General features: G+C 41.3%; 5 protein-coding genes and 1 long non-coding RNA gene across 12 annotated transcripts in view; 1 reads left to right on the top strand and 5 right to left on the bottom strand.

Moving 5' to 3' along the window:
* Positions 1-1,805: 1,805 nt before the first annotated feature.
* GABARAPL1 (GABA type A receptor associated protein like 1) lies at positions 1,806-10,811 on the bottom strand. 4 transcript variants are annotated; one of them, XM_040575205.1, is made up of 5 exons: positions 10,565-10,811; positions 6,787-6,865; positions 5,663-5,781; positions 4,455-4,535; positions 1,806-4,197 (listed from the first exon to the last, which is right to left on the bottom strand). In XM_040575205.1, exons 1-4 carry the CDS (start codon positions 10,652-10,654, stop codon positions 4,470-4,472), a joined length of 354 nt encoding a protein of 117 aa, XP_040431139.1. In that variant the 5' UTR covers positions 10,655-10,811; the 3' UTR covers positions 1,806-4,197; positions 4,455-4,469. The 4 variants fall into 4 exon arrangements, with proteins under 4 accessions (XP_040431139.1, XP_040431129.1, XP_040431120.1 ...); XM_040575195.1 differs by having other exon boundaries at positions 1,806-4,180; XM_040575186.1 differs by having other exon boundaries at positions 4,474-4,535.
* Positions 10,812-18,230: 7,419 nt separating this feature from the next.
* TMEM52B (transmembrane protein 52B) lies at positions 18,231-22,926 on the bottom strand. The gene is made up of 5 exons (XM_040575168.1): positions 22,456-22,926; positions 21,808-21,851; positions 20,467-20,505; positions 19,314-19,480; positions 18,231-18,892 (listed from the first exon to the last, which is right to left on the bottom strand). The coding sequence occupies exons 1-5, from the start codon at positions 22,501-22,503 to the stop codon at positions 18,642-18,644; spliced, it is 549 nt and encodes a 182-aa protein (XP_040431102.1). The 5' UTR covers positions 22,504-22,926; the 3' UTR covers positions 18,231-18,641.
* Positions 22,927-28,741: 5,815 nt separating this feature from the next.
* Positions 28,742-32,121, top strand: LOC121073615 (C-type lectin domain family 12 member A-like). Its single transcript, XM_040564716.1, has 4 exons — positions 28,742-29,165; positions 30,514-30,595; positions 30,814-31,075; positions 32,084-32,121. The coding sequence occupies exons 1-4, from the start codon at positions 28,942-28,944 to the stop codon at positions 32,119-32,121; spliced, it is 606 nt and encodes a 201-aa protein (XP_040420650.1). The 5' UTR covers positions 28,742-28,941.
* A 4,000-nt stretch (positions 32,122-36,121) lies between these two features.
* Positions 36,122-47,531, bottom strand: LOC121078699. Of its 3 annotated transcripts, none has more exons than XR_005824699.1 (6): positions 47,315-47,527; positions 46,083-46,172; positions 44,809-44,906; positions 44,395-44,549; positions 43,729-43,841; positions 36,122-36,521 (listed from the first exon to the last, which is right to left on the bottom strand). It is a non-coding gene; the product is annotated as an uncharacterized LOC121078699 (long non-coding RNA). The 3 variants fall into 3 exon arrangements; XR_005824695.1 differs by having other exon boundaries at positions 36,122-36,524; positions 47,315-47,525; XR_005824696.1 differs by lacking the exon at positions 36,122-36,521 and adding an exon at positions 39,010-42,657 and having other exon boundaries at positions 47,315-47,531.
* A 7,166-nt stretch (positions 47,532-54,697) lies between these two features.
* Positions 54,698-62,373, bottom strand: part of LOC121078671 (natural killer cells antigen CD94-like) — an 11,632-nt gene continuing 3,956 nt past the window's right edge. Inside the window, exons 2-6 of one of the 2 annotated variants that reach the window (XM_040575092.1) lie at positions 60,601-60,699; positions 59,343-59,429; positions 58,893-59,047; positions 56,345-56,457; positions 54,698-55,982 (exon numbers count right to left, since the gene is read on the bottom strand). In XM_040575092.1, the coding sequence (XP_040431026.1) occupies positions 55,862-55,982; positions 56,345-56,457; positions 58,893-59,047; positions 59,343-59,429; positions 60,601-60,699 (575 nt within the window). In that variant the 3' untranslated portion in view covers positions 54,698-55,861. The remainder of the gene's footprint in view (positions 55,983-56,344; positions 56,458-58,892; positions 59,048-59,342; positions 59,430-60,600; positions 60,700-62,373) is intronic. The other variant, XM_040575102.1, reaches the window with a different exon arrangement.
* LOC121078682 (C-type lectin domain family 12 member A-like) overlaps positions 55,542-62,373 on the bottom strand; it is a 20,645-nt gene continuing 13,813 nt past the window's right edge. The window contains exon 7 of the mRNA XM_040575121.1: positions 55,542-55,553. The gene's annotated coding sequence lies outside the window, so the exon portion shown is untranslated. The remainder of the gene's footprint in view (positions 55,554-62,373) is intronic.

Below are 62,373 nucleotides of genomic sequence, written 5' to 3'. Positions count from 1 at the left end.
GGCTCTGTGTTTACATAGTGCAGGATGAATTACTGTCTGATAGACCTCAGTACAAACAGCAAAACCTCAGACAGTGGCTTTACCTTTTACGCAGTGGGGAAGAAAATATCCTCTTGGGCCTAATAAATTTTGTTCCTGTGAGTTTCAGTGTTACAGTTCTTGACTTTGGTGCTTAAAGCAACTTTCTCGCCCACTCCATGTGCAGCCTGCAGAAGCCATGGACTGCAAGGCAAAAGCTGAAGGTTGCTCCTTGTCAGCATTGGCACAGCTCTGGGTCTGGTTGGGATGGAATTAATTTTCTTCATAGTAGCTTGTATGGTGCTGTATTTTAGATTCATGACCAAAACAGTGCTGATAACACATCCATGTTTTAGCTATTGCTGAACAGTATTTGTACAGTGTCAAGGATTTCTGTTTCTCACTCTGTCCCCACATTGAACAGATTGGAGGTGTGCAAGAGTTTGGGAGGGGACACAATCAGGCAGGTGACCTGAACTAACCACAGAGATATTCCATAATATGTAACATCATGCTCAGCAATAAGCAGGGAGATTAGGGGTTTTAGGTCAGTTAGACATCTTCTGCTTGGGAACTGTCTGGGTATCCATCTGCCCATGGGAAGTGGTGAGTGATTAACTTTGCATCTCTTGTTTTATTTTGCTTTCTCTTTCTTCTTCCACTTCTTCACTTATTAAATATTTTTTATCTCAACCCACAAGTTTTTCATGCTTTTTGTCTTCCCCCATCCCACTGGAGGTGGCGATGGAAAAGTGAGGGACCAACTGTGTGGTGCTTAGCTGCCTACCATGGTTAACCTATAACAAGTACTTCGGCTCCATCCTGGCTAGCAGTACCTGCACAAACCCACATTTGTGATGCCACAGTGGGACAGGCATGCTCCAGAGCCCAGCTTGGCCCGGCCCCACAGCCTGGAAGGATGGGTGAGGTGGGGGAAACTGTGATTCTCACCATTGCCTTGTGTTCTGCATGTGCCCAACCTGGAGCAGCTGTGCTAAGAGCAGACAGCACCTGCTAGGCTTGTCCGCTCCCATCAGGGCTCTTTTCCTCTCAGCATACAATTATCCATAAGGGTATGCCCAGAGAGGTTGTGTAGTCTGCCTCCCTGGAGATATTAAAAAACTCTGTCTGTCTGTCCTGGGCAGACAGCTTTAGGTGGCCCTAGGGTTGGACCAGATGACCCCCCGAGTTCTCTTCTAACCTCAGGTATTCTGTGATACCATGATTCTGTGAAGCCCAGATCTACTGCCATTGCAGGCCTACCTCTCAGTGAATTCTACATTTCTTTGTCCCTTCTTTTCCCGAGAGATGGGGAGCATACTCTTTATAGGGGACTGGGCTCACGCTGCCAGGTGCTGAGCTGCCTGCCTGGCCCTCCCTCGTGCCCTCTGCCTTTGCCCAGGAGCCCCACCTCAGCCCAAGATGTCATGGGGCAGCGAGGAATGGTGGTGCCCCAAAGGACCAGGAGCCAGAGGGAGAGCACAGCCAGCTCAGGGCAGGGCCTGTCCTACAGCTCCCTGTGGGGGGCACAGGGCAGGCCCGGGAATGGTGGCCAGGCCCAGTCAGCAGCCTAGACCACAAGGCTCATCACAGTAGTGAGGTGGGCCCAGAGTCCAGATGGAAAGCCCATCCACAGGTCAGGGTCAGGACCAAGTCCAGTGATGGCTGGGCAGGGAAAAAATAGCAGTGAGAAGTTCTGACAAAGCTGCCCTAGTTGGACAGGCCCTTTATTTACAAGCATACATGTGGGGAGGAATACTACAGTCACCTGTTTTGGACCAAATCTGTGGTTTTCAAATGCATCTTTATTGATTGGCTGATTTAGCTCAAGTAATATGAACTTTATTTTACAAGAATCTGCAGCTAACCAACTCAAAAGGAAATTACCATAATTACCTTGTACAATATTGGACTAGCACGCAAAAACAGAAGTAAATGCCACAATCCAGTTAAAAGAAACTTAAAATAACTAAATTAATGTGTAAACTCTAAATGCAGCAAACAGCTGAGATTAGTGCCATACTTAACACTTATAAACCCATCAGTGAGAGGGTAGAGGTCTGAACAATTTAAAAAAAACACCTCAGATTCCAATTGATTTCTCCCGAGTGTGCCTAAGCATGGGTTAGTTTGAGACAATACACAACCATGTGCTTAGCAGTACATGTGAGTGAGTGGGACAGTGGCAGAGAGATGTACACCATCTGCCCCCATCTTGTCTCTCACCCTAAAAAGCCTTCTGGGTTTGTTCTCTGATTTAGAACATTCAGAACTTCCTAAAACAAGAGACCGATGTGGATTTGCACTCAAAGGATGTGAAAAGAGTCTGACCATTGGAAGAAAGCGGGCCAGTAAGAGAGGACTGAACACTGCAGGCAGAAACTGGTTATCTGAGCTGGCAGTAGGTACAACTCATCCAGACACATTTATTCCAGACGAACTCATGATGGAACAGCAAACCTGAACTTCTGGATGAAAAAACGGGTAGAAACCCACCTACTTCATCTTTTGTCCCCCCATTCTCTGTCTGTCCATTCTGACCACCCTGCCTAGATCCTTTGCACTTCCTCCCTTCTCTCCCATTCATCTGCTACTTTCCATAACACACAGTCAGTGACTCTCCTGCCCTACCATACTGCCTCCTTGACCTTCACACAGTTCTGTCAGTGACTCCCACTTCACACTCCCAGCCCGCTTTTCTGCCATGTACAACTCAGTGGAACAAGTCAAAAAAGCCTGAAATCTGATTTCCTGTTTCCCATAATCCGAGAAGCGCTCATCTTGACCTCTCATTTCTGAGGAACAGAGACCTGGGATTTAACTTCTTCATGTATATACAGTAAACACTCTCGATTTATTTTGGACTCCATCTCTCTTCTCCATCTATCTTGTCTTTTCGTCCATCCTGGTCCCTCCCCTAAATCTAGGAATGTTTACAGTAATTCAGGGCCAGTTCTCTGACTTTAGATAAAACCCCAGAACCTTCCTGAAAGTCAGCTCACTCTGCAAACCCCAGCCCCTCATCAGAGTTATGGCAGTTATGGGAAAATCTGCTGTTTGTGCCACCAGGAAGAAACTGCTTTGGCATGACAGCATAAGGCTTACACAGGACAGAATCTATCTGGTACCTTTCTAAGAACAACACTGGCTTAAAGTAATTAAATAAAAAATCTACAGAGAGTCTTTTCCCCTTCATGTCTAAAAGCACCTCTCTTGTGTCAGAGTGGCACTGCTGTCCAATCACAAAAAGCCAGCAAAAGACACACGGGAGGGACTGATTTCTTCTGCTTGTGCAACTGGTGCAAGATTTGTACAGGGATGAGACATGGAAGGGAAGGCTAAGCCCAAAGGACTTCTGCTATCTTCAAATCTGCAGCAGACTGGTACAAGAACAACACTGATGGCTAATTTTCTGTGTTCACCAATAACAAGACCATTAGTAATTAATCACCTTAATGCATTGCAAGGGAGAATAGTTAGATAGCAAGAAAAGCTCTCTCACTTGTAGGTTAGCTGGGAACTGGTACAAGCTATCTAAGCAGCCTCCAGGATCCACCTACATGAATTTCACTAAGAACAAGTTGGAAGAACAGTCATGTTTGGTATACTCAGCCCTGTCTCAGAGCTGGAGTGGGCTAGTTGTTCTCATGAGGTCCTTTGTAGCCCTATGCTTGTAAGTTTAACAGTTGGCTTCCCTGAAAAGAACAAAAGGGTTTCATTTTTTTTTTTGTCCAGCACTTGCAATTAAAGCAATAAAGGAAAAAAAATCCTTCCTTTTTTCCCCCATCCCCTCAATCTTTATGTCTCACAGCTGAGGAGTTCCCAACCCTCAAGAATTATCCTTTCTAAAACTGCTGAAGTGACAGAAAATGCAGTAGTCTTGTAATGCTTCACAGGTAGCATCTGGAGTGAGGACTGTCAGCAGAAGACAGCCTTGTATGGGCAGGATGAAATATTTCACAGCTTGCTGAATGCTCATAGGAGTGTGGTCTGTGCCATGGGTAAGGTGTGAGACGGTCAGTGTACGATACATGTTCCAGGCATGCCTTCCTCATCCAATGAAAGGGTTACACATGAATGGCCATTTCCGTCCTGTGCAGTCACTCTCCAGGAGCTCCACTGGCTCGTCTAGCAGCCTCCAGTTCTGGCTAACAGCTTCCAGCTGTGGCAACAGAAGAACTACAAACAGTGGAGTCTCCCCACTCCTCAACCCAGAACTCCTTGCTAGACTATCAGTTCACCCTTTCATTCACTGTACCCTTAACCTCCCTCCCCTCAATTAAAAAAATGATGGTTATAATTAATGCATGGAAGGTGATAGCATTTGTGCATGTATTACACTTCCAGTTCTCTTCCCCTCTTCTCAAGCATTGTTCTTCCTCCTCTCCAACCCCCACCCCCCCAATCAGTTCCATCAGTCCATCTCGCCTGCATGCCTGGGGGGCTGACGCTCACTTGCCATAGACGCTCTCATCACTGTAGGCCACATAGAGAAAATAGTCCTCCTCGTGGTTATCCTGCAAGGGAAGAAAGGGAGAAAGTAACAAACCATAGCCCTGTAACTCACTACATGTGAAAAAGCCCACCAGAAGACCACTGTAACAAGAAGAAAGGTTAATCCACTACATCAGAATGTGTGGAACAAAGCTCCCTGGCCACAGCTCTACCTCTAAATGCAGACATGTCACATTTCTGGACACACCGGATTTACTAGAAAAGCCACAGCCAGAGCATCCTGAAAACACGCAACAGGAACAGCCCTGACTGTTGCAGACTGTGCAGAAGAATGTCAGCACCTGTATGGCCTTAAGGTCAGGGGGAGTGACTTGGAGGGCTTTAACTTGTCAAAAATAATCTCTGCATACTTTGGTATTTGATAAATGTGGTTACATTCGTCATTTTTCAGAACACCTTGACAAGTCGCTGTCCTGTTTTATATATGGACAGTAAAACAGATGTTAAGTGATTCCATGGACACAAAAAGTCTGCAGGATGCCAGAAACAGAGTCCAGATCTCAGCTCTGGACAGTTAGACATACTTTCATCCTACATGTCCAGATCTGTGTGTGCTAATCTTATATTATCTTCATTAGTTTATATACACATTGTCCAGTCATTGTTAAAAAGCGTCTGGTCAAATAAGGCTTGCAGCAACAAATTGGAGCTCTCATATTAAAACACACCAGCACAGTCAATGGAGAAATCAAGGAGAAATCAGCTAAGATTGGCTAAGAGGAAATTTCTTTTGTATAAACAGGAAAGATAGTGCTTATGTTCTGTTTCCTGTTCCCGACACTCGTGCATCTGAAATACAGGTAAATGGTTTGTTTCAATAGCTTGTTAAAGTAGTAAGACCAAACATATAACTGCTGGGGAAACTATTCACCACCTGATATAACAACACTTTCAACTAGCAAACAATTAATTACAATTACTAGGCTCCCTGGACTCCTCCGTATAACCGCAGAACATAATTTTCCTGAAGAGATGAAGGAATATAGCCCAGGCCAAGGGCTTCCATGTTCAGGGATCTGTGGCCAAGCTGCACCTACTGTCAGCTGAGTGGTGCACAGTTGAACTTCAGTGAGGATATGCGTTCTTCTGGACACTCCAACAAAAGGAGAAAGAGATGGGCCAGGCTTACCTCATACAGCTGGCCCATGGTAGCACTGGTTGGGGGTATGGTATTATTGACAAAGAAGAACAGCGCATCCTCTGGCCTCAGGTGGATTCGCTTTCGGATTAAGAAGTAGAACTGCCCAACTGAAGAGGAACAGAGGAGAACATCTTAGATGCACAAAGACTTTCATTTTTTTATTTTTTTAATTTATTTTTTTATTTGTTTTTGCTTTATTTTATCCTAAACATGGTTGTTTTCTTTTGGGAAAGAAGAAATCACATACTATATGTAAAAAATAAGGAAAAACGGACAATGGGGAAAAGCAAGTAGGAACTTCATGACTGTAACCACATTAGCAGCCATCCTACTCAGTGCTGGCAAATTCTCTATGTCATCTTAGGCCATTACATCCTCTATATCCACACCTCACCTATTATGGTAGGAAATGCTCTACTGCATGGGATTGGTGAAAAGACATTTAACTTGCTTAACCTTTGAATCCTATACATCAATAACACCTTGGAGAATTTTGCCAGAGTGTAAATATATTTATATTTCCTGAAAATAAATTCCTTATTTGCTTTAGCTATTTTCCACAAGAAAGTATTCTGCAATCAATTTTATACTCTAAGGGAAAAAAAAAAAGCTGTTTCTTTAACTCATTCATGTTCTCAAATGAAAACAAAAACATACTAAATGGCCATGACCACTCAGAAAAGGAACTTTGTGGCCATGACTCCAACCATGGTGGTGGAAAACTATGACACTCTTTCAATAACTTGTCTCTTCCTGCAACAAGGATACAGCCTCTGGCAACCTGAGCTGCAGCTAAGTCATCATTGATTGATACTTAGGCTACTGCCTATGACACACAATTCAGTCATTTTCATCATAGCTAGAAGTCAGCAGTGACATGTGTGTATTAGTTAAGTTAATGGTATACCTCAGACATCTCAGACAATTCTGCATGCTGGTAATCCAGACTGTAAAACACGTAAATATAATGAATATAGCTAAGTAAACTGGGGTGATGATAAGATGCTTAGCTCAGCCTGCCTGGATATTTTTAGGTGATGGTCGTATGAATAAAAAGCACTTCTAAAACCTTCTCACTGAAAATCAGGAAGAAAGGAGGTAGACTTTATTACCTGTGAGGTCAGAAGGTACAAGATACTTCCTTTTGTCTAGGTCAGGTACTCTGGCTTTTGGTGCTTTTTCTACAATTACCTGGAGAGACAGAAAGCAAGAGACAAGCCATGGCTATCATAAAAGGAAACAGACGAAAAAAGCATCAGTGTGAAGAGATATTACCCTTTTAGAGAGCTGGTGCTAGCAGACCTTTAAAAATTTCTTTAATCTATAACAAATAGACAACATTAAACAATAGACAGCTGAGAAGAAGACTGCAAATCACTGACAATGGCTGTGCTGGGAGCCTGGGATGTAGCAGTAAGCACAATGAGTGTGCTTACAAAAAAAAAAAAAAGAGAGAGACTGGAATAGGCATAAAAATAAACTACAATAACCAAAAAAAAAATAAAAATCAGGTCACCTTGAAGGTCCCAATGCAGGTTAATTTTGTATGAAGGAACTACCAGGAGGCCAATACATGAACACAAGTAAATTGAACTGTTTCCAGGTTACATTTCTAAACTGCCTGGCACAAAATCAGCCCTAGTCCCAGTAGTCCCATATCCTACTTTCCAAGTTCACCCATACTGAATGCTCTAGAATGAAGTACAGAATTAAAGAGAAACTGCAGCTTACTGTGGAAGGTTGTGGGGTTTTTTTTGGGGGGGAGAGGGGAAGGAGCTGTTAATCCCCAATTCTTCATTTAGTTAACTTCTATCCTGAAATTCATCTCTCTTATTAAGATAATTATTTTCCCTACTTGATATAGTTATGTACATTTCCTTATTCATATAAATAAATAATAAATACAAAACCGGGTACCATCTGGATCTACTGAGACCTTTGACACAAAATACTAATCCTTATTATATGACATAGAAAAGCGTAAGTTCAGCAGCTTTAAGGTCAAAGAGGCAAAGAGATCTTCTGCTACATAAAAATATTTGTTATGAGAGCTAGCCAAAATGTTTACCTCTGAAGTGGGAAGAATTCCAAAGTGACTTGACCTTCTTCCATGAAAAGGCTCGGAAATCTTTCCAGAGCTTGGAGGTATGTTTGCATGGAAATATCGTGCATGTGTGGAAAAGAAGTGCAGACACTGATAGTTTTTTTTTGTACATATTTCTAAACAAGTAGAGATATATTACATGATTCAATCTATACGGTTTGCTGTTCTGCAGAAGCCATTTTGACCATCTAAACAAGAAGCTGAATTTCCTAAACTTTCTAAACTTTTTCATTCCACTATACCCCATGATTGAACATAATCCATATGAGACACTGTGGGACTAATTTCTAACGCATCCTGCTCCCATAGCCCTTTGGCAACCATAATCAGCAGGTATGTCTGCTGTACAACAGCTGAACTGCTGTGGACTAAGACTTCTTTAGAAGCAAAATGGTGTCACATCAGCGAGACACTATGTCAGAGAAAAAAACATAGTGATCAGCTTGGTGTATTAGCCTGGAAAAAGTGCCATGCCAGCCAAATTCTCCTCCAGAGACGCAAGTGAATATCTGCAAAGCCTGTCACACAGAAGGGATGCTGGCTTGGACTTCCCTTCACTGTGCTCCATTTGGATGCTGCCAACACAGCCAAAAAACCCTGAAAGTTCTAGGTTTATTTCTGAAATAGAAGTGCAGTAATCTCTGCTAGTTCAGGAACTTCATGCACCTCAGTACAAGGCAATTGAGCTCTTTTAAGTTTGTGGTAAGAGATGCATTTCCATACAAGATGCAACTGATAAGTATTGTGAAGGGTAGCCAGTTCCACAGCCTTGCTGCACAGGTGCAGGCTGAGCAGCAACAGCACTTTGCCGATTTTCTTACCCTCAAATCCTACAAGGCAATATCTAATAGAATAAATTGCAGTGGAGAAAAACTTTGAGTTCTTGCCTCTGATTTCAAAAAGAGACAAGCAGAACTTCTAGGCAGTAGCAGTGATATGACCACACTGACTCAAAAGGATGGCATGTAGCTTGGTCGCTAGATAATAAGGAAAAGAAGATGGGGGTACCTCAAGTTATGCCATGCTTGAGGATGAGGTGAAAGTGTTGGGGCTTCTAAACCACTAAGAAGGATTCAAATCAAATCACCGCTGAGCTTGACAGAGATCTCCCTCTTGTGAAGAGCAGGAAAAGAATGGATGTGTTTTGATAGACTATCAACTGTAGTCAATGTGCCTAATAACCCAAATATCTCTTCTGAAGGTTTCTTCACACACACTGACAAACCTACAAAGAAAATCCAAATGGCAGATACAGATTATCTCCTTATCTGTTATTGCTGGGTGGTGACTGTGGAAATGTGGGACTGTGCCAACATTATAATCTCAGCAAAATGCTGAGATGTATCAGGGCACTGCAGTGTAAGCAGCCAAAGGGACATCATCTTCAAGGATCGTGCTGTTGGGAAGGGCAGAGGTGGAAGTGATGCAAAGAATGTTGTCTGCTGCATTCATTTGTTCCATGGGCAGCTCTGACAACAAGCTTCCCCTAGCAATCCACATCTGGGCCTCTCCATGAGGTGTCTGCACTCCTCCTCAGTTCCTTAACTTAGCTCACCTTAACTATTTTGGTCCTGACTTTCTCCATAAAGCTCTGCGGATGGCCCTCTAAATTGATCTTACCTCTTGCCAGACAGGGTCTGGTCCTAGGCTCCCCACACAGCTCTTCCAGACACATCTATCATGATCTGCATTACCTGCCGTGCTGATCCTCAGTTTACAGTTTGTCTTACTCCTGACCTGCAGAGCCCTCTGTGGTCCTTGTCTCAAAAAACAGAACAGCATATACTTAATCACTGACTTGATGCATGATTAACCTGTCATGCTATGCCAGGGGTCCCCAAAACAGATGGGCAAAATGCACCCAAATTCCGACTTTCAAAAACTTCTGAAAAAATAGTTGTGGGCTACTCCCAAGATTAAAAATGGTCTTGACCTCTGGTATAACTGCTCCCCCTTGCCCTTAGACTTACAGAGAAGTCTCACTTCGCTTGCACACTGTACCCCTGAGCAGTAAATCTAGGACAGACCTCTCCAGTGGGGATGGAGAGAAAGAACATTTGCAAAATGTTTATTAAAAGAGGACCAAAAAAAAAAATAATCACAACTAATCTTGCTATTTTTGCTTTGCAATTATTAGTAGTAATTATAAAGCCAGGAGTTTTCCACCAGCATTCCAAAGAGACCTATGGACCAGTTTAGCTAGAAGATGACCTTGTTTTCCAAGTGACCTTTTTTCCACAGTTTATTAAAGAGGAGGGCAGAAAGACTAAGAAGGACCATTTACTACCATTTTTTTCTCACCTGGAAAGGAAAAGGACAGAGCAAAACCACACTGAAGTGCCAAGCCAAACGCCAGAAAATAAAAATAAAAGCAAAGCACCTGCTGACACGGGTGTACATCTTGTTTTCTGCATCTCGCTCATTGTTCTCCTCCATTTTCAGAGCGAGTGGTAAGCTCCTTCCCCACCCCCAGCCCCACGCACACAGCCTGCCATAAAAAGATGAAGGGCGATCTCGCTGCCCAGCCACTGCGGATGCCTGAAAAAAGGCGGTACGGCACCCCAGCACCCCCACCCACCATCACGGCCCCCGACATACGATAACCTAACAGCTATCGGTCCGCGATAAAGAGAAACGCGGTCTGGAATTAATATCGGAACATCGCGGTAGCCATCATCTTTACTAATCCCGTTTTTTTTTTTTTTCCATTTTTTTCCCCTTAAAAAGAAGCACAGCGGCGGGCGGGGGGTATGGCGAGGGCTGCAGGGCGAGCCCGGCACACTCACGGGGACTCTGTCGGGGTATTTCTTCCGGATTTTCTCCCCTTCTTTTTTCCTGTACTCGAACGGGTGATCCTCCTTGTACTGGAACTTCATGCTGCGGCGCTGCCGGGCTCCGCGGTGCGCTCCCGACGGCTGCTGCTCGCTCCGCGAACCCCCAAAAACGCCCCCAGCGCCGCAGCCCCGAGCCGAGCCGAGCCGAGCCGAGCTGCGGGAGGAGCCGCGGCCGGCAAATGGGGCGCTGTGACGCTACTGGGAGGCACCCCCCCCGTCCCCGCCCCCTCCCGCTCGTGTTACCCCCGCCTTGACCCACGCGTGTCCCCCGCTCCCGACGTGCGGGGTGGTGGCTTGCTGCCGGTACGTTCGTTTATCGCGGGTTTTGTCTTCAGAATGAAATGAAATGAAATGAAATGAAATGAAATGAAATGAAATGAAATGAAATAAAACAGAATAATACAATAAAATGCAATAAAATAAAATAAAATAAAAAATAGAATACAAAGTAAAGTAAATAAAAAATAAAATAAAATATGGTTGAACAAACTCTGGCATGTCTCAGGGGCTGTACGGGTACGCACTGCACCGTGGCCGAGGCCCAGTGTCCCCGCATCATGCTGGGGTCCCTCTGCTGGCCTAAACCTGGGGGATCGAGCCCCCCTACGCTCCCCCCCCCCCCTCCTCCCAGCCTGTTCTTCACTTCTTTAGGTTCTTTAGGCTGTGGGATGTAAAACGAAGAAAAAAGGGGCGGTGATTTTTCATGACTGTCCGTGTCGTTGTTGGATCTGGATTCTTCTGTTTATTTTTTGTTCTCTCTCTCAGTTAAAAAACAGGGAGCAGAAAGTGTGTCACGTAATGCACCAGACCAGATGCGCATTACAGACAGCAGATAGTAAAGGGAACTGGCTGCAAACAAGCCCGAACAGCCATCCAATTTTAGCCCAGTTACTCAGCTGATGCATTCTTGGAATATCTAAATATCTAATTTTTTTTTTTTTTCTAGCAGTGGCTAGGCTCACAATTACTTACTGACCAGCAAAAGACACAGTATTAATGAATGGATCAGCATGGTCAAATCAGCACAAAAAATTAAATGCTACTGCCTTGGGCACAATGGATGGGAATGCATCAAATAATTATTTCATTGCATGCCTCATCCAGAGAAGCAGAACTTTTCCAAGGATGATCTTTTATTTGTGCAGCGGTTTTGGTTGCAGCAATAGGTGCTGAGTGAGGCAACAGGCTGCCTTGGATGCCATAGGGCAACTCTCCGAGGCCACGCCAGTGGCAGAGGTGAGAGAACCCAGGCTTCCCATATCTGATTCAACCCTGTGCCAATGTGTTGACACGGAACGAGTAAGAGTAGGAAAAGACACGCTTGCCATTTTGCAGGATTCTGCTTGTACAGTGTGGTTAGAATGGAAAAAGTCCAGAATGGAGTGAAGAGGCAGCTTGAAATCTGAAGAAATTGAAGAGCAAGCTGGATGTCCCTTAATGATGTCCTGTAAGGGTGCTCCTTCGTGGTAAAATCAGAATCAGAGGAACATAAAGCCCTGGTCTTTCTCTAAAAGTACTCATACAAATCCTTTAGGCTGCTTCAAGAAACTCATAATTCAGGCATTACTGGTGGTTTTATCCCTGTACACTGATATGCACACCTGATTTGCCTGCAGGGTGGGACTCAGGCTGACAACAGAGTTTAGGACACGCCTATTACAAATCCCCACAGCAGACTCACAGTGTGAACTTGTGCCCTCTGCCTTGTAAAGAGTTGTTTCTCGTACTGCCTGTCACCCACTTTTGCACTCTATAGCCCATTGCTTCTTGAACTTGGAGGTCTTTTGGTGGTGCTCTCTCTCCAAGCCCTGGCACACTGTTATCTCTCACATTGTGTGAAGGAGACATACAGATGAAACTCATTTACTTAGATGCAGATATGCTGATGGTGGCAGTTCCCAGAAAATCTGGTCTGGCATGGGAATACAAATGGGTGTGAGATAGAAATCTCACCTACACTTACAAATTAAGCAAGTACAATGGGGCCTGTCACTTTAAAATGCCTTTACAGTGAGAGATGATGAATAGGCAAGTTAGGGGTGTGTTTTTTCTCACCTGAATCATGACATCTACTCTTGGAGGGCTGAAGTGGGCTCCTTGAGAACTCTGGCGGATGTTTCAGTGCCTATAGGGTTACTATTCAACACAGTGCTGTGTGACCTCCTGCACAGTGCAAGGGCCAACTCCAACAGGCATGTGCCAGGCTCTGTTAAGGGCAGAGCAACCAACAGTGGGAATGGCATAGATGAGTGTGCTTCAGTCTTTAGTAGTTCACATGCGTGAGGTTAGCACAGGAAGCATCATCATCTTGTTTCTGTCTGTGCTTAGACACGTGGACATTTCCCCATGGTTGCAGGTAGTGTCAGAGGATCTCAGAAGGGTGAATCAGAAGCAAGGCATCATTTTTGTTTAGACCTGGAGAAAATGCTGGTTTTGTGGCATAGTTCTTTTCACCCATGTTTGGTCTCCTTTTTGCTTCCTAATTGCCTGCATCATAGCAGTTGCTAAGTTTACAGGTCTGTAGAGATGTAGCTGCCTTTTCCTCTAGAGAAGACTTTTTCTTGTCTGTTTCACCCAGGCCACCAGCCCATTGTAGCTATTTTACAGACTGATCTCAAACTCCTGTTAATCACTGTTTCCAACTCCAGGATTTCATATATATATATATATATATATGTATATATATACATGTATATATATGTATATATAGGATACTGAGCTAGCATCTAGGTTGAAATTCTGTTACAAATAGGTGAAAAGTTTCGGGGTTCTTCCCTGGTCTGATGCAAAGACATGGCCCATGAGAGCATTGCTAGGTGTCCTCTCCTCCCCCAACAAATCCCATGTGAGGATTACAAATCCCCTTACTGAACTTTTTCTGTCCTGATGATGCAGCCCTGGATATGCAACCACAAGGCTCCTCCCACTTTCTGCTTCCTCCCCATCAGGCACTGAATTCCCAGCCCTCTCCTCCGGCTCAGTAAAAACAATAACGTCACTGGCACAACGGCAGGCAGGAAGATGATACATGCAGAAGCAGTAACAAACAGCTAGGCATCTGACTTAGAGTTCTTATTAAAATGTCAGCCCATGGGCATGTGACAAACCCCACATTCTGGGTCCATGTGCTAGAGGGAGGAACTGGAAATGAGGTTGGTTGTTTTTCCTACACTGAACTCCAAGCACAAAGTGGTTCCCAGAGTGGCCAAACAATGAGTGCTTTCTTAACTTTGAGTGTCGGAAGAACTCTGAGCATGTAGTGTATTGCTGTGTCTGCAGATCATGCAGGCAGAGCTTCACTTTAAAAGAGATTCCCTAAGTACTGCCAGTGCTGTAGCCATAGAAACAGGAGATAAAAATATTTACTCAGAATCCAGGGGCAGGGGGCTGCAGCCTCTGCTGTGCTACGCAGTGCTCCAGGGGCAATGCTAGGAGCTCTGCAGTATTCGACTGTGAAGTTTATCTACATAACTGGCCAAAATTCCATGACTTAAATATAAAATTATCCCTGTTATTTGCCTTATGTTTTTTGAAGATGTCATCATAGGTGGATATCGCTTGGGCGACCTCTGGAGCTGCTCTTTACTTATATCAGCCACCTGTAACTCAGGATTCCCATGGATATCTCTTTCATTAGTACCTCCACTTGGGTCCTTATTCCATTTGCACCTCCACAGGCTGATATATATTTAAAAAATATTTAATTTAATTTAATTTAATTTTATTTTATTATTTTATTTTACTATTTTATTATATTATTATTTTATTTATTTATTTATTTATTATTTATTATTTATTTTATTTTATTTTATTTTATTTTATTCTTTAGTGTGCTTCAGGCATATCAAAGCCTGTCATGTCAGAAAACTTCTACTTTGTAGGCTAAATCTCAACCAGAGAAGGCATACCTGAAGTCACTTGCAATTCTGCTCTGCTGTCCCCCGTCAATCCTGTAGTTCGCCAATCCTTACCTGACATGTCTCCTGTATCTGCTGTGACCAGTCACCAGTTTCTCTTCATGCTCAATCTAATAGCAGCCACAAAAACAGTATGGGCATGTTGGTTCTGTGTAAGGGCACACGGCTAGTCGCTCCCAGCAAACCATGACTAACTGTGTGGATCTTTTCCTTTCTTCTAGGAAATGTCTCATTATTTTCTATGCTGAAGTCTCACCTCTCTTCTCAATTTTCTCGATTTTCTATGGTTTCTTATTTCTGCTAAAAAGCTGCTCATTCCTCTCAAACTGATCGCATGGACCTCAGCTCAAGTTGCTTAATACAAATAATATTATAAATACAAATAATGTTATAAGGTGATAAACGGAATAACTTGTACCATGGTGAAAAACAGCAGGAAAGGACAGCAAACAGATCTTACTAACACAAGTTTGGGATCCTTTAATGAATGATCCTTTAACGATCCTTTAATTTGGGAATCCTTTGGGACCCTTTGTTCCAGTCAGGTAATTAGAGTGGCCTGTTGGTGAAGGGTATTATTACCACTTATAGTACTGTGAACACAAAGAGGAAATGAAACATTGGGGCTAGTGTTTCTGAATGCCAGCCTTTCTCAAGTACCACACGTTTTAAGGGTGGAGAACCTAAGGGAAGTAAGTAGACACCTCTGTCACAGAACCTGGTATAGGTGTACTCTTGGTTCCCTCATGTGTTTCCAGCACAAATTACTAAGGCTTGTCTGACACTAGCAGTTAGACAAGGTTTAAGTCAGCAAAGTGCGTGGGAATATTTACATGCAGATCCTTAGTTACTTATTCATTGCTAAAGAGAATTGCTTTTGCTATCATCTTTCTCTTGTTGTGCAGGATATTGGAGTGCTCTGTAGAAAATGTGTGCGCCCGTCCATCCAAGTTGACGCTAGTCCCTGTACACAGCAGCTAAACAAAGCCTCAAATTATGTTATGAAAACCAGAACCCTTTCATTTATTTTCCAGATATGTCATTCTTTATTTGGGGGCAGTTCATGTCCTTATTAATTTTAAATGAGGGGAAAACTGTTGCTACTTGAGTATTTGTTTAAATATTGCATAAAAGTAGTAGTTTTTAATGTTCAATAGTATTTAATGTTTATATTTTATTTTCATTCTGAAAACATAAAAGATCCCAGAAAGCTTATTGGCCATTATAAAATGACACAGAAGATGATATATTCAACATCTGTGCTCTACAGTGAGATGTAACCACCTCCAATGGAGAACAAAACCCAGCCAAATAACTGCAAATAGCAGAACAAAGTAGTAGCTTAGCTCTATAAATAAGCATAATATACTTTTAAGGGGTGTAGTTCTGCTTTACTTATTTATTTATTTTTTCTCCCCACAAAGTACATGTGATCTTTATTGATTAAGTCCTCATTTTTAGATTGTTTCTGGAAGAGAGAACTTTGTCAATTCATAACAGACCTAAGAACAAGAGTAAATTGTCTCCAGTCAATGACACCTAATTGTTGCTTTTAGATACCATCTCATATCATTATGTAGAGTGTCTGTAGATGTTACTATTTTATTTATCTATTTATTTATTTATTAATCTGGTTGTTTCATGTCCTGTAGGCTCTGAGTGTCTGATTCATTGCTAGAGTTATAAATATTTTTTCTGAAATTACTCATCTGAAATCACTTTAGTAGGAAACTATCCCTTAACAAGTGAAGTTATGTCTATCATTATTGTCACATTATTTGATCTCTTGCCAGCAAAAAAGCCTTGAGGTGTCTGCTCCACTATGTTACAATTAAGTGTGAGACATGCGAAGAAGGATGTGAGCAGATGGAAAAGTGCAGGAGAGTTAGACTATACTGGTTCTGGTCAGGGGAAATAAATCAGCAGGTATTACCCAGCTCTGGGTACAAGTGACATGTAACTTTTTCCTTGAAATGGAGAAAGGAGATAGTAAAGGTAATGTGTTGTGGAGGAAGGGGAAATCAAGAATTTTAAATCTTCCCTTTTTATTGCACATCTTATCAAAATTACAGTGTAATTATTATTTAAAATTCTTAAAAACTATTAATTCCTGTTCTACTAGTCATGGGAGGAATTCCAGCAGCAGGATTGCTGCCCTGTGGAGCACGTCTGCCATCTCATGTTAAATGCACGCACAAGTCAGTTCTCGGCCGCCTGTGTTCACAGGCAGGAAGAAAGGGGTGGAGGCAGTGGAGGAATGGTATGTTCCCAGTGGAAATGATTGTGAAGACTTCCAGGATGTTTCTGGTCTTGATAGTGCTCGACACATGTTCAGCAGATCCAAACGTCTGTGCTTGCTTCAGGCTCTGACTGTAAAGTAAACAAGAGCCTTCCAGGAAATGTTCTGCAGCTTGCTGGAGAAGTCAGTCTTGAACTGGACTTCAGAGACCAGTTGATGAAATAAGTCACACTATTAGATGTTTCACAAACAGTTACTATTATTTCAAATGTGTTGTGGAGCAGAAAAGGCATAACCTTATATGTCACTTATTTATTTTATTCTAGATTATCATTCATTAATGGTACAATTAGCTAACAAGTATGTAATTCAGGAAAAAGTTTGCGATCTAGGAAATCGAGACCCTCTTTCAATTCTCTGCTTGGATATAAAATTTCTGTGACTGGGCAAGGTCTGGGACATCATCAAAGATGTTTTGGTTTTTCAGTTCTGCTTTATGTTGTCCCTGAAGGTATCTTAGCAACCTTCTCTAAATTCCTTTCTAAAATTTTCCATGGTTTTAATTTCAACAGCAGTTATGTTCTTAAACACATTTGGCAACATGGTTCTTTCTCTTCTTATCTTGCAAAATGACCATGTGTTTCTGTATTTCACAGGAGTATTGTGAAGATCAACATATTAAAGTCTGTGAGGATTATAGCAGGAAGGGCTGTGCAGGCACTTCAAACAGATGTGAAGTCCATGATCTGTGCATTCATATCAACATCAACACACACATGCAGTTAATTCATGACTGCTTATTATTTGATATTGGATGTTTCTTATCCTTTAATGTTTTTGTTGCTGAACCTGGGATAGAGACAATACCAATGTAATTCAATTGTCACCTTGTCATGATTCCCTAGTCCAAGGAACATTTAGAGATAGTCCATAACTATGCTCATCCAAACAGTTTGATGAATATTTCTGGATGATTCAACATATATGTATGGATCAGGAAAGACTCACAAATTATCTCTATCTGAGAAATGGCTTAAATGTTTTAAATGATCTTATTTAGCTTGATCTGCTTTTGACTGCAACAGTAGGAATAACTAATATAAGATACAATATGAAGGTAACTAAATTATGATTGAATTTTATTTCAGCAGTTGTGTTCCTGCTCCTCCCATTGTTTGATTTGCTATCACATATATCATAGGTTTAATTCAAATGCCAGAGCCTGTAACTGCTGTTTCAGAAGTGCTATACATCCTATTCAGGACCAGAGTGTGCTCGCTGTATATATCCTATAAATCATTTACTGTACTGCACATACTACCAGTGTATCCTATCATTTGCTTTCATACAGACTGTGTTGCTACACAGCTCTTTTTTATTATTATTTTTTTACAAAATTTACTGTGAATTGTTGGCACTTTCCTAGTTTGGTTTTATTACTGCGTAGTAAGGCCTTTTCACATTTTTGTTTTTCCTGGTATGAAAAGCTCTGCCATCTCCAGGAACCTTAGGCTGGAGGCAAGTACAATGAGGTAACATCTGCCATCTCCCTGCAGGTCTCCAGCACCAGCGTGCAAAGTATCTCAGCACCTTGATCCTGCTGCCTGTTTGATTGTACACGCAAACTGTGATTCTAATGACATCTGTGTGTAATAAATGGACCCGGGGAATGCCAATGGTTGATTATCTCAAGGAGGTATCAAAAGGAACCATCAAAATATGCTGGATCTTGAACTGTTTGGAATTTTAATATCTTTTTTTGCCTTTGTCATTAGACTAAGGAGTTTAATCTGGTATTCCTAGCCCTGCCCAGAAGAACTAGCCTCTGAATGAAATCATTCTCTATTTTACTGCCATTCAGTAAAAACAAGCACTAGCGTCCTGGGAGGGCTGGCTGGGCATCCTTGATCTCAGCAGATGTTTGCAGTTTTGCTTTGGGCACTGGATCCACATCTGTCGCTTTCTGCCCGGCCTTGGCGACTGTGAACCTGCTCATGTGCAGAGCTTCCTCGTAGACTGGAGGGGTGTCTGACGCCGAGAGGGGTGATGTTCCCTGCACAGTGTTATGGGAGTGTGCCACTGCTAGTATTCTCCTGGCAGCAGGTCCAAACACCGAATGGAGAGCTGGAAGGGAGGACACAAAAGCCATTTGCCTCATTCTGAAAGCACCATACGATTAGAGCACAGTGCACAGGTTTTCTGTCCCCATGGCCTGAATATTTTCCTTTTCCTACCCTTTCATCCTGCCCTAAAGGGAGGAATGAAGCCCCCTCAGCAATATCCCATAATTGCTCCTTCATCAAATGGCACCAAGACACCTGTAGCTGCCCTTAGTTCAGCCAAACACATCTTACAACCAGTTCACCATCTGACCATATTTGCTACATGAGGCTTGGTGAGCACCTTAATTTATAGTATTTACAGATGCCACTTTCCCAGCATCCTGCCTGGGATTTCCCTCTGTCAGCCAACCTGGGCTTTTTACAGTACATCCCTTCACAGCTGAGTGTGCTGAGGTCTCCAGCCTCTGTCAAAGCCAACTCACAGGTAATGGTGTTCTGGAGGGTGCTGTCATGATCAAAAGCAATGACGGTGACCTCGTAGGGCTGAGGACCTGATTCATCCCCTCCTTGATGGCAATGAAAACAGCATCTCATGCAGACAGAAACCAGGCCACACAGAAGAAGCAGTCCACCAATCACAACCACCAGCCTGGAAGGGGAGAGAAAACAATTTGAGCAGAAAAATCTTGTTTAGAGAGGGCATATTAAGATCTCTCCCTGCTTAAAGCAGGGCTAATATCAAAGCTAGACACAATTATCTGGGGCTTTGTCCAGCAGAGTTTGGACAGTCTGTGGAGATGGAGATCCCATCCTTTCAGGCACCCATTCCAGTGCAGCATCATCCTTAGGGTAAACATTTTTTATTCTATCTGATCTTCTGCCTAATCTTCTGTCTGATCAGAACTTCCCTGGATGAAGCTTGGCCCATGGTCTGGGATCTTTAGGCTGTGCAACTTTGTGAAAACTCTGTCTCTGTCTTCTCTTCAGATACACTTTAGCTTGTAGAAAACTGCAGTTAGGTCCCTTCCCCCCTGCCTCTTAGCCTCCTCCAGTCTGAACAGACCTAGTCCTTTCAGTCCCTCCTCACACATCATGTCCCCTGATTATTTTGTTGGCTTTCCAGGAGCCTTGCTCCAGTTTATCAACACTTCTTTTGTACTGGCGGACCAAAACGGGACTAAATATTCCAGAAGTGTCCTCATGAGTGACAAGTGGAGAGGAAAAATTATACCTCTCAATCTGCTGGCTACAATCTTACCAATGCAGCCTTGTAGATGTCCAACAACTGCCACACTTTTTAATCCCATCCTTAATTACTAAGGAAATGGACTGGAATTAGTAAAAAAAAAAAAAATAATGAGCCTTTTAAAAGACATACAGTGACATGAAGGCTTTATTAATATTGCGCTTGCAAGTATGCATGGAATAAAAAAGGAGGCCTGTGGTGGTAAGTCACTGTTTGCCAAAGACAATGCAATGTCTAGGGGTTGGCTTGCTACTACTGCAGAAGGTGTAAAGGGAATGTGGGGGGTAGCATCACCCTTGAGTGAGTTACAAGACCACATTTAATCCCACCATTTGCTACTGGAATTGTCCAGTGATACAGATCTTTAAAGTAATCATATGTCATCTTACCAGATATACCACAGACGGACCCACTCTGTACCTGAACAGCTGAGAAGAAGAGGTACAAGAAATAGTTAGATATAGAACAACAAATAAATGGAAAGATCCCTACTGTATCCTCTTCCAGCTTCCCTCACACCCCTGAGTTACACTCCAGCTTGTAAATGACACAAAATATGAGAAAAACACAGTATTTCATATAGGAGGCAGTTGTCCAACCTCATCGATCTTGTCAGGTGAGTTTCCCTTCTGTTTGGCTCTACCTCTTTATTGTTCCCCTGATATTTGTGCCTGACCAATTTGGTTTGCAAACCTTATGAACTGCATCATGTTATAATTTCTGAACTTCCTTTCTTTTTTTCACAATTCAGTCTGACCAATGTTATTATGTTTTACATTTTTTTTTTCCTGACTTTCTCGTTGATTTTTTTCTGTCCCTGTGGGTACATTTTGGATACTGTGTTGTATGTTCCTTTAGTTTCAGTTAGTACACCTGCCTGTGCATTTTTAAAGATATTTATTTAGTCAAAACAGAATCCTTGTAGGACATTTTTCACATTTGTTTTAGAATGGAACAGAACAGAACGGAATGGAACGGAACGGAATGGAATGGAATGGAATGGAACGGAATGGAATGGAATGGAACGGAACGGAATGGAACAGAACAGAACAGAACAGAATAGAATAGAATAGGATAGGATAGAATAGAATTCAATGCAGTAATTCAGTTGGAAGGCATCTTCAAAGGTCATCGTGTCTAACTGCCCGACCTCTTGAGGGCTAAACAAAAGTTAAAGCATATTAATAAGGTCATTATCCAAATCCTTCTTGAACACTGACTGTCACGGGGCATCAACCAGCTCTTTAGGAAGTATGCTTCAGTATTTGACCACCATCATGGTAACGAAAATTTTCCAGATATCCAGCCTGAACCTCCCCTGGCACAGCTTTGTGCCATTCCTGTGTGCCCTTCATTTGTCTTATTTTCTATTATTCTTACAAATAACAACACCATTCAGCAAAGAAATATATTTAAAAAACAAGTTTTTAAGGAAAGGTTAATTACAAATTCATAATCTCAGCTAATCAAAATTACACCAGAACACTATTAATCATTACAGTTATCCAAATAGGGAGCAGAAACAGTACTGCATGATGAATATGTTGAATAGGTAGCAATCAATGCACTTAACCTTCAAAGCAATGGGCATTTTATGTAAGTTTTCAGTAGTCAAAATGAAAGTAAGCTTTTATGGAAAATGTCTGTCACCGTGTTATAACACTGATGTCCACTACTAACTTTGACCTTCACAGTTTTCTTAAAAGAGTACAAGATCTCCAAATACTCACAATTCAGCATTGAGACACCCTTCCTCGCCCCTCACTTGGGGAAACTAGAAGGAGAAAAACAAATAAGATATGCAACATTTTTCTCTGTCACCTAGACAGTTACCAGTCTGAATTCCCTATGGAAAGGTCTTGCTGTTATCTTCAACAATTTCCCTGTATATTCTGCTGTAGATTTAAAGTTACTGTGATGGCAACTTCACCATTTCACATCTTAACTTCACATAGTCAATAAAATCCTATTTAACATTGTTTCTAGCGCAGACTCCAAATTCCCTTTGCACTCACCACAAGCTTCCCTTTTCCCTTATCTGTAGCTATGCCATACTACAGACGTAAATCCTTCTCCATGCTCAAATATTGGGAGTGTATATATATGGGGATTACATATTACACTCACATCAATTTGAATTCGTCTCTTTCCCTCCAGCACTCCTACCCTTCTCATTCTTCTGCCTTGGGTACCCTGACCTCTGGGTTATCATCCCTGGAATAACAGCAAATATTCTTCTCTTCTGCATTTGATATGCCCAATTCTTTCTAGTGTAACAGAAATTCCTGTTATTATCAATTGCTAACAGCCGTCCAGCTTTCCAAGGTAACTCCACAAATAAGTAGAGACCACGTGAAAAGGAACTTGATGTGACTTACCCATAAGAAACACTCTAAAACAAAGCAGATCATGACAAGGCTATGCATCCTGAAGGGGTGGTTCTGTGGCCTCTTGCTGGCTCAAGCTACTCGGTGACTTTCCTTCTTGTTAGATTCTGTTCATCCTCACCCATTCACTGACTGGAATAAAGAGCACATTCCTTGTATGTTGAATCCAGTCTCTTCCCACTCTACCTCTTTTAATCTGCCTCTGGATCTGTCCTTTGTCTCTGCCCTTCAGGTTTTTGTTTTTACTCTTCTGTTCTCTGTCACTGACAACTCCTGTTTGGTTCTGCCTGTCACCTTTCGTTATTTTCTTGATGTGCTTCTTCCTCTCTTTTGAAGAGTTCTCTGAAACCTTCCAGTCAGATCAGGAGAAAAGCGGTACTTATGAGTTCTTACTTTAGATGTTGAACTAGTTCAGTGAAGGGCATCAAGAGATCTCTGCAGATCTGAACCTTCCCTTCTGTGAGCAGAAAGGGTCCGAGTTTGTTCATTACAAATTATTCCTCTCCCCGCCCCTACCCTGAGGGGAGTGGGTTGAAGGTCATGTTATTGACCTATTTAAATGTGTATCAGATTCTTCTCTCTCCTCCAGTACTTTTTCTGCCCCTTACCTCTGCAGATTCAATCTATTGACTTTATCCATGTGATCAATGTCTAGAGTGTGTTACAACTGGGAAGTTCCTGCTAGCTGAAAGAGCTTGCAATATAATAAATAATTGTGCACATATGTGTATGTGCATATACTATGCCTCCTGGATCTCCCATTTTAAGGCTCTGCCATCATGCTTGTTACCTGGTAGTCTCCTGCTGTGTCAGTCCTGCAACTAGCAGTCTGCTTACTTCTCTCTCACAGGTCCCAGTCTTGAAAGTCCTGCATGGCCAGCCAAATCTCCTGAAATGCTTTGCATCATAGGGGATACATGTTGATTCTCCTATCTGGATACAATAAGTCCTGCTATTAGTTAAATTAGAAGGTTCCATTCAACAACCTGTTAATTTTCTTTATTTTGTAGAGCTGCCTTGGATTTCTGTTTCTGCTTATGACTACTCAGAATATCATTACTTGCATAAAATCATGTTCATGTTCTCTTTCTCTTCTGAACAGCTAAAACAGAAAAATGTGTTACTATTGTGTTTGGGAACCACTTGGGACTGGTGCATAAGTATATGTTAAGGGCAGGATAGCAACTAGAGAGACTTGTTGCTCCATGTTGCAATCACGTTAAGCTGGTGAATCATTAGCCTTGGTGATGCATTTTAGAGTTGCAGAGCAGAACCAATTAATTCATGAACATAATGTATTCTTACAAGGCACGCTAAAAAACATTTACCATTCTCTAATTGTAAAAGTAGTGGTGCAGTGTAAACATTCCTTAGCATGGTTCTCTGTCTCTTTCTCTCTCTCATTGCTTTTGTTTCTAAATTAGTCTGCTACTGGAAGAATGTTTCTGCGTCCTGGTGGACAAATAAGAAATATAGAAACATGAGCTAATGGCTTTCTGTTTATGTGGGAAGTGGACAATATTCTTTTTTCTCTTTCTCCTTAAATTCTTTTGTGTATTATAAGAATTTTATTGGAAGATCTCTGCCAATGACAAGGGTGGTGGAACTAGATGATCCTTAAGGTCCTATCTAACTCAAACCATTCTATTATTCTATGGATCTATGGAATTTAGAAGAAAAGACACAAAAGAACTGTAAAATAGCTTTTCTTGTATGTACAACTTTAAAAACTGTTAGAATAAAATGTGAAAAAGAAGAGCAAATTATCAATGTTTTTCAGGGTATTTTTGCTCTTAATTCAATAGATTACCAGTTGATTTTTAGCTGAAATTTAGTCTCATAAGAATTTCAAATTCTAGAAGGACCAAACTGAAGAAACATCAGATAGAGTGGTTAAAAAAAATCTAATGAAAAAGCATCAGTGCAACATGAAGATGTGACCCCTCCAAAAGCATACCATAACTCATTCATTTCATTGATCATTCTTTTTCTATTTATATGGCATTGCCATCAATACTATGTTTCTAATAACCCGTCTGTGGCCGTCATCCAACAATGATTTCAATTTCTCCACTTTCCCTGGATATTTTGCCTCAGTTATCTCTATATTTTATTTGTCTTTGCTTTATTTTAGTATTTTATTTTATTATTGAAGTAAAAGTTGTCTTTCATATTTTCCCTTGGCACCTTTCAAAAGGTTCTAAAAATGTGATCAGACTCTTACAGAATTGTTAAAACAAACAAAAATGTCCCATCACTGACTTTTCATTGTTCTTTGACATAGTTTAAAATCTAATAGTCCATGCAAGAGTAAACTATGTGATTTCCACATATCTTTCCTTGGATTCTAGAGAAAGCAGATATGAGCGTGGGCAGAAGATACTCTTGTCCTGTCTCAGCTATCCTGTTCTGGTTGTATCAAGGGATGGATGTCAAGCCTGTTCTTTTATTTCTTAGGTAGCATGATTTTAACTGGGAGTAAAACTTCTTAAAGCACTGAAAAAGTGCTGCTGTACTGCTTACTCTTGGAAATCTTTCAGAAATTGCTGCTTGTTCCCTCTTATTCTTCAAATGAGTATTCCACTAAAGCCAGCTCGATTAGTCATACCCAATACTTCTCCAGGGACATTTAGAAATGTAAAATACAGAACACATTTGGGACTCATGAGGACCCCTGATACTATTGCTGGTGTAGCAAGACATCATGAAGGTTTTTATATATTTTACAACGGATGATGATAATCCAAAAGGGTTCTGTCACTTGTAAAACAAAACCAGATCTTTATCAAATGAACTAGGTGCAAAGGAGCAGAACACTTCCACATTTCATGTTCCTTCCACTGATGACATAATGGTTGTTGAGAGAAGGTATGACAGAAAATTCACAAGCACCATCTCACCGGGGACAGGCCAAGACACTCCTGGAAATTAACATCGATTGACCTGTCTGTGTCTTCTGCCCAGATGCTGTGGTCTAAGTTACTGTACTCATTTCTTCCACTCTAAGATAAAAGTTTGGGATTCTATGCTACTTGGTGCTCTTCCTCTGTCCCAGAGATTCACAGCTGGTGAGACCAGCAGTTCTTGAGCTGTGTGCAGCAGTGCCACATGCAATAAAACAGAAGGTTCAGGTTTCATTCCTGCCTTTTTTTCTGCAGACATAGAAATACTGGTAAACTTGCTAAACTTCTCCATCATACTACCAGCACTCAGTGTTCTAGAGACCATGGGGCAGACTCTCAAGCTGACGGGTGACTCCTCCTTGGATGCAGTGTCAGCTCCTATCACAGTGACTTGCTGCTGTGCTCTGTTAGTTGTTCTTGCTAAAAGGAGGGAATCGTGATGTGTCATATGTGACTGTGCCTAGGCTGCTTCTAGGCCTGAGCTAGTATAGGAGCACAGCATCATACTCTGGCATGTGAATTTTCTACCTAGACTCTCCATTAGCTGATTTCTTCAGCTCACTCCCTTTTACAGTGCAGACATAACTGGAAGGACAGCTGGGAAACTTTTTCATGTCCCAGGAGTGGGCAATGGCTTTAACAAACCTATGTGCTACCCCATCAGGACAACAGAGATGTGCTCATAGACAATAAGCAAAGGAATAGTTCCCACTTAATTTTACCTCCATTCCTCCTCATAGCAAGTAAGGCTGGGGAGCCATTTTGGCTAAATTTTCTGAATATTAATCACTGGAGAATAAAGCTAGGAAACAAATGTTCCTGATGCTGAAAAACTTCAAGGAATAGTTTAGACATAATCCAAAATTAACATCAGTTCCTCTTCAACTCTTGTCTTCCTTCTTTTTCTTTCTACAGAAAGGATGCAGTCCCCAAACTGGGTAACTATGCATTTGTTCCATGAATTGAAAACTGGAGATTTCCATGCCCTGTTGCAATCTGCATACACAGGAGAGTTAAATACTATTCTGGGACTCCATTTTAGAAGCTTCTGCTGCATGTAAATAACCCTGGCACCTCTGTGTCATGAAGTCCTTGAGAATGAGCCAAAAAAACCCTTCTGACTGCTATATGAATCAGTCTCTCAACTCCCAGTGACACTGAGTGTATATCTGATCCCAGCCAGAACCTAAGCTCTGTTTCTTCTGTGGAATCAACCCAACCTTTGATTTCTCCTGTAACCTTCAGAAATGACTGAAGAAGTGACATATGCAGACCTGAAGTTCGTGACATTGGAAAAATTACAAACCAAGGACATCCAGACTGCCAGAGCAAAAGGTAGTGTTGATGTTGGGGACAGTTCTCCACAGGGCAAACTTTCACCTTGGATAAGATTTTTATGTGGCACTCAGAGGAGATTGTCACCTACGTGTTTCAGCACAGTTTCTGGGAGACGTTTGGACTCAAATCTTCAAAGAAATTGAAGGGACAGAAAAACGGCAGGATGTTAAAAAGAATGGAAGTCTGGAGAAAGGGGAAAAAGTGCTTAGAATTGAGAGACTTAATAAATTTGTGGGATGCAGTTAAGGAAAAAAAAGCATGTTCAGGCTAGATATCAAGTGTCAGGTCCTGGAAGTTAGTGAAGTAATCTATCTAAGGAACCCTGTAAAAGTCTTTCGACTTTAATCATTTAAATATGAGTAACTGAAATAAATGCTAAGAAAAGCAGGTTATATCTCAGGGGGAGGAGCGGATGGACAAATACATTTTTGTACTTAAAAATCATAAAAAATATGCTATCTAGCTTCACAGAGGACACCAAGGGAGGTGGGAATGTGGCTGATCCCAAATCTGTATTCTGTACTCTACACGTTAGTGCTTTAAAATTGCTCTGTATGAAAGGTATGAGAAAAACAAAGAGATTTTATGTTCCAACCTGAATAACCAAATGAATTTATTAGGCTAGCAGATTAAAGAGCTCTTTCTGAAAGAAATTTTCCCTTATTAGCTAGCCTGTGATTATTTCATACTCATTTTTCAAGTGTTCTTTTTATTTTATATTTGGAGGTTGAAGCTGAATTCCTAGTATTCTAGTAGGGTTAATCCCAGCTGTTAGGTTAGAGGGTTAGGGAACACAGGAGATAAAAGACAGAAGTATCAGAGGCAGGTATCCCAGTTATTTCTGTTGGTGACTTCAACATAATTTAAGTATTCTCACTGAAGTGTTGTATTGGAGTCTACCAAAAGTCATGAATCACAAGATTCATTCCCAGTTTGGCAGGTTAGGCACCCAAAAGTCAAAATACACCAATACCTCCCAGCATATGAAAATTTTGACCATGTTTTGAGCCCAAATGTTTCCTTGATGGTCTTTTCACACACGTGAAAGTCTATGCTGTTTAGCTTTATTTATTCAATTTGTATTCTCTTAATACTTCGTGGCTAAGCTAAGCTCTATGGCCTACTCACTTCTTAGCCCCAAATTCTTGAGCTGAACTGGTCACGGCCAAATGGCAGGACAATTTTTTAAATGTAATACCACTTACTGGTATACTGGAATCTCAGCAATTTACGGGGCAGCGTACTGGTCATGTTGTCTTGTGCAAGGTAGGATCTGGAGACATAAAGATGAGAGGTGCCAGTGTCCAGTTTTGGGATCCTCAGTACAAAAGTCACGGACATGCTGGAGATAGTCCGAAGAAGGGCTATGAAAAGGAGTAAGGGAATGAAGTATATTATATATGAGGAAAGGCTGAGAAAGCTGGGACTCTTCAGCCTGGAGAAGAGAATGCTCGGGGTGGTGGTGTGTATTTGTGTGGTTCTCTTTAATGTATTTAAATACCTGGAAAGAAGCTGTAAACAGGACAGAGCCAGGCTCTTTTCAGTGGTGCCTACTGCCAAGACAAGAGGCAATGGGCACATACTGGAACACAGGAAGTTTCTTCTCAACATTAGGAGACATTTTATTGTGAGGGTGCCTAAGAACTTGCACAGGTTGCCCAGAGAGGTTGTGGAGACTTCTCCTGTGGAGGTATTCAAACGCCATTTGGTCATGGTCCTGGGTCACCTGCTTTAGGTGTTCCTGCTTGAGCAGAAGGGGATGAACCAGACGACCTCTAGAGGTCCCTGCCAGCCTCAGACATGTATTGTTTCTGTGCCTGTTCTTGATGCTTTCCTTCTTTTTGTGTATCTCAGATTCTCGCAGTCGATCTTCCTGTTGGCAACTGGCTACAATGGCACTTGGGGTCGTCTGCCTAAGTTCAGTGGCAGCTACAGGAGTCTGTAAGTATGGTCACAGAAGGGGTGGTCAGAGCTGTATGAACAACTAGAAGCAATTTAAGGAAAATGATTAGCCTAAAGAATTAATGGAGAAAAAATGATCCCTTTCTGGAAGAATTTACCCACTCAGGAGACTCCACAGACATCAAAATCATGATGTAGTACGTGTCAGGATGTAGATATGTCTTATGAAGTACACACAAAATGTAGGTAGGTCAAGTATATTTGGTTTTGGGGAGAAATATGCGTCTTTGGTAAGTTTATTTGGGTGACATTGAGCTCTTTGCCTTTAATATTAATGGAACAAATTCATTCTTGTTTCACTGTCATTCAAGTCATCCTGGTCTGCCCTGCTGTGCGTGAAAGGGATGAAAACTTCACCCTGCAAAAGGCAATTATGGAAAACCTCAGCCAGCAGTTGGAACACCTCCAGGCTCAGAATTTGAACTTGTCAGAAACTGTAAAGCAACTTGCCACCTCCAGAGGTACATACTGGTGGGAAGAAGGTGATTCCACCTCATGGTAACCACAAATATGATTGTTTTCTATCAAAAATATTGAAAGGAAAATTCAAAATCTCTAAAATTGCTCTGAATTATTTCTTTGGAAAATTAATTTCTGGTGAATCAATGAAAAGACTGCATTTCCATTTCTTAAGTATCAGTCTCTTTGAAGTATGCTTATTGAATTTTTGTAATGGAGCTTTTTTAAATCCTAAAGCAAATAAACATTTTAATTCAGAAAGTACCCCAATTATGATACTTTTGTTTTTATATTAAAAAAAAGTATTTTCAATAGGCAAATTCATTGATGCCACCATTCCCCCTTTGTTGTTGTCAGTTTCAGCAAATTATAATTGAAAAAAGTGGTGGAAAATTCCTACTAGCGCTAGTTTTCTGGAATGCTTTGACCGCTCAAGACAGCTTCGTTCTGTTACGTATTAGTGGATGCAGCAGAGCAAATACTGATGACCTCTACCAAATGGGATTGGAATCACTGGCGTTAACAGTTTACAGACCATATCCAGAGGGTATATTTTAACTTGTGTAAAATAATGGTTTGAATCTTTAATATTGAGTGGGCTTAATATGCTAGATTGTCACATAGTGGAGGGAAGAGAATCATTATAAATGAAAGGCTTGTGAAAGAGTGACAAGATTATTGTCTTTGTAAAAGTCTGCATTTGAATTTAACAGAAACCAGAAGCTACTTGTAAGAATCAAGTGCACTGTGCTGTGCTATCTGTTGCCATCCAGCATCAAGTCCCCGTATTCCCAGCTGGTACTGAGTTGTTATAATATCAAATTGCCTTGTGAACTGCAAAACAATAGTCATGATCCACCAATAGTTTGGACCCAGTTCCCAGAGTTCTCCAAAATATTTTATCTGGCAGGTCTTTTTGCTGCTTGCGATTATTTCTGTTTCCAACTAGAAAAGGGATTTTCTAGATTGTGCAAGAGTGGTGGAAAAATTAAATATTTTGAATTCTTACTAGCTTCAGTATTACCCAGGGTCCCAACAAGCAGCTAACAGAATAGTGTGGCAGAATGAGCCAAAGTCCAGCTGTCAGAAAGGTATTTTTGGAAGAACAATGGGTGCAATATCTTTCACTTTGACTGGCCATCACTATCTGCCATCTGCATGCTGAATCCATAGCATATATGAAATGGTGCCAGAGAAGTTCCAGTATAAGTTGCTTTGCAAAGCATATAGGAGGGAAAAGCTGACCCTTAAGTTGTTAGCAAGAAACTGAAAGTTCACATGAATAGAGATGACCCCATATGACTGAAAGTCTAGGTTCCCTCTACCTGTATGTCCACCTAGATCCATGTCTCTGTGAACATAACTCAATCGTCAAAATTTCCTCTAGTTGTGCTGTACTAGCACTCTCCTACCAGCAGTTATCCCATTGCATGGAGAAGAAAAAGAGTACCCCAGCACTCCATCTCATTGTAAAGCTGGAAGGCTTCAAATACAGTGCAAAAATCAGTCATTATCAGTTCTACAGTTCTGGATTTCATACACATATTTTCACGGGCTTTCTGCTCATATTCTGAAAATCTTTAGTATTTGTTTATCTGATTTTAATTTTGAAATGTTATTCTGGTCTTCTTGCAACTGTGTTTATAAAGTCTCCCCTGAAGACGTGAATTTAGCTGCAGAATGAAAGAGGAGTTGCTGCTTCTCTGTGATAGAGAGGCTGTGCACTGCTCTTGTGATCTTGCAGAAATCCACTAGACTAGAAGAGACTGCCATCGCTGACAAAGCTGATCAGGTGCTGTTTTGTTTTCAAGGATATAAATGTACTCCTTGTCCTGAGACCTGGCTGCAGTATGGGGAGAACTGTTACTACTTTTCAAAGGAATGGAAAACTTGGCAAGAAAGCAAGGCTCGGTGCTCTGCTCTGGAGTCCAGATTTCTCAAGATAGAGAGTAAGAAAGAACTGGTAAAGATTCTTTTTTGTTGTTCTTTCTTCTTTCTAAGTACATGCACTACATCTAATGTGGTCTGAACAGTCACTCCATCTTTCTGCTGGAGCAGTATGCTATGGCATGCATGTGCTGGACCAAGTTGCAAAAACTTGGTCCCTGCCTCTTTGAAGTCACTCTGCTTGTACTGTGGCTGTACTCTCTCTTACACATCTTCACTGACTTCAGGAAAGTTCATTGAGACACACCAGCTTGGGTCTACATCTAGATCCTCACCCCACCTCAGGTCAAATGTAATTGAGCTCGTTAGCTTTAGAAGGGTGTTAGAACGGAGTCATTATCCTATATCCTTTACCCAGCTACGTGCAGTCTGTGGTTATCTCAGTGACCATTTTAGCTGATAACTGCTAAAGGCTCTCGGCAGGTTCATTTTTCTTATCTCCAAAATAGCACTTACTGCCAGGAGTAGGAGGCACTGCCCAGAGTCACTTGCAAAACAATGTCTATTACACACAGGTGTGAATATTTCACTTTAATTTCCTTCTTTCGTTTTCCAAATCATAGGCCGTTATGAATGAAGCAGGGATGTGATTCACAGGCTTCATATTTATTTCTGTACAGGACTTTGTAATGCAATCAGCACAGTCTTACAGTTCGTATTCTTTCTGGACTGGTTTGTCTCACAATGGATCTGAGGGGCCCTGGCTATGGGAGGATGGATCAGCTTTCTCCACGGATCTGTAAGTGACTATGCAGATAGGAACAGACCAAGGCCATGCATATTTCTTGTGAACCAAAGGCAGGAACCTTTAGCCACCACTTAGTACTCAGCTGCCCATCCCCACAGTTTGTCATCAGATTGCTCATCACTTGTTTATTCATCCAGACAAGCCTCCATAAAAGAGTTTATATGCTCGTGTGGGTCAAATAGGTAGCAGCCATCATGAATTATTATATTAGTCTGTGGAATTTTTCATGGGATGGTGAAAATCTTTGTTATTTTTTTCACAGGTTTCAGATCCAAGAAGTCAGCTCAAGTCCTTTCCTAGAGTGTGTGTGGCTTCAAGGTTCAAACATAGGCACTGCACAGTGTGGTGAATACAGATTTTGCATTTGTGAGAAAATGGTGGATCCTGCAGTGATTGAGCAAGTGAACTACTTAGACAGGCAGTAGTGTGCAGAGCTTTGCAGAAAGCCCCACCCTGCAATATGCTGTTGCAGGGACAAGTTCTGACCCTGGGTTTGCAATAAAGATAAAGAGTCTGAGCTCAGGTTAGCATAATGTCAGAGATACTATAAGCTTGTCCTCTGGTGATGCACATCAGCCAGGCTCCTTGTTTTTTTTTTTTTTTTTTTTTTTTTTTTTTTTTTTTTTTTTTTTTTTTTTTTTTTCCCAGCAACTTGATTCCCTCTTTTTTCTTTCAGGCCTTGTGTTCTTGTGTAACCAGTTCTATCCACTTCTTATATATTCCATTCTAAGTGAAACAAAATTAAGTACATGATTCCAGAACTCAATTTTATGGATTGATTCATATCACCCACAATCTGTAATCAATGTACATTAGCTAGGACAGCACATACATGTTTTCAAAATGCATCCATTGGGTAATCACACATGACTGACACGAATGCCCATTTTACAATAAACTGCCAAATATTTGATTTAATTTCAGTCCCTACCAGCTGGTAACAGGATGGTACAAAGAAATCCGAGCCTATATTAAAAGACAAATAAAAATACTACTAGTTCTATTGGTTAGAGAGTAAAGTTTTGAAATGAGATTGCATCCCCTATAGGCTCATAAACCAGAAGGCAAATACAAATACATCTTTATTGAGGAAAGTCACCAATTTTTAATGCCAAGTGTGCCAGTCCAACTGCTAGTGGATTCTGCTTCATCAGGTATTAGGGAAGAAGGCACATTCCTCTAAGACATCTGTCTTAATAATTATCTATGTCACATCTGATCCAGTTCTTTGATATCCCAAATCCATTTTCTATCCTGTTCTAGAATTTCACAACTGAAATAAATATTGCTACAACTGACCTTTTCTGTAGTGTCTTCTTGGTATGTCACTGCACACAGTAGGCTGAATAACCACCAAAACAAGGCCTTTATAATGATGCAGCGGAGATGTTCGAAGTCCCACAGGAACAGACAGGTTTATGTTTTGGGACTTCTGTTCTTGTGTGTATTTTGTTCTAATTTGAGCCATTTGATGAAAATTGGACTATAAGTTCCTAGATATGGCAGTATCTCGGCAGGCTTATAATTATGATTATTTCAGACTTGAAGCTGTGCATTGGAACACTGCAGTAAGAACAGCCAACAAGTGTGCTTCATCCCTTACTAGATGAGTATTTAGCAATATGGCAATGATCTTAGTTATCTTAATTATGGGTATGAATAAGTAATTCAGAGGAGCCAGGACAACAGAGTGTCTTGTGTCACAGTTATCTCATAGTCTGGAAATGCTGCTTATTCTAAGTCTAAGCACGGGGCCTCAGCGGCAGTGGAGATGTTACCTGGGATCCCATCACTTACCACTTACCTGTCTACAGGGGATGCAGGTAAGATGTGAAGGATGGAAGGAGTAATCCATACAGGACTGTTGTACTAGGACATGCTGCGAGGCCCCATGTTACAGCCCTTGACTATACAAGAGTCTCCTAAGGATCACACCATGAGGAAGCAGGAGAGCCCTCACTGAGGGGGCTGGTACGAGGAGGAGACTGGAAAAGCTTGAAAAGTGGGTCCACATAAACCTAATGAGGTTCTACAAGTCTAAGTGCAAGGTGATGCAGCTGCTTCAGGGCTATCCCAGACATGGGTACAGAGTGGGAGAAGAATTAATTGAGAGCAGCTTTGCAGCAAAGCACTTGGGAGTTCTGGTAGACAAAAAACTCGGCATGAGCCAGCAGTGTGTGCTTGCAGCCCAGAAGGCCAACTGCATCCCGGGCTGCATCAACAGAGGGGTGGCCAGCAGGTCGAGGGAGGTGATTGTCCCCCTCTGTTCTGCCTTGTGAGGCACTACCTGGAGTACTGCATCCAGATGTGGAGCCCCCAGCACAAGAAGGATGTGGATCTGTTAGAGGGGCTTATAAAAAAGATGGAGAACAACTCTTTCATTGAGCAGACAGTGACAGGACAAGGGAGAAAGGATTTAAAATAAAAGAAGGGAGATTTAGATTAGGTGTTAGGAAGAAATTCTTCAGTCAGAGGGTGGTGAGGCACTGGAACAGCTTGCCCAGAGAAGCTGTGGATGCCCCATCCCTGGAAGTGTTCAAGGCCAGGCTGGATGGGGCCCTGGCAAACCTGATCTAGTGGGTGGTGTCCCAGCCCATAGCAGGGGGGTTGGAACTAGGTGGTCTTTAAGGTCCCTTCCAACCCAAGCTGTTCTATGATTCTATGATAAGATTCTATGAGCTGAATCAGTGAGCAAAACTGATGCGAGAGCACTGGGGAGAGGACCAACAGGAATTCATCATCAGGCCAGGAAGAGCAGCTTGTCTGGACATAGGGTCAAAAACCAGGGAGGGGAACTCATGCAAAGACTTTCTGTCAGAGTAGTGGTTGATTGTTGGGCTCTGGCTGAGGGAAAAGTGTCACGTGAGTGCAGAAAGCATTTAAAACTGGCAAATATCAGAAGGCAGAGTCCAATCATATCTTCAAGTGAACTGAGTCATTTCAAGTCTAGTACAATGCTCTTAGACAATTTTTTTTACACACTGAAAAAGACAGAAGGAGAAAGATTTTTTTATAGCCACCACTAGAATAGTAATTGTTTGCTGTTTGTTGTAGCCATAAGGTATTAGCACAGCTAGAGCCTTTAATTTTTTTGTATCCTTGATGTTAATTTTTGATAAAAAAAATCTTGACTGTATGACTAGCCTTTTCAGCTTGATATGATGCCCATTAAAATAGGACTATAAACACTGTATGCATACTACCTTGTCACAAAGTATACCTTCAGCTTATAAGCCGCTCTCAGTGCTTCTTGGTAAATTATTTCCTTACTGTACCCAACCTGAATACTCATCCCAATAGATCTACCAAATTAATCAACTTCATAGTACTTATGTGTTTTAAAGACAAATCTTTCTTCTCACTTTGTTTTCTTATGATATAGAGTAATAGAATCATAGAACAGTTTGGGTTGGAAGGGATCTTAAAGATCATCTAGTTCCAATGCTCCTGACATGGGCAAGGATGCCACCCACTAGACCAAGTTGCTCAAAATCCCATCCAACATGGCCTTGAACACTTCCAGGGATGGGGCATTCACAACTTCTCTGGGCAACCTGTTCTAGTGCCTCACCACCATCATAGCAATGAATTTCTTCCTTATATCTAATCTATATCTACCGTCTTATGGTTTAAAGCCATTACTCCCTGTCCTATCAGTACACTCCCTGACAAAGAGTCCCTCCCGAACTTTCCTGTAGCCCACTTTAGGTATTAGGCTGCTATAAGGTCTCCCTTGGAGCCTTCTCTTCTCCAGGCTGGACAACCCCAACTTCCTCATCCTGTCTTCATAGGAGCAGGGCTCCAGCCCTCTGATCATCTTCGTGTCCCTCCTTGTGGCCCCAGAGCTGAACACAGTTCTCCAGGTGGGGTCTCATAAGAGCAGAGTAGAGGGGGACTGACAATCACCTCCCTCGACCTTCTGGTCTTGCTTCTTTTGATGCATCCCAGGATGTGGTTGGCTTTCTAGATTGCAAGCACACATTGCTGGCTCAGATTGAGCTTCTCATTGACCAGCACACAAGTCCTCCTCAGAGCTGCTCTCGATCCATTCTCTGCCCAGCCTGCATTTGTGCTTGGGATTGCCCCAGCCTAGATGCAGGACTTTGCACTTGACCTTGCCAAACCTCATAATGTTCATACAGGCCCACTTCTCAAGCCCGTCAAGGTCCCTCTGGATGGCATCCCTTCCCTCCAGCATGTTAACCGCACCACATAGCTTGGTGTCATATTGCTTTCAGTTGCTCACAGGTGTTTTTCTTCATAGTGCTTACTTGTTTTAAAGACAAATTATTCTGCTGACTTTGTTTTCTTATTTTTATTTTGGTTGCATTGTATTGACATGTAGCTGCACAAGTGTCTTATTTCTTGGCAAACCTCAGAGATGCAACCTAGAATAAGGTGTCACAGTTTTACTTATTAATGAGTTTTCTTCTCTCCATTGAACTCCACTTTACCCTTGCTGACAGACAAACAGTAAACCATTTGGATCATAAAAACATAAAGAAATCTAAGTGGGAAAATATATTCTTGCAGCAAGATTCCAGTTCTCACATTATCAGAGATAATATGTCTCTGAATTCATGTTTATAAACAGAAGCTGTTGTCTTCAGACATCAGGACTTGCAAAATACACTGCCATTTTTCAAGCTGCACAGCCACATGGTACATGGAAAATGATTCTCAGTCAACTCTTCTAAGGACTGCTGCAAGAACAAGGAAACAAGGGCAGAAGTACACAATTAAGTGCTGACTTAAGCATCTGTCCAGGCCTGAAACCCACAAACTTGTAACTGACCTGTTTTTTTCATGTCTTACTGAGAGAAACAGAACTGCTTTTCATGACTTTGAGGACGAGCATTTTAGACCTATTTTCCATGCTGCGATTAGTTTGTTAAAAGTGAATTAGAAAAAGAATGAATTACTGAATATATCACATATTATTTCTCCTATATATTCATTATAGGGAACTTGCAAGTATTGCGTGCTTGTACAATTTGGGTTTTTAAAGTAGCTTTACAAGTGTGCTAACTTTTAGACATCATGATTCCCCTAAATGTTCTGAATTTGCTGCTGCAAAATAAATTTGCTGCTGCAAATAAATTTTTATTCAGAGGAAAATTATCTTAAGCATCTTGCAATTGCAACCTCAGAACTTATAATTCTCTGGAATTTCCTGAGTAATATATATACTATATATATATATTTTATATATATATATATTTATATTATTATATATATATATTTTCTGATGATAATTTATTTTTAGTTATATAGTTAATTTCTTGCAGAACTGTATCTGAACATCTCCAATTACTTGTTAGTCAATCCATACTCAGTATAATTATTCAACCAATTATCCTACAGATATTGACATTTTCATTTACATGGCAAAAGAATTGGGTTTGTGTCTAGTCATTGTGAAGTAAACACAAAGACAATCCAAATTCCCTGCAGTCATAGCCAAACCACTAAATATATAATGATTTGTAAATATAAGGTTAACCCACAAATTACCCCCTTGCTTTATCTCTAAAGGTTAACAAAGTCTTGTGTCAAAGCAAAGTCTTTTATAGAGGTTATTAATGCATCCCAAAAAGTATTTCTGAGCAATATACAGAGGCCTTTGTATTTCATTTGTTTAATTTATCTTTTTAACACTAAAAAATGCAAGAGCTAGATTAATTCTTTTCTGCTTCCCTGTCTGCACAAAGTTAGCCATCACTAAGCAATTTCTTCAAAAAGTAGGTGGGTAATGTGGCATATTACAGCTAATATGCTCTGTAACCAGCCCCTGACTGTGCAGTGGTTAGCAAAGCTTTGTCATGGATTTGAAAGAATAACATATCTTCACCATACTTGTTTGCAGTCTTCTTTAAGAAGCAGAAAGAGTCTGCCACTGTTAGTATAACCACCAGATAAAGAACAGATTATCCTTGAAATCACTGAAATGAGTACTATAGCCAGTTCAGAATTAAAGTGTCTAGACAGAAGAGAATGTGACAGAGACTTTTGGCTTCAATGGTTCATCAAGTAACAAAACAAACAAACAAACAAACAAAACAGATGTCTTTTAAAATATTCACATTTAACAAGCATTTTATTGAGCAGAAGGACAAACATGATCAGCATCTTTGACTACACTGACTGTTGGTCATAAGCTGTTGTGCAAACTAACATAGACAGTCATATCCTGTTCCGCAGTTCATTGTCCATTAGTCAGTGAGCACAAATCAGCTTAACTGCACAAACTTCTTTTGATAGGATTGGGTGAAACTGGGATTTAATTTTAAGCTGCAGAAATAGTGCTACAAGAGAAGCAGTACACTCAGTTGTGTTGTGCTAAAAGCTGGCTGCTGTGATTCACTCTACCTTTCTTGCAGTCAAAGAAGCAACAGTTCTAGCCTAACACTTTTCAACCATATCTTAGTAAATGTGGTTTTGATTTGCCCTCACTCAGCATAAACCAGATGTCACTGTTTAAATCACTGGCTTACAATGATAAAAAGTCAATATAAGAGTTTTATCTGGTCACAAGAAGAGAATACAAAATCCCTAATATTTGATCTTTCTATTGTTCTCACTTGTACTGATTCCTGCTTGGTAAATTCCCTCCATGAACTGCTGAATTGCAGAAGAACAAGAAAAGAATGAGTAAATACAGATGCATATTTCTTTGGGTGAAATTTGGAGTCAGTGGATTGCAATCACACATCTGCCTGCTATCCTGAAAACTTACGTACCCACTCTACTCCTCACCACTCTGAAAACCCACCAGAAAATTGAGAAGAAATAAATGTTTACTCCATATGTAGAAAGGCCACCCTTTTGTTCTGATTTCAGACAAAGAGTTGCAAAATATTCTTTCACAGAGAAAGACCTACTGAGTCTGATTAAGCTATCAACAAAAGAGTCAGTATTTCCTCCCTATTCAGTATTTCCTGTGTTTTCTTTCTCTCATTTTCTAGATTTATTGGAACTTTTTCCTGCATAAACACCAAACAAACAGACTCAACTGAAATGTGGAATTGGAACACACAATTAGACCACATTGAAATGCGCAAGGTGCATAGGTGACCTTTGTGGGTAGGACCTTTCTTGGAGATGGATGCTGAAATGACCATGCTGCAATCGTATTTACTGCTGTTTATAATGTCAAATAAAGTTGAATTCTGGACACAGCACAAATTATGGTGCAAATATTTAATGGGAACAGTATACATGAAAACCAGTATTTTGTAGCAGAAAGTAAATAGATAATTAACATCAACTTGCCTATGCTATGAAGGCAAAAATCTTACGCATTTCAAAAATCTGTATTTTGAAGTATAATATTGCAACCCAAGGAAAGAGAGCAGTTTCTTCTGCTGTATGATTGTGTCATGAATATCATAGAATCATAGAATCATTAAGGTTGGAAAAGACCTCCAAGACCATCTGGTCCAACCACCTCCCCTACCACCAACGTTATCACACATTCATAGACCAAGAAGTGTCATTGCTGAATGTGGTGGTTCAAGCTGCATCCCTATGCACACTGGAGACAAATCAAATTTCTAGTAGACTGTAAGTGTCATAGAAAGACATCAAAATATATTTTCAATTTTGTCTGCTCAAATCTGTTTTCCAACATGAAGAAAAAACCTCAGTCAATTTCAAACTTAGAACAAAACCAAAGGAAGTTCCCTAATCAATGTTCCTACTCAAAAGTAGCAAGCTCTATTAAATTATCAACCTCTTTTGAACACAGCCACATGAGTATCACACTGAGGTTTTCTGAGATTAGTGTATATAAAATTTAAGCTCTTGAATCAACCATAGAACTTCAGAATCAATGGATGGTTTATGTTGGAAGGAACCTCTGGAGGCCATCTGGTCCATCCCATCTGCTCAAGCTGAGATACCTAGAGACAATTGCCCAGGATCATGTCCAGATGGCTTTTGAGTATCTTCAAAGGGCCAGACTCTGCAACCTCTATGTGCAAACAACACCAGTGCTTAGTCACCTGCATAGTAAAGAAGGGCTTCCTGATGTTGAGAGGCAACATCCTGTGTTTCGGTTTGTGCCCGTTGCCTCTTGTCCTGGCACTAGGTACAACTGAAGAGAGTGTAGCTATGTCTTCTTTTCAGCTTCTTTCCAGGTATTTGTATACATTGATAAGATTCTCCTAGGCCTTATATTCTCCAGGCTGAAGAGTCCCAGCTCTCTCAGCCTTTCCTCATAGGAGAGTTGCTCCAGTCCCTTCATTATCTCTGTGGCCCTCTCCAGTATGTCCATGTGTCTCTTGTACTGAGGAGCCCAGAAATGCGCACAGTACTCCAGGTGTGGCCTCATCAATGCTGAGGAGAGGGGAAGTAATACCTTCCTCAAATTGCTGACAATACTTTGTCTAATGTAGCTCATGATACTAACAGCCTTCTCTGTGGCAGGGGCACTTTTCCAGCTCATGTTCAACTTGGTGTCCATCAGGACCCCAGGACGTTTTCTGCCTAGCTTCTTTCCAGCTGTTTTGCCCCCAGCGTATATTGGTGCATGGGGTTGGTTTTTTCTCCCCTGGTGCAGGACTTTGCATCACTCTTTTGAGCTTCATGAGGTCAGCCCCTGTCTCCAGCTTGTTGAGGTCCCTCTGACTGTCAGCACAACCATATGGTCACCTCTCCTTTCAGTTTTGTATTATCTTCAGAGACGCAGAGGGTACACTCTGCTCCATCATCCAGATCATTAATAAAGAGGTTAAACAGGACTGGATTCAATATTTACCACTGACATACACTGTTAGTTAGTGGTCTCTGACTAGACTTTACAACACTGATCACTTTCTTCTTGGGCTGGCTGTTTAGCCAGTTTTAAATCCACCCCCGTCTGCTCATCCAGCCCATACATATCTTCTTTATGAGAATCTTATGGGAGACAGTGTTGAAAGCCTTACCGAAGTCCAGGTAGACAATGTCCTCTGCTCTCTCCTCATCTACCAGCCAGTGATTTCATTGTAGAAGCTTATGAGGTTGTTCAAGCATGACTTCCCCTTGGTGAAAGCATGCTGAGTACTCCTGATCACATTCTTGCCCTTCATGTGCTTGGAAATAGTTTCCAGGATTATGTGCTCCATCACTTTCCCAGGGACTGAGGTGAGTCCGACTGGCCCTGGGTCTTCCTTCCTGACTTTCTTGAAGATAGGAGTGATATTTGCTTTCCTCCAGTCCTCAGGCACTCTCTCAGTAACCACGATCATTAAAGAGTTTTTGAAGGTGATCTTGCAACAGTGACATCTTCCAGCTCCCACAGCGCTCATGGGTACATCCCATCAGAGCCAATGGATTTATGTATGTACAGTGTGCTTGTGTTCCCAGACCAGAACTTCTTCCTTGCTCCAGACTTTCCCTCTACATTCTGGGGCCTGGTATGCATCAAGGCCAATCTTGCTTGTAAAGACTGAAGCAAAGAAGGCATCCAGTACCTCAGCTGTTTCCACCTCTTATATAATCGAGTCCACCGTCTCCTTCAGCAGTGGGTCCATATTTTTCCATCTACATTTTGTCACCCAGAAGCCCTTCCTGTTGTCTTTGACATCACTGGCCAGAGTGAGTTCCAAATGGGCTCTGGATTTCCTAACCTCATCCCTGTCTCTGTATTACTCCCAGGTTACACATCCATGTATCTACCCTCTCTGCACTTTCTTTTTGTGTTTGAATTTGGCCAGGAACCTCTAGTTCATCAAATGTCTCCTGGCATTTTTGCCTGAATTTCTGCTCATTGGGACAGACATCTCTTGAGTTTGGAGAAGGTGACAGCTGAATATCAACTAGGTATTTTGGATCCCTCTTCCCTCTAGGGCCCTATGTGTTAGCTAAAGAGATGGAGATATTCCCTCTTAGTTGAAGACCAATGGTCTTAGGATGGCAATCTTGGAAATATCCAATCAGTATTTCCATTCTCCCTGCATAACGGTTATGGCAATTATGATAACAACAAACTGTTTATTAACACTTATTTAACAATGACTTCTGGGCCTTCTTGGAAGATCACATTATCGCATGTAGAGGAAAAGCGTCATTACCTGGATCTAAAATTTGAACATACTTAAAATTCATATTCCCCAGCCAAGAGGAGGATGAGGGTGCTAACTGATGTTTTGCAGCTAAGCAGCAAACAAAGAAGCCACACATATTTGAGTAGTAAAGGAGCGAAGTGTTTGCTTTGGAGTTTTAGAGTAATTTAGAATAACTGAAAGTTGGTGCATTGAAGAGAAAACTGTAAATAGTTAAGAGTTTTTGGAGGTGAATGTATCTTTGTAAATAGAAGTGAGAGAAGACATCATAGGAGTAAAGTCAAATGGGCTAAAAGGAGAGCCCTGGTAGAAATGGATATATAAGAAATTCTAACCAGTGACAAGAAGCAGCGCCACAAGCCTTTACGCTTCTGAGTTATTTGACTATGTTGACATGCTTGAGATTAACAGCTTTGCTAAGGTTCAGGTTTCTGAGCTAGACAGATGAGGCTAATATCTTGTCTCTGATTCATAAATATTTGTTATTGCTGATTCTATTTATCTGGAAAGGCTTCCTTTCTCTGTTATATTTTAGTGTATGTGAAGGATAGACTCCGCTTTGAATTTCTATTAAACATTATTTTACATCATCTTTTTGAAAAATCTGAAAATGACAATCTTCTTCATATGCTTCCAGTTCTCCTTCTGCTGATCAGAAGAATATTTTTAGATCAACTGGACTGCTGCCTTTTCACAGATCCAAGGATATTTCTCATAACAATCCTTACTGTAAACTTTTAATTTACGATAGTATAGGTACGCACAGTTTTTCTTAGAGGACAAATCAATCCTAGGAAAAGGAACAAAAACCACCATATTGTTAAAAACTCACGCATACGTGTTTTGTACAAAGCATAAAGCCCTTTTGGATGATCATACATTATTGTAAAATTTGCACAGTCATGCAAGTTCTTCTACAAAATGTTGAAGAACATGACAAAACTCAAGTCAAGGCAGTCTCCCACCTTCCTTCAGTGCAAAGATGTAAAAAAAAAAAAAAGAGCATACTCAAAACAGAAAATAGCACTAATTCCTCACCAGTCATCCAGTCATTATTGACCCTCCAACAGTTGATTTATACAGTGGTAATTTGAGTCTGAAAATTGAATAACAGTGGTCTGCCCAAACAGAAGCCAGATCATTTAGCCTGATATCTACTAGCCACAGGAATTGCAAGAGTTTGCAAGACAAAATGAGCATATATTCCTCAGGAGGCACTGTAGAATTTTCAGTCAGAAAATGTTGGTCCTGCCTGTGACAGCTCTCCAGTTTGATGAGGACTCTCATATTACTGCACACAGTGGTCACTTCATGTAGAACAGAATAGGAATTCATTTTTCCCCACAGTTTAAATAAAGGAGAAAAAGGTTGAATAAGCTGATGATAATTTACAGAAAAAGTAAATGGGTTCTTTTCACATTGACTATTGTTACGTAATAAGGGTTTGAAAAGTTGATGAAAGAGATAAGTGAATTTGGGATAACTGTGGCTGAGTAGAAAAGGCATGTGCAGGAAGGTTGTGCATGAGGCAGTCTATCTTGAAAGAAGTGTGGGTTACTTGCTTTAGAGCTCATGGGGTGTTTCATAAAGAGAATGGGTTTAAATAGTGAGAGCAGTCACTGATTGCACTGGTTCATTTTTTCTTTCTCTTGCTTTCTCTTCTAGTTTTCTAAAACTCTATCTTTTTCAGGGATTCCAAATCTATAATAGTATTTTAATTCTGAAAGTGTCTGTGGCTGTATTCTGCATTGAAACTTTGCCATTAATAGGATTATTTATTTTTCCCTCCTCCCTAAATGCACAGGGATGATATTGTGCAAGAGATTAAAAACTAACAATCATATAAGTTCAGAAAACCTACCAGTCCATCCTCTGTGTAGAAAGTTTTGTATCATCCATCCAAGACCAGCCATCAACTCCATAGGATAATCCAGTCCAATACGATTGTTTTTGTAATATATGAGACATTCTGATCTATGAAAAATGCAAAACCTTTAGCACCAAGGAGTTTGTGGGTGTGGTTTTGCTTAAATAGCTTCTCCTGAGAAGAGGTAATCAAAGAAAGAACCAAAAGAGATAGGTAATTTGACAATGATATTCTGAAGTCGTTATCTGAACATTCTGAACTTCATAACATAGTTTCCAGGAGACAGTGTCTTTATTTGACATGCAAACAGGAATCTTTTGTGTCTGGCATCTTTACAAAATATAAGACCAGGGCAACAATTCTCTCTAGAACTCTATTACTTAGACTATTCAAAGAGATTTTCTGAATTGAAAATCATCACTTCTAACTTTCTCAGGATTCAAGACGCTCGCATCCAATGACTGTCTGAATAACATCCCATGTTATTAGCTTCCTCATCATTATACTTTTATGATTAAATGCTCTTCAGTCCACATTGCCTCAGACCCTGGGGACAGTATGTCTATTAATGTATATCTTAAAGAGGTATTTGCTGAGTGGTGAAGAGTTTTGAATAGTTGATACCATTGCAAAGAAATACCAGTATGATAGGAACCGTACCAACTTGCTTTTCTTTTTCAGTGTAAGAAGGGTGGAATTCTGAGAAAAGCAAAAGTCTTTACTTTCTTGCCATGTTGCGTCCTTTTCTGAAATGTAGAAACAGGTGTCACCTCCAATCCATTTCCAGTTTACAGGGCACAGTGAACATGCTGGTCCTAGAACAGTAAGAAACCATCAGTCCCTTATAAATAACCAAAGGAAGAGTAGAGAAATGTATACTCATAGGCCTGGAAAGTCAAAGATACGTAGAGCTGAAATGCATATGGCACTTTACGGGTCATATCTACACTCATTTTTTATTTTTTTTTTTATTTTTTAGGTCATTATTTAATTTCCTATAATATATAACACCCTTATTTAACTATGTAAGACTTAACATACACTTCAGGCTGTGTGAACGGTAGTTCTACTTACTGTTGTTCTTAATGTTCCTGTCACCCACTGAGCATAATCTCTCTTTTAGTCCTTGCAAGTTTCATTGTGTTCCACAGGTGCTTGAGAACCTCTGAGACCTGAAGTTTATAAAGACATTCTCCAGTGGGACAAAAAAGTTGTGATGATACTGCATGATATATGCGTCATCATATTTTGCAAATTTACTTTTTGCAGCTGTGTGTTTACTTACAAATCTGATGCTACAGTGTCACATATGGTGAGGAAACTAACAGATGTGAAAACAACGGATAAAAAGATTCCCAAGTTTTAAATGTATTTTAGTCACAGTTCCATTACAGGTCACTTGACAACCTAATAAAAAACTAAAACAATGCAAAAGAATATGCTTAGCAAGGAGCATCTTGAACTAATCATGTTGATTTTAAAGGAAGACTTTTGATACTTTAAAAAAACACCCTAAAACTCCTAAGGTTCTAAATATAATTCATGTTGAAAAAACCTTTAACTCTTGGTTAAACTTTTCTGAGGAAGGCAGGAGGTTTATATATATATATATTTATATATGTATATCAGGTGTACTTAGATATTAGCTTTTGGCAGTAATGGGTCAGAATGATGATGTCCAGGTTCTGCAATAAGAAGTTATGTACAGTCATGTCACATGATAAAAGCTAATATAAAATATGAAGGTCTTCAATTCTTTTGCACATCTCAGGTAAGCTGGAATAACAGAGTGAAACAGACAGACAGTGAGATTTCCTCACGAATCTGAGTGTTAGAAGTATGTCCCTTTTTTAACATACTTATGTGAACTAATTTAAGATAGTAGTCTTCCAACACAAAAGGTCTCCAATCAAGGAGAAAAGAACTGCTGTCCCAGTAGAGTAAAGAGGCTTGAACAACAAGAGAAGAGGAAAAGAGAAACATCAAACTGATTTATAAAAGTCAATATTAGAATTTCATAATTGAATTCTAATTAGTAAATAAAAGAGTGATAGATGGATGAGGGTAGAATCCATTTCTCCCACTCTTTCAAAAATACACAACCTTGATTTCTATATCCTTGCTCTGGGCACAGGTCCAGAACTGCCTTTAAAAATACTTCCTCAAAGACCTATGCACCAAGCTGCAGTGTTTATTGCAGGCAAATAGGAAGATGGGGAAGAACAGTATATGTGAGGAGGCTGAATTCTGACTGTCCTTTTTTGCAGTCGGTCTGCCACTTTTCTTTAGTGCAGTTATTCCCAAGGTGTTAATATGAATAAAGGAATACAGTAGGTTTCAGCACTTACCTAGGACTATCATTCCTATGATGAGGGCCAGGCACAGTACAAACAAAGTGAAGATAGCTGGCAACCATACAGCCAAGGGAAGAGATCGCCCTGGGAGAAACCAAAAATTTACGTGATAGCAGGCACTCTGTACAGTAACCCTCACAACCCTCCCCACTTCCAGGAAAAGCCATTTGTTGGCTTTCAAAGTATTTACCCTTCTTGGATATATTATATTTTAAGGATCAGCTCAAATAAAAGTTGTGAAGAACGTGAAGCTCTCTGCAGTGTATCTGTTAAAGGGGTCTGTTTGAAATGAGTCACTGGAAGTATATAGTTTAAACAGAACAGGTAGGGGATTCCTTGCCTTTAGAAAATGATGAGACTATGAAAACTTGTAGTGATCCTATGGCTTAGAATTAGGTGATGTTCCCGCTCTCCCTGGCAATACTTTATTATTCTTCTGTGCCAGAATAAAGTAAGGAAATATATCCATATCATCTTTCACTTTGCACAAATCCTTTCTACTCTCAGTGTACACAGTTCTCAGACTGCATGCTAGCTCTGGGTTGAAGTCTGGTTAAGGAAAATCCTGGAGTTGAAAACATCTACTGAAGTTATGCTGTATGCAAAAGTTCCTGAATGTTTCCATCAACAAATGGACATGGGAATGCAATATGAAAGACCTTTCAGCACATGAAATATTTAACTCAGGACTGAAATACCTAGTTTAGCCCATATGGAGATATGGGAATTGAAGAAGAGAAATAATATGACGTGCATTCAGGCCCATTGTTACCTTATCCCTTCTGGCCTCAAAAGCTATTAATCATAAAATCTTCCTAAAAATTTAAGGTTCAGATGACAAAACATGGAAGCATTTTTTGTTTTGTTCTGTTTTCTTTTTTTTTTTTTGTCAGATTATCTTGTCTCTGTAGCAATTTCCTGAAATAATATAAAACAATAAATAAAACTAATCACATTAGCACCGATTCGTATATTCCAGAGTTTGAACCTGAAGCCATCTGTCTTTTTCTACAGAAATTTAGGGCAAGTAACAGCAGTAATTTCATTCTATGTATTTTCGCATCCATGCACGCTTATTTTTATTGGACAAAACCATGTAAATAGTGCACAGAAATAAACATTAAGCCTATAAATACATATTTTTCTCATTTACTTATCTGGACAAGAGAGATCATTCCTGTTGTCTACTATAGCACAGAAAGTTCAAGAACAGGTGTCAGTCATACCTTGGTTGATGCTCACAGACATGTAGTGTCTGGATGGATGCTGTGGCAGGTGATTTAAATGAGAGTATCCATCCTCTTCTGTGTTCATGTTCAGTATCTGAGAACTCATTCGTGGTTCAATAATGATCCTCTTAAAAGACAGACCAAATGTTTTGTGAAGGAGAAGCAAAGAGAAAAGCAGAAAGAAGGAAGAGAGAGGAGAATGAGTCACACTTCAAGTTTCCTGAGTCAAGTTATTCATATTCAAGTACTATGTGTGACTCCTCCTTTTCCTCCCTCAGGGGAAGGAATCCTCCCTTTCTGCTCAACACATATCAGCTTGATTCTGCCTCCCCAGGTCTAGAGACACATAGAAATGACATGAGTCCCAGTCATTTTATGGCTTCATAGTATCACTCTTTTCCAGTGAGCCTTCCCATGACTTTCATCTCCTTTGAAATTTTCACATTTTGAAGCAGAACAAACACCTTCAATTCTTTTCAGAGGCAGGCTGATTTCAGTTCTGTGCCTTTTTCATTATTCATTGTTAAGGGCTACAAATCCAGGTGTTTGTATTCAATTCAGACCAAAATTCACAGCTGTAAATAGTAGCTGAAACTGTGTAATCACACAGGAAACACTGTCCAGAATCTAATGTCATCTTCTCAGAGGGAGAATTGGGAAATCACAATGTGGAAAAAGAAGACACAGAGAGCACTTAACAAATAAGCCTTTGTGGAAAAGGCTAACCACAGATCAGACAAAATTAGCAAGAGCATAGCTAGCAGAGCAAAGGAGGTGATGATTCTCTTCTCTTCAACAGTTGTACGTATACAGCTGGAGTACTATGTCCAGCTTCAGGCACCCCAGGAAGAAAAAATTCCAAAAACAAAACAACAAACAACAAAAAAAAAAACCCTCTAAACCTCAAAAATACTAAAACTGGTCAAGGGGGTAGCCACAAAGATAATTAGGAATTGCAGCACACGATTTACAGGAATTTGTTCAGCCTGGAGAAAAGAAAGCTACCGACAAACTAATTGAAGTCACTGCATAAAGGGGGGTATAAAGGAGATGAAGCCAGACTCAGAAATATACAATGGAAGACAAGAAGCAATGGGAGTATATTATATGAAGGGGAATTCTGATCTGACACGGGGAAAAACAAATCACATTGATGTGGTCAAATATTGGAACTGGTGCTTGGAAAGGGTGTGGCAGCTTTGTCCTTGGAGATTTTCTGAGCTTGACTGGACAGAGGCTGGAGCAATCTGATCTAGTTTTGAAATCAGCTCTGCTGAGCAAGAGTTTAGAACAGATTCACTTCAGAACTCCCTTCCAAGATAAATCTTTCCATGATTCTGTGATCTATAAGTATGAAGGGAAGACTCACTACAATTTTTAAGGCATAACAACCAAGGAAACAACAGTAGATCACTTGAAATAGCATCATCTGTCCCTCTTTCTTATAAATTAGAAAAATTTAGAAAGTGAGAAACAAAACAGACTGGATACTACTTTATATCTCAACTTCTCTACATCATCCAACTACAGTAGGAGCCCATTCTTCTTTTTGCAAAGCTGTAGCTTACTGTTTGCTGGCGTACTGCACAGTGCTGCGCACTCTCCCCTTTCTTCTCTGGAAGTTCCCCTGCCAGGAGAACATAGGATGTATTAAGGCCATGAAAGCCAAGTAAGAAAGTTCTGAACGGTTGGTGAAATTGCACCTTACCTGCTGCCTCAGGTATCTCAAACGAGTGCATGTTTATTTAATTTAACACAAAGCAATTGCAAATCCTGACCGAGTGAAGGCAGGAACAGAGTGAAGGACTTTTAAAGAAAGAAGATACTGTGGGAAAGACCAGGCAGGGTTCAAGTGACAGGAATCTGTAGGGTGACAGTGAGATGTTGTAATTTTAAACCTGTCACTACAGATGCATGAACCAGGACTAAAACCTCTGTCAAGGAGTCTGGGTACCCCCAATAAAAGATGCATGGCAAAACTCTGGTGTCTTAAGTCTTAAGACTTTTGTCTTAAGTATCTTTGGAAGGAGCCTCTGGAAGTCAACTGGTTCAACTTCTTATTCAAAGCTTTGCCAGCTTCAAGCAATGGTAAAGTTGCTCAAGGAAGGACATAGGGTGGGCTAGGAAAACACAGGTAATGAATAATTGGCTGAGAGGCTGGTGTCAAGACAGGAACTTTGGGTTCTTTGACCATGGGGCAGTTTACTCAACCCCTGGCCTGTTGTAGATGGATGGAACTCACCTGTCTCAAAGCAGGAAACGAATCCTAGCACAGAAGCTAGCAGGACATGTGGAGAGAGCTTTAAGCTAGCTATGATGGGGGGAAAGGGATAAAACAGGGCTCACCAGAGAAGAGCCTAGGGAAACGATACTGAAGCTGGGGGTGAGGTAGATGTCTCATCTGAAGTGCATCTACACCAATGCACGCAGCATGGGCAACAAACAGGAGGAGCTGGAAGTGATTGTGTGGCAGGCTAACTATGACCTAGTTGCTATAACTGAAACATGGTGGGATGACTCCCACAATTGGAGTCCTGTGATGGACAGCTACAAGCTCTTCAGAAGGGATAGAAAAGGAAGGAAGGGTGGTGGTGTGGCTCTTTATATTAAAGAATGTTTTGACGTTGAAGAGCTTGGGGTTGGGAGTGATAAAGTTGAATGTCTATGGATAAGGATTGGGGGAAGCCCTGTAGGGGTGACATCTTGGTGGGGGGTCTGTTATAGACTGCCTAATCAGGATGAAGAGATGGATTGCTCATTCTGTGAGCAGCTCACAGAAGTTGCACGATCACCAGCACTCGTTCTCATGGGAGACTTCAACTTCTCTGACATATGCTGGAAGTATAATACTGAGCAGAGGAAGCAGTCCAGGAGGTTTCTAGAGTGTGTGGAAGATAGCTTCCTGACACAGCTGACACAAGAGCCTACCACGGGAGTTGCCCCACAAGACCTGCTCTTCACTAGCAGAGAAGGACTGGTGGGAGATGTGAAGGTTGGGGACTGTCTTCGTCAGAGCAACCATGAAATTGTAGAGTTTTCTATTCTTGGTGATGTCAGAAGGGTGACTAGCAAAACTGCTATCTTGAACTTTCGGAGGGTGGACTTTTACCTGTTCCGGACACATGTTGCAGGGGTACCTTGGGATTCACTCCTTAAGGGCAAAGGGGTCCAGGAAGCCTGGACGCTCCTCAAGACGGAAATCTTAAAGGCCCAGGAGCAGGCTGTTCCTGAGTCCAGTAAGCCAGAGGGGAAGAAGACTGACAGAAACTTTTGTTGAGACTCTGGGAGAAAAAGAGAATCTACGTCCTCTGGAAGAAAGGACAGGGGAGACTGCAAAGAAGTTGCTAAGATATGTAGGAAGGAAGTTAGAAAGGCAAAAGCCCAGCTTGAACTCAGAGTGGCCACTGCACTAAAAGAGAACAAGAAATCCTTTAACAAATATATTAAAAGTAAGAGAAGAACCAAGGAGAATTTCCATCCTTTCCTTGGTGCAGCAGGGAATGTGATCACTGAGGATAAGGAAAAGGCTGAGGTTCTCAATGCCTTCTTGACATCTGTCTTTAATAGTCGGATCAGTTATCCTCAGGGTACTTTATGTCCTGACCTGGAAGTCCCTTTTGATTCAGGTAGAGAATCGCCCCCTGTGATTCAGGAAGAGACAGTTAGAGACCTGCTCCTCCATCTGGAATGTCACAAGTCCATGGGACCAGACCATGGGACCAGATGGGCTCCACCCTAGGGTGCTGAGGGAGCTGGTGGAGGTGATTGCCAAGCCAATTTCCACCATCTATCAGCGTTCCTGGTTATGTGGAGAGGTCCCAGAGGACTGGAGCCTTGCCGATGTGACTCTATCTACAAGAAGGGCCATAAGGAGGATCCAGGGAACTACAGGCCTGTCAGCCTGACCTCAGTTCCAGGGAAAGTTATGGAGCAAATCATCTTTGGTGAGATCACATGGCACGTGCATGGCATCCAGGGAATCAGGCCCAGCCAGCATGGGTTCATGACAGGCAAGTCATGCTTGTCCAACCTCATCTCCTTCTATGACCAGTTGAGCTGCCTGGTAGATGAGGGAAAGGCTGTTGATGCAGTCTACCTGGACTTCAGCAAAGCCTTTGACACCATCTCCCACAGTATTCTCCTGGGGACACTGGCTGCCCGTGGCCTGAACAGGTATACTCTTCTCTGGGTAAAGAACTGGCTGGAGGGCCATGCCCAGTGGGTAGTGATTAATGGAGTTAAGTCCAGCTGGCGTCCCGTTACAAGTGGTGTCCCCCAGGGGTTGGTACTGGGGCTTATCTTGTTTAATATCTTTATTGATGACCTAGATGAGGGGATTGAGTGCACCCTCAGTAAGTTTGCAGATGACACCAAGTTGGGAGGTAGTGTCGATCTGCCTGAGGGTAGGGTGCCCCTTCAGAGGGATTTGGATAGGCTGGACTGCTGGGCTAAGACGAATGGGATGAGGTTCAACAAGGCCAAGTGCCGGGTCCTGCACCTGGGGCACAACAACCCCAAGCAGCGCTACAGGCTGGGAGATGAGTGGCTGGAAAGCTGCCTCGCAGAGAAGGACCTGGGAGTATTGGTTGATAGTCAGCTGAATATAAGCCAGCAGTGTGCTCAGGTGGCCAAGAAGACCAACAGCGTCCTGGCTTGTAGCAGAAACAGTGTGGCCAGCAGGGCTAGGGAAGTGATTGTCCCCCTGTACTCAGCTCTGATGAGGCCGCACCTCAAGTACTGTGTTCAGTTTTGGGCCTCTGTTGTGGTTTAGCCCGGCTGGCAGCTAAACACCACACAGCCGTTCGCTCACCCTCCCCCCTCCGTCTCCGGGATGGGGGAGAGAAATGGGAAAGTGAAGTCTGTGAGTTGAGATAAAGACAGTTTATTAAGACAGGAAAATAATGATAATGATAATAATAATGATAATAATAATAATAGTATTAATAATAATAATGTGTACAAAATAAGTGATGCACAATGCAATTGCCCACCACCCGTTGACCGATGCCCAGCCTATCCCCGAGCAGTCGCCCCCCCCCTCCCCCCCCCCCGGCTAGCCACCCCTATATATTGTTCAGCATGACGTCAGATGGTATGGAATACCCCTTTGGCCAGTTGGGTCAGCTGTCCTGGGTCTGTCCCCTCCCAGCTCCTGCTGCATCCCTAGCCTGCTCGCTAGCAGGACAGAGCGAGAAGCTGAAAAGTCCTTGGCTTGGTGTAAGCACTGCTCTACAACAATTAAAACATCAGCATGTTATCAAGCGCTCTTCTCATCCTAATCCAGAACACAGCACCCTACCAGCTACTAGGAGGAAAATTAACTCTGTCCTAACTGAAACCAGGACAGCCTCTCACTACAAGAAAGACATCAAGGACCTGAAATGTGTCCAGAGAAGGGCAACAAAACTGCTGAGGGGTCTGGAGCACAAGTCTTATGGCTGAGGGAGCTGGGATTGTTTAGTCTGGAGGAGGCTCAGGGGAGACCTCGTTGCACTCTACAACTTCCTGAAGGGAGGTTGTGATGAGGGGGGGGTTGGCCTCTTCTCCCAGATAACAAATGATAGGACTTGAGGAAATGGCCACAAGTTGTGCCTGGGGAGATTTAGATTAGATATCAGGAAAAACTTGTTCTCTCAAAGAGTGTTCAGGAACTGGAACGGCCTGCCCAGGGAGGTGGTGGAGTCACCGTCCCTCGTGGTGTTCAAGAAGCGCCTGGATGAGGTGCTACGAGATGTGATTTAATAGCTTAGTGGATAGTATTAGTGATAGGAGGACAGCTGGACTAGATGATCTTGTAGGTACTTTCCAACCTTGTGTTTCTATGATTCTCAGGACTTGTCCAGTCAAATTCACAGAGTCTTCAAGAATGGAGATCTCCAAGACTTTCTGGATACCCATTCCTGTTTGGCCACATACACTGTGAAGAATTTTCTCCTTATGTCTTATTAGGATTTCCCTTATTACAGTTTCTGTTGGTTGCCTCCAGTGCTCTAACCAGCACTGGCAGAAAGTAAGTATGAATCTGGGGGGACAAGACAGAGGTGCTGTTGGCTTTCTTGGTCACCTGAGCACACTGCTGGCTCACATTCAACTAGCTATTGACCAATACACTGGGTCCTTTTCTGCCGGGCAGCTTTCCAGCCACTCATCTCCCAGCCTGTAACGCTGCTTGGGATTGTTGTGCCCCAAGTGCAGGACCCTGCACTTGGCCTTGTTGAACTTCATACAGTTGGCCTTGGCCCACCACTCCAGCCTATCCAGACCCCTGTGCAGAGCCTTCCTACCCTGGAGCAGATCAATGCTTACACCTAACGTGGTGTCATCTGCAAAATTACTGACAGTGCACTCGATCCCCTCGTTCAGATCACTGACAAAGATATTGAAGAGAACTGGCCCCAATACTGAGCCCTGGGGGACACCACTAGTGACTGGTCTCCATCTGGATTTAGCTCCATTCACCGTGACTCTTCAGGCCAGGTCACCCAGCCAGTTATTAACCCAACAAAGCGGACACCCGTCCAAGACTTGAGCAGCCAGCTTGTTCAGGAGAATGCCGTGGGAAATGGTTTCAAAAGCCTTACTGAAATCTAGGTACCACATCCACAGCCTATCTGTCATCCACTGAGCGCATCGCTTTGTTGTAGAAGTAGATCAGGTTCATTGATCAGGACCTGACTTTTATAAACCCATGCTGACGAGGCCTGATCACCTGGTTGTCCTGTAACTGCTGTGTGATGGCACTCAAGATCATCTGCCCCATGAGATTTCCCAGTACCAAGGTCAGATTGACAGTCCTGTAGCTTTCCAGATCCTCCTTCTGGCCCTTCTTGTAGATGGGTGTCACATTTGCTAGCCACCAGTTAACTGGGATCTCCCCTGATAGCCAGGTCTGCTGATAAATAGTGGAAGTCAGCTTGGCAAGCACTTCCACCAGCTCCCTCAGTACCCTCGGGTGGATCCAATCTGTCCTCATAGACTTGCATACATCCAAGTGGAGTAGCAGTTTGCTAACCATTTCCTTGTGGAATATGAGGGCTTCATTCTGCTCCTTGTCCCCACCTACTAGCTCCCTATCTACCAGATGAAACATTGTACCTTACTTTCAGGCATGCATTTCCTATTGCAATGGTAAGGAAGTCTAGTTAGTTCAGCTGGTAGCTTGGTAGTTCATAAAACAGAATCACAGAACAGAATCGTCTTGAAAACCTCTAGCACCCATAAATTAGGACTTGGCTCTACTGAATACTGTGAATTTATTCAGTTTACAAACATCTTTCAGCACATTAGGTAGAGTTTTTTGTTTTGTTTTGTTTTGTTTTTTAAACTAAGGAACTACTTCAGTCTTTGAGATCATTTTCAAATTAAATAATATTAATGACATAGCATTTTTTTTCATTTATTTTAGGGAAAGTTTCCAAGTACTAAGGCATATACAAACAAACATACATACATACAAGGTGTATATACATATATATACAAGGAAAGTTTACATATGTGATACTAAACAGACGTCCATTTCCATACACAGAACTTCAAAGAACTCATGCAACAAAACTCCACTGAGAAATCTGGAGATTTCATTTAATTCTAGGAAGTATGACAAGTACTTTGATAATACATGTCACGTAGTATGTTCCTTGGGCTCCAGAGATCCCAAACAATGTAGATACAACAGAAGAACATAAGTAAAATTTGTGGCGATAGATTGCACATTAGCTTGAGCTCTCATTGAATGTAGCTCTGAATGGAGCATGTCATTGCTATCCTTGCTGTCTTTTGTATAACAATTTTTTTTTGTATAGCAATTTTTGTATAGCAATTATATTTACGATAGCACTGAAATTATATTTGGGTAATATTTTATTCTCACTATGACATTTGGCTCTACTTTTCAAAGAGATTGCTTCCAGGGATTCCCTGTACTCTACTAACAAATGTCCTTTTGTTTCTATAAATATCAGTACACATGCAAAGAGAATTTTATGGGTAAATAGACACTTGTGTTCTTTCTCTATTCCTATATCTCAAAAAGGGGAAAAGCTGGAAGAACAGATTTAGGAATGAGGGCATGACTAGGCAAAATGGTCAAAAAAAGGTTTATGGGTGTACTAGTTAGTGTGTACGGTAATTCAGTGGGTAAAATCATCAAGAATGTAGTTGGAGTGGTTTATGACTAGCAGGTGTAAAATGCTGAGGAAAGAAAAAATTCTGAGTGAGGCTTAAGAAATATAAAGATCTAAGAGAATGTGTGGTTGACCTTCTAGACAGTCATGCAAGTATCATTTCTTGACTGTAGCTAACTCTCTAAAAGTAACTCCTATGTTTTTAGCTTTTAGCTTGTAGATTTTTTCTCTCATTCATAAGCCTAGGAGATAAAATGCAGGCAAAGAGCAAGTTTTGTCTCTACTGATCTATCTATTTGGATCACCATTCTGAGAAAGCTGTATGATAAACAAACTAAAATAAAAATACATTTAAAACATCTGGTTCCTAGAAATGATATATAACAGTGACAGAACCTGCATCCCTACTTGCAGTGCTTCTTCAGGCAAAATGAATAGCACCTTTCTCACAGATCCAGAATTGCTTTGTCAAACAGGAGTTACTGGCATAAATGATCCGTCCGTATAAGGAAGCGCAGAAGATGTGTTCATATAACACTGTCCTAGAAAATTAAAAGATATGGATTAATAATGTCCTACTGACATCATGTACTGTATATCTCTATATTTGGATTTGTAGTCATAATGATTTGCCACTGGAATGTAGAGTTATTTCTCCTTTGGAGCTATTTTATTTCTACTATGTTGTCTTTTGGGGGCCAAGGCGTGTGACTGAGCTATAGTTTGTTACCCATTTTTCCTTACACAGGACAGGAATTTGTAGTCCTATAGCAGATTAAATGATCTCCATGTTCCTTCATCACTGCACATGTGGCAAACATGGGAAAAAGGAATCATAAATGTCATGGAGTTTACTGGAGCCCAGAGGAGAGAACCACGCTGGTCTTAAGTTACGAAGGCTTACCAAGTTTTGGCTTCTCTTGAAAGAGCTGTTCCATCTTCCCAGTACCAGCCATTCTTTTCAGAGATGTATGATAATCCAACCCAATAAAACTGTGAATCCTGTGGCAGAGAGACCTGTAGCAATAGGAAAATCATCACAATAATATTTCAAAAATAAGACCCAAGCTGTATATCTTCCAGCTGAGAAGGTTCTGCAGCCAAAGAAGACAACTCTTACTCAAAAGGTAACTGTTTCTATGCTTGTTTTCCATGAAACAGTGCTGACTGCTCTGATTATAGAATCATTCAAATATCTTTAGTTATTGAACTGTGTCAAGACAAATGTACCCCAGATCTGCAAAAGAACTTTTTTTATAAAGAAAAAAAAAATGTTTTGTCTTGCCTGCTTTTAGGTATCTACACTACCTTTATGTATCTACAGTTTGGATATAGACATGGGAACACTGTTAAGGCCCCAGTTAAGGTCTGCAAAGATATTGCCAACAGAGCCAGTGGAGCTTGAGATATGACTCACCTCATGCAGTGGGAGTGGTACAGAATAGTGACTGTATTGTAGATCTCCCACTGACTGCAATGGAGACTAAGAAAGTAGCTTTGAAGTTGCAGACCACTTACAATATAGATGCCTGATGTTAGGTGAGATGAATCCCAGCCTAGAGGGCAGATTCTGGTGCCTAAACATAGGCCTTTAACACCATTTGAGATAGCTTAAACTTTCTGAAGTTTTCACATATGGCTGATAGACAAGACCCAGAACCTGGGTCTTTATGAAGCACTACTTGAATGTGAAAGAGGACAATGCAGGTCATTTCAGATTGCACTAGACACCTATGCCTAGGAGCCTGGATCATTCCCTGCATGTCCAAGTACTACCTAAGAGGTTCCTCATCATCTTAGCCTGTTCAGATCCTCCATATACTCTACTACTGCTTATCAGCATGTTTAGGGACTCATTCAAAATCTAAAATCTACAGGTGGCTTAACCTGGGCTAGCTTCAGTCTGACTCCAGTTGCATATACCAAACATGGAAGAAAAATCAAACACCTAGACGTCTGAGATCCAATGACCCAGGGATTTATATTTCATACCAAAATTATCTCTTGAATTCAGTGTTGAAGGTGTGGTGTTCAGGTGTTGCTCAGCAGTGTGAACCAGGATTCTGAGCTCAGGATCATAGAATCATAGAGTCACTTAGGCTGGAAAAGATCTTTAAGATCATCAAGCCCAACCATCACCTAACACTACCAAGTCCACCACTAAAACATGTCCCTAAGCACCCCAATCACGTCTCTTAAATACCTCTAGAGATGGCGACTCCACTACATCCCTGGGCAGCCAGTTCCAATGCCTAACCACTCTTTCTGTGAAGAGATTTATCCTGCTAGCCAATCTAAACCTTCCCTAGTGCAATCTGAGACTGTTTCCTCACATCTTGTCCCTTGTCACCTGAGAAAAGAGACCAACATCCTCCTTGCTGCAACCTCCTTCCAGGTAGTTGTAAAGAGGGACAAGGTCATTCCTCAGCTTTTTTTTTTTTTTTTTTCCAGACTAAATAGCACCAGTGTCCTCAGACACTCCTCATATGTCCTGTTTTCTAGTCCTTTCACCAGCTTTGCTGTTCTTCAGTGTTGGTAGACTCAGTTATAAACCACTTCTCCACTTTTGTGTCTACCTATCTGATTTTCATTAAAAAAAAAATAAAATGGGCAACCTTTATGCTTTAAAATAAAAGAGAGTTGAGAACCCCCATCTGAAACTGACTCCATATGGAAAAAAGAAGAATTTTCAGGGAACCGTCTCTCCTTTTAAAAGCTTTAGGTAGCAAAAAGCAAATAAGGAGGTTTGGACTTTGTATAAGCTTAATAGCTGGTGAAACAGAAGTTCCCAGGTATATGTGTACAATAAGTGAAAATATGGTCCTGCCAACAAATCACAGATTTTTAATTAGGTAGCAAATATAAATAAATAAATAAATAAATAAATAAGATTACTCAAAACTGTTAACTCCCTAAATCTTATTTAGTCATCATAATATAATCCTCTTCAGTCTAGCCTTTCTGCCATCATTAATGTCAATCTATGAAGGGTGTAACACAAGGACAAAACCCAACCTGTTTACTGTCACTTTGCACGGCACCGTGGTGAAAGCATGAATGACAGCATAATGGTTAATCGGCCACTCTAGATCAGGTGTAGATGTGGTTTTGATGCTAGGAGCCCTCAGAAATAAAACTTATGGAGAAAGATAACAGAAGTATGTATTTTGCATGCTGGGAGTCCCCTCCATGCTGCTAGTATGCAATTTGTTTTCTCTGTGAAAACCTAGAGGTAATTAAGGTATTTTATAAAATGTTTTATTTTATTCTTCATAACACACAATTTAGAAATTGTTTCAAGACATGAAAATCCTGTAGCTTGCAGGAAGACCACTTGACACAGGGAAAACCAAATGAAGGCACTGTAAATGACCAAACCATTTTCTGCCTGCCACATTTCTTGAAGTTAAAACACACATGATGTAAAGGAATATATGAGGTTAAGGCTGTACCATCTTTGCTTTGTCTTTCAGCACAAGAAGAGTAGAGTTTCTAGAGGAACAGAACTCCTGGCTTTCCTTCCATGTTTTCTTCTGCTTTGAAATGTAGAAGCAGCTGTCAGCTCCACTGCTTTGCCAGCTTGCTGGACAGAGAGCACATTTTGTTTCTAAAAGTCAGAGAGAGAGTATTATGCAGATCTGCAAGGAATACTAGGATTTTAACTGATGGTTTGTCTGGGAAAAGAAGATTAAGAGTAGCCACGAATCACCTGAGCTTCTGGGGGGGCCTGTGAGAGATGAGTTATTTTGAATGTTAACATACACATATCCCCATCTCAAATTGCTATCACAGTTAATAGCAAACAGTAGGTGATCAGATTATTTTCCCTGTGATTGCATAGTCTCTCAGGCAATGGGCTTTCAAAGGGGATGATTTGGGTTTATTTACATAACCACTTTTACCATTGTTCTCTTTCCCTTCAGAACACAATGCTTCCCTCATTTCCTGCAGCTTCTTTCCTTCTGCAGAATCCTTAGGAACCTGAAAAACTGAAGTGAATGAAAATTCTTATCAGAGTACTTTCTTTAAAGAGTTTTAAATTGTAGCTTTGGGCATTCTTTTAATTTCTGTTTGTTTCATTTGCAAGTTGATTTGTGTGTGTACATCATTTCATTCCTTTTTCAAAGGGGAGAGGAGAGGAGAGGAGAGGAGAAGAGAGGAGAGGAGAGGAGAGGACACTTTCAGCCAAATGCAAATTTATTAGATATGCATTTAATAACTGTCCACAACTACCTGAAGAACACACAAAGAGGGAGCAAAACTGCCCTGGACAACAGAAAGTGATATAATAATGAGCAATGACTGCCACAAATTGAGATTTGGTCTATTCAGGTTGGACACTAGGAAAAGTTCTTCACCACAAGTGTGGCGCAGCAGTAGAAAAGGAAGTGGTAACATCTCCACTCTCAGAGTTTTTCCAATGTAATATAGACAAAGCTACAGATTATATTATCTAGGGTTACTGATAGTCCAACTGCCTCTAAGCTAACACTTCTGTGACGCTACAGAACACCCTGAGTGTCCTAGGCATTTGCAACTGTTTCCCTCCCCCTGAAAAGAAGCTGGAAACTCTCTCTCTGCTTCCATAAGCAATGTGGCATCACCTTCAATTGTTAATTGAAATGTTTCTACGGAAAATCTGTTGTAATCTTTGGGCAAATTCACCAGTCCCTATACTTTGATGCATAGATTACATCATAAAATTGTAATTCCTGAAAAAAAACACAAACAACCTGCGATCCAAGAAAGAGGGAATAACTGAAATATTCCAGTAACAGTCACAGGGGGTCACTATTATCCAGCGTAGCCGAGAGGATGAGTCTTCTAGCTATGAACACTGGGAATCTGAGAAAGGGTGCAGTCTTTTACTCCTCGTTTACTCCTTTAAGTGCAGCTTCGGCTGTTAGTATGGGAGTATTGTTGCAACTGGAAGCTTTTCTGGAGGACAGTGTGGATGGGGTAAAGATTGTAAATGCGGATCAAAGTCATCTGGAGTGACTTGTGCAGATGCACAATGGAGGGGAGATTTGATAGGAGATAGCTGTTCTTGCCATACTATTTCCACAGGTCTTTGCAGGAACGGTCAACAGGGGCAGATGAGGTGGTAGTACTGCTGGAATTCACTCCCATAATAGTACCCCAGGACAGCACAGTACTTACACAGGAACAGCAAGGCCACCAGCCCCATGAGCAACACCAGGCTCAAAATGAAGAAAGCAAAAGCCACTGGCCACCTTTTGGCAGATGAGGCAGAGACTCCTGGAACAACAACAACAAAAACACATTTAGCAACAAAAAGAACAGTTCTCACCACCACACGGTAGTATTGCCTCCTCTCTGACATAACCACTTCATATTTATCTCTTCTGCAGAGCTTCTTTTTTACTTATTGCAAAGTTTTTATTATCACTGTCCTGAATTTCCAGGAATTTTTTATTTGTTTGTTTGTTTTGAGAAATATTAGTCTACCCACTGAGAATATTTAACTGAGGCTCTAATGCTTTAAAGCAAAACCTTGTATCATGAGGAAGGAGACCAGACTAGATTTTGCAGTTCCCATAGTCCTGGAAAGAATGAAACAAGCTCTAAGTCTCTCCACCTCAAATGCGAAAACAAAGAAACAAACCAAAAAAAAACACAACAACATACAGTGCTGGATATAAAATTAATTTTGGGCGCTGTGATTGGAATTTCTAAATGTTTGCAATGTTTCAGCCTTAAACTGTGCATCTTTCTTCAGGCTCTTTCTTCAGATTTCTATTAGGGTTCCATGTCTCACCAGTAATATAGTCCTCCAGAAATTCACAGCTGACTCTCTCCCGATTAAAATATTTTCACATATATTTATAATTCTTTTGGGAAGTGGTGCTCTGCAGTTTTCTATAATACTCTTCCCAATCTGTTCGCTAGTGTTCAGGCTGCATATATCAACAGTTATTATTTGAGACCAGTGTATCAGAGCAAGCACGTCCAGAGAAAAAGCCTTTTGTAAGGTGAGAAGAATTAACCTCCAGAGGTGCCCAGATGTCCATATAGACTGGGTAACTCAAACGTACATAGCAAAAGTTGAGGGAGATTGCCCTAACCCTCATTGATCAATGCAATTTCAAAAGACCACAGATGACACTGCATTGCAGACTGATGTGCTGCAGGGTAGACCTGCCATTTCAAGGGTCCTAGACATCTTAGAAATTAGCTGTAAGTGTAGCAGAGCTCAGGAAAGACCAAGATCAAGTCCTGTACCTCTAACAGTGCAACTCCATGCACCAGTACAGGTGGAAGACTGACTGGCTAAAAAGCAGTTGTGCTGAAAAGGACTTCAGGGTCCTGGTGGACAAGATGAATGTGAGCCATCAGTGTGTCCTTGTATCAGTGAGAGCTGACCAGCGCTGGGCTGTATTGGCAAGACTGTAGCCAGTAGGTTGAGTGAAGTGGTTGCTGGTCTACTTGGCATGAAGCCACATCTGGAATACTGTGTCCAAAGTGGAGCTTCCCAGTTCAAGGGAGCTGTCAGCTTGCTGTAGAGAGTCCAGCAGAGGACCATCAAGATGGTCAAGATAGGTGGCTGAAGTACCTGGGCTTGTTTAACCTGGTGAAAAGGATGCTAAGGGTGGACCTAATTTCAGTCCTCCACTCCCTAAAAGGGCTTTATAAATGGAGCTAGACTCATCTCAGAAGTCTAGAGGAAGGGTATAATACAGCAGTCACAAGATGCATTAGGAAAACTTCTGCTTAGATATGAGGAAAAAAAATATTCCCCTTCAGCACTTGGAACAAATGCCCAGAGATACTGTGAGATCTTCATCCCTGGAGGTTTCCAAAACTCAAGTGGACAACACCCTGACCAACTTAATCAGACATTACAGCTAGTCCATTCAAGAAGCAAATAGTGAAAGATGAGCTATATAGGTCCCTCCTAAACTAATTTCTGCA

This window comes from Cygnus olor, chromosome 1, assembly GCF_009769625.2.
Source record: "Cygnus olor isolate bCygOlo1 chromosome 1, bCygOlo1.pri.v2, whole genome shotgun sequence".
Classification (NCBI taxonomy): domain Eukaryota; kingdom Metazoa; phylum Chordata; class Aves; order Anseriformes; family Anatidae; genus Cygnus; species Cygnus olor.
Note: the sequence above shows the minus strand (reverse complement) of the source record. Positions and strands in the feature narration are given on the sequence as shown.

Bases quoted from the DNA above. Each gene is read 5' to 3' on its own strand.
- TMEM52B (XM_040575168.1), bottom strand. From the start codon at position 22,503: ATGCATAGCCTTGTCATGATCTGCTTTGTTTTAGAGTGTTTCTTATGG. The intron at 20,506-21,807 runs GTGAGTATTTGG...TCTTCTTCTCAG, and splicing joins GGGTGTCTCAATGCTGAATT to CTGTTCAGGTACAGAGTGGG. The intron at 19,481-20,466 runs GTAAGATGACAT...CTCCCCTTCCAG, and splicing joins GTCCGTCTGTGGTATATCTG to GCTGGTGGTTGTGATTGGTG.
- LOC121073615 (XM_040564716.1), top strand. From the start codon at position 28,942: ATGGAACAAATTCATTCTTGTTTCACTGTCATTCAAGTCATCCTGGTC. The intron at 29,166-30,513 runs GTAACCACAAAT...AATTTCCTCTAG, and splicing joins GAAGGTGATTCCACCTCATG to TTGTGCTGTACTAGCACTCT. The intron at 31,076-32,083 runs GTAAGAAAGAAC...TTTTTTTCACAG, and splicing joins CAGATTTCTCAAGATAGAGA to GTTTCAGATCCAAGAAGTCA.
- GABARAPL1 (XM_040575180.1), bottom strand. From the start codon at position 10,654: ATGAAGTTCCAGTACAAGGAGGATCACCCGTTCGAGTACAGGAAAAAA. The intron at 6,866-10,564 runs GTGAGTGTGCCG...CTGTCTCTCCAG, and splicing joins AATACCCCGACAGAGTCCCC to GTAATTGTAGAAAAAGCACC. The intron at 5,782-6,786 runs GTAATAAAGTCT...GTTCCTCTTCAG, and splicing joins TGTACCTTCTGACCTCACAG to TTGGGCAGTTCTACTTCTTA.